We start from the raw sequence: 57,601 nt of genomic DNA, 5'->3' as shown, positions 1-57,601 counted from the left end.
AGGTGTTGTGGTCGTGGCCTCTAAAGCTTGATTACTGCAAAAGAGGTTAACCAGTGGTCAAACAAAGTTCCCTCAAAAGCATTGTCTGTTGCAAGCACAGCAGTGGATCTACTTAGAAACCTCCATCTTCACCAAGCTCACACCAGAGCACAGGTCTTCATATCTGTTACGAAGTCCATGTCAGAGAGTCTGTAAAGTAATCAAAGCCTTCCTTGGTCTTGATCTAACTGTTTTAGAAATTGTTCTTCATTTCAAAATCATAGACACCCATGGTCAAAACTGTAGGTAACCAGGGACAAGGGATTGCAGGAGACATCTTTGATAGGTGCTGTTCCTGTGCTCCTTCTTGCAGAAGAGAGTGGCCATGGACCTCTGGATCCTGAACACTGTGCAGAACACTTGCTATTGCCTGTCTGATTTTGATTCAGGAAGTCCTGAACAAGGTGTGCTCACATGCACACAAAATGCAGCCCAGTTTTGGCTTCCCCTTCCCTTCTCCCCCCACTCCAACAAACAGGTGAACAGAAAAGTGAAATAACAAGTGAAACTTGTTTTCTGTTCATTTTTGAGGAATAAATCCTTGTCATTTCTCTTTTAAATATTTGGAAGACTGTGACAAATTAAAATTAACAAGGTCATATAAAAGCCTTCTTGAACAGGTAGATCCAATTTAAAAAATATCCTGGATTTTGGCAGAGTTTGTGAACCTCACTTCATTTACACCACAGAAAGGAAGGACTTGCAAATTAAACTCTCAAATTAAACCTGTAAATTGAGATGGTGAAGTGGCTTTTTGGAGAAGTAACTAAACATTGCCACAGTATTCATTTCTATTTGCTGAAGGAAAGACTTTATAGCTGTCTTTGAAACAACTTTCTTCCTGCCCTTGCCGTCCTGCAGAGAAGCTGCATCACTCTCTGCAACAGCTCCAGTGCTGTTTCCCGTTTAACTCTCTGCTTTATCTTTGTACCTATTAATTTATCTCAGCTGTGGTGGGAGCTGGTGTTTGTGGCTCACCCACCTCGAAGGAGTTAACTGGGTTTATTACATAATCTGTTTAACATTCAGGATGAATAGGAAATGCACGCCCCTCCTCTCCTACAGTATGTTTGCATGCTTTAAATCACACTCCTCCCCGTCTGTGTGTAAGCTCCACGCCACTTGGCATGCCCTGAGTCTCTGTGTGTGTGCTTGGGTGCGCGCTTGCATGCCTACCTGGAGCTTTGCCCTGACCTGGCTTCACTCGTGCTACTGGCAGCATTGCACGCCCGTGTGTCTCGTGTGTGTGCACACACGTGAGAAGAGAGGAGCAAGGGAAGGCGAGGCAGTCACATTTATAGGAAGTGCCAGCGGCCAATGCCAGTGTGAAAGCAAACTCTGTCATCTCTTGGAGTGCTGCAAGTGGACAAACTGCCTGACATAATGCCAAGTTTTGATGAAGTTTTGAAGGAAGCTGGTGAATTTGGAAGATTTCAGAAGAGGGTCTTTTTCCTCCTTTGCCAGACTGGCATAACTTTTTCTTTCCTGTTCGCCAGTGTGGTTTTCCTTGGGCAAGCACCAGGCAGCTACTGGTGCAGGATCCCTGGGGCAGCTGAACAAAGTGAGCTATGTGGCTGGACACTGGAAGAGGAGCAAAACTTCACGGTACTGCCCCTGCGCCTGGGGAACAGGTCCTCCAGCGGGGAGTGTGAGAGGCTAGATGTCGTGTGGGACACCTCCGTCAGCTGTGCCAGCCTGCTCGCCCACTACAGCAATGGCAGCACGGGCTACCTGCCGCTCACCACGTGCCATGATAACTGGGTGTACACACAGCCCCACTCATCTATCGTTAGTGAGGTAAGGAAAATCCCCATCCTCTAATCTGTGCTCCCATCCCGGTGCGGGATTGTGGCAGTAAAATGGTATTGCCCCTGCAAGGGTCATTGCTTTGGTGGCTGGTTTTCCTTTCTGGATTTGTTTTGTTCTCAGTCACAAGCAAAGAACGATGAGAATGATCAAGTGTCAGCATCAAGCTTTTAGAGAAAGGTGTGCTAATCTGAAGGGTGGCTCTCCAAAGCTAAGCATCCCACACAGAGCCAAACACCATACACAGAGTTTGCTCTGTCACTAGAGGAATGTCGGATGAACATAAAGAGTTAAGTGCTTATAGCTGGGGCTTCTGGTGCTTGGTTTTGGGCCAGCAACTCTGTCGATGTAAACTCCAAGTGTAGCTGACTTACACCACTTGACGATCTAGGTACTGTATATTATACATTCTCTGTTTCCTGTACTGAACATTTAAGTCTGCAGGTAGTAAAAAAACCCTGGTGTCAGAATGCCTTTCTGAGATCTGGCAGGAGCCAGCCGAAATGATTGTGCTTACTAAAGAAAAAACAACAAACACACATTTTTGCCCAAAGCTATTATTCAGCTTTTCCTGAAATGTCAGTGTCGGAGAACCACAGACTATTACCAGTAGTGGTAAGCCCTGGCAAGTGTAGTACGAACAATAATAAACATGCAAAAGGCCATTTAGGATGCTTTCCTAGGAGATCCTCTGTGTAATCTGTAATCATGCTGTGGATATGCTGTGGTCTGGCTCCAGCACACAGTCTGCACACTTGAAGTGCGTATTTTAAGGTCATCCCAACAGTAACTGTCACCAATGCAGTGATGAAAAATAGGAAGTGTGCTTAAAGGGGTTGGCTAGGAAATCATCATGGTGCTCCACAAAGCTTGCAACTTGGCCATGGGCTTTGGCTCCTGCCTGTCTTATGAGCCTCCCACTGAGTTTTTTGACTGGATGCTTGCACTGGAGCTGTGCCCTCCAAAACATGGAGCAGGGCACAGCTGGCAAAGCCCTGAGTTAACACTGAACTGAAAAGTGGTGCCTGTCTGAACCTTTCAATTCACCATCCTTCCCCCATCCAGCTGGGACTGCTTGATCTTCTCACAGCTTCAGGCACAACAGAGCATCAGCTTTGTGCCCTGAGCACCACATCTGACCTGAGCAGCTTTAGCCAGGATCTCTGCTCAGGAGAAGATAAATCAGAGCACCTGGCTGGCCCTAGAGCAAAGGTGAGAAGTAGTTTCGTGTATGATAACTGGAATCAAAGCTGCTCAGAAGGCTGTAATTGACAAACGGGGAGCTGGTGTCAGACTTTGGTCCCTGTGAATTATGTATCTCTGCCCACGCTGGCAGTGGCAGCCAAGGCTGGGTGGGCAGGAGGACAAATGCTGCCTGAGAACTGCATCCTGCCTCCAGAGCAAGCTGTGCGAAGTTGCTGTTGTGAGAAGATGATACTGCTATCTCCAAGGTACCTCTGTTGTGGGACTGCAAGGAGTTAGATTATGGCATTTTTTACCTGGGCAGTCTGTACCAGCTGTTCCCCTCAGAGCTTAAAAATAAAACTAGAGAGTTTCCTTTTGTTGCTCTTTTTCCCACCTTCAGCAATGTTGAATTTTGAATTGTGTTTTGAATTGTGTCCGTAAGATAGTGCTCAGAGTCCGATTATGGCAGCAGTCTGTGTATCTAGCAAAACCACTGGGATTTTCCAGCAGGGCTGAGCCACTGAGTACAGCTATGAGAAAACAAAACCAGGTTTGTACCGCAGTGGTAAATGGGAGTGAAAAGTTCAATGTTCTCTGGCAAACATCTCATCCATCTGCATCTTCTTCTTCTCTTCTCATGGAGAGATCCTCCAGGACCAGGGATGAAGGAGGAATGAAGGAATGCTTGTGGAAGCGCTTTCCACCTGTGCTCCCAAAGGTACACATTGGGAAAAGCAGGGAGTAACAGTCTGCAAGTGGCAACAGGATGGGACTATCTCTCTCCTGTGCCAAGGCAGCATGTTCCATCACCAGTGTCACTGTGGCTCCTAGCAGGAATTTTGCCTGCACCTCAGATGGAGGCTGCTGGCCTGTGACCTGTGGCACATATGTCGTGTTCCCAGTTTTGCAACATTTGTTGGATAAATCACATTCCACGGGGCTTGGTTTCTTCATCTAAAAGGAAGCCTGTGGCACGCACATCCTGCCTCAATTGCTTTGAGATCAGCTATTAAAAGGAACTTGATATCTTATTAATGTGTTGTATGTCCAGCAAAGATAATTTGAATACCACATTTAATTTAGTCTCCTATCACTCAGCTGAGGCTCCAACAAATCATGACTCAATTTAAGCAAATTTGTGCTCCTTTTAATCAGCTCACCAAACATGTCTTTTCTCATGTGTCTACTTGTAAATGCTTCATGTTTCTGTTTCTTTGAACTACCTAAGATTTCTGGCACTTTATGTCTGTCTGAATCAACAGTGGAAGTGATCAGGGAGATAAAGTTAAAAGGATGAGTTACATGACAATCTGAAGGACATATGTTCAGGGATAAAGATGGAGAAGGGGGGAAAAAAGGAGAGTCAGGGTACTGAAGGTGTTCTTCCAGGCCTACGGCAAACACAGACCTGGTGTGAATTTGTAGCATCTCAGGGTAGGCAGAGGGCAAATTCAGGCACATAACACCTTCGCTGGGAAAAGATGTTGAATCACAGAGCAGGTCTGGCAGCCAAACCACAGGCTATAGTAATTGGTGCTGAACATCCAAAAGAAGCCAAATCATATGGCTGGAGGGACTGATTTATGAGGAGTTGTGAAATGAATGGTGTTGCTGTACTTACTTCATTGCTCTGATTTGTACATGACTGAAGCATGTTGCTCACTGCCCACTCTCTCATCCTTAATAACTTCTGCAAAGGTGTTCACAGTAGCATCAGCAGAAGGAAGCAGAGGAAAAAGGGGGAATGTGGACTCATAAAAACCACCCACTGCTTTGCAGGCAGTACTTGGGGTGCCTGCTGCATCACATATTTGTTGCTACAGGACTCCTGAATGTCAATGCTGGGGTACAGTGGGGTGCTGGGAGAATGTACCAGGGCTTTCCTCCTTCAGCATTTGAGAAAAGTGAAATCTATTAAGAAATCATCCCAGGAGCAACATATGGCAAAGGCAGTTAGCTTGATCTAGTGACAGGTCAAAGTACTGCTAAAGATTCCCTTTTAAAATCTTCTTTTGATGCCTAACAGGCTCTGAGAGGAGGTTCCTAATTCTGCAGTGACATGCCTAAGGGTCTCTGTGCTCCATTGCTTTAGGTCAGGCTTTTCCATGAGGGCAATCCAGATCAGAGGAAGAGTTATCAACTCGTGGTGCATGCACAGCCCAGCACCGTGGTGCCTGAATTAAAAGCTGGGCAAACTGGAGCTGGGATGATGTCAAGCAAAGTCCTGTGCTATGCATAAGCCTTGGCAGTGCCCCCTCCGACGCAATGGTGTCGCAGATGGTGGATCTGCGCAAAGGACTTTGGCCCATGCAATCTGCCCTGTCTAATCGAGCGTGTCTTGCACAGCTCCCTGTGAAACTGGAAGAGGCGGCTGCATGCGTCAGTGGGGGGGACAGGAATGCAGTAGCTTCTCATGTTTTGCTTGGAGAGGGAGTCTGAACGGGTAATCACCAAGCTAAATCCATCCTTGGCTCATGCCCGCTGATGCCATCTGAAATGATGCTGGTCGTAGCAGGTGGCCAGCGCAGGTGGCCAGCGCTTCTGCGAAGGGAAGGCTGGTGACAGCAGCATCTCTTACAGGGGGAGAAGGGCAGGAAAGGACCATGTTTCTGTGCAGCAGAAGGGTACTGGGCGGCTGCAGTGGACCAGGGAGGGCACAGTCTCCTGCTCTAGTTAGGGGGTCTGGAAGGGAGCCCAGGTCTCTCTCTGCACTCCATGACACTTGAAGTAGGAAGCATGTTGCCAGCCATCTTCTGCCAAGTGAGTCAGGAGAGGGACACACATACCCAGGACATAGGGAAGTCAATAAAACTAATATTCCCAGGAAACTGTGCAGAAGACAAGTCACTGGCCTTTAATTGGGCTTTGCACTGTGTGCTGTCAATCCATGCAGAGAAAGTCTAGCATTCTGTGAAAGGGTGGCTGGTGATATTTTGCAAAGCAATAATCATTTGATTCAGACATTTTTGATGATGATGACTCCTAGAGGTATGTGCATTAAGTACAGTCGCACCTGCAGGCTGAATGGCCTGTGGTGGTGGATGAAAGGAAGAGGGAAGTCTACATGGTCAGCAGCAGCTACAGCACAGCTGGCATATTTTAGGCTTATTAGAAGCCTCCGTTGGCAGGAGTTCAGCAAGAGGGAGTGATTCCAGTATGCCCTGTCTGCAGCAAGTCTCCACTCCATAGATGATGTAATTTCAAGACTTGCCAACGATTTATTGCCAAAGTGTGAGGTCTGACATGGACAAATGATCATCTGAACATATCCTATTGCACCTGCTGGGAATAAATCTTCCTACTCCTCTGCTTGCCAGCCGCCTCAGAAAATGACAGTCAGCCAGCATTTGCAGAGAAGTCTGTAAGCAAAGCAATGTTTGTTATGTAGCTTTTACAGTCCCTCAGAGCAGCAGATGATGTGTCTGTCAAGCTCAGGGTGGATAAAGCACAGCTGGTCCTTTTGCTGTCCTCCTCCAAGGCAATAAACAGTGTAATTCATCCCCAAAGTGTTGATCTAGTGTGATTATGGCCATTGGCATGGCAAGACCCAGTCTTATTTCAGCCATCAGGGTGGGATTAATATTAAGTAGTGGAAGGAAAGGGGAAAAGGGCAGACAGAGGAGCAAAGGGAACAGTAATTGTTGAATTCTTAAGACCCTCTAACTAAGCTTTCCCCATGAGAAGCACTGAAGCAGTTCCTTGAATGGGTTATGCCAGTGGGGTAACACCTCTGTCACTGCCATCGAGCCAGGTAGTACTGACAGTGGGCTCAGGCCTTGGTTTTGTTTATTGCTTTTAGGACAGCTCCTAACAGGGGCTTCTCCCCTTTGTCGCTGGGAGTGAAAGGGTAAACCAGCCTGTTTGGCCACTTGTATGAATGCCACTTAAAACCCATGTGTGGGCTCTCAATGTGCTGTTGTAATTGGGCTGAAGAATCACTGCAGATGTCTTCATTGACCAAAGAGTTTCATTCATTAGTTTGAAATTAATTGTAAGAGGCAGTAAAGCGATTATCAAATTCCTACTCAAAGTTGCTACGTTTTGAAGAGCTTTTAATAACATTGTCATTTAAAGCAATGCATTTCTTCACGAATAGGTGTGCTGAAGTGTCTTTGGGCTTTCTCAGTGCATAAAGGCCTCTCAAGGTCCAGGAATTACAAGTTTGTGGTTAGTCTGCATGTCAAACCAAAATGGAAAATGTTTGCCTTCTGCCAAAGGTGTGAAGAAAAGAGAAATTGCCACACTCCTTTTGTTTTCCAGTCATCAGTCATGTACAAGCATTTCTTCTGTTCCCATCTCAGCCAGTTCCCACTCCTTTCTATAGTGATTACTACACTAATGAACTAGAGGGAGCTAGTGCAAAACCTCTTTGATCCCCCAGAGAGATCTCACTCATGCAAATGAGTGTGGCAGTGAGTGCAGAAATGGGTTACAAGGTTGTGGTGGGTGCATGCACTTGTGCAATGAGGGGCTTAGCTGGGAGCATGGCAATGATGGGGAAGAGGATGTGCCCTTAGCTGGAGCAGGCCAGCTGAGCTAGTTCACTCGGTGATTGCAATGTGGAGCTGGCTAGCTAGGTTTTAACAGCGTGTAGGTGTAGCCAGTGCTGTATGGGTCAAGAAGATAGGCTTAAGATCAGGGGCAAAACCCCCTAAGGCTTTCCTTTGCTTTTCCATATCCTTCTCCCCACACTGCAATAAATGTTTTAGCAATTAAATTTCGAGTCTATGGAGGAAAGGGGACTGAATGCAGGGCATGGTGAAATTCTCTTTCTGCTGTGTTGACCTGGAGGAGATCATTCAAGTGAAAGCAGAAATGTTTTCTTCACCGCATACATACATGCTGCAAGGACACTATTTGTGGACAGATACCTACAAATGCAGGACAGGACATTAACCTCTCCTCACTCCAGTGTCTCCCAGATGTTTCTCTAGAATATGTCCCAAATTCTGCAGCAGCATGGGTGTGTTTTTGCAGGCAGAGAGGTGACACTTCTGAAGGGAAGCTTCAGCTGGGTCCCAGCTTGCTGAGATGTGTGATGCTCTGCAATGAGCCACTGGTTTCTTTCACAGCTTATTTTCAGTTGATGTGAGCTATAGATCTTCTCTGGAGGTGCCAAAGTGTAATGTTCAGGAAGAAACCAAAGAAAACCAAAGTCAGACAGTTGAAGTCTAGACAGGTAGTGAGCCCTAGAGCTTTTGATTGTGAATGCTAACAAATTTGGAAGCCAAATGGGATCCAGGGAGGGTAGTCTGTGACATTTAGAGACCATATGCTGGGATTTTTTTGGTATGTTATGAGAAGAACTTATACTTTCAGGGAATGGGCTCTCCTATTACTCACAGTGGGAGATGGTTACTGACAGAAATACTGATCCCTCATGCCACCAGATACTTGCATGGAGGTATTCCTGGTCGTTGAGCATGGGCAGCATCTGCCTGGGCATAGGAAAAGCCTATACGGTAGGAATGTAAACATCAGCCCATGCATAGACAGACATGCGCCCGTTCAGAAACAGGAAGCACCATTCCATTTCCTTCTGTGAGGACTGCTAGCAAGGTGCATGGGACATGTTTTGGGGGAGTTCTACCGGCTAAGTGGAGACAGGCTGAAATGCTGGGTAAACAGATGGAGATGCATTTCCTCCACGTGATGCATATGGGGATAACTATCAAGCACAACCAAACCAGGTCACAGCTGAAGTGGTGCTGTGGGTCTGACAGGGAGCTTAGATCAGAAACATGTATCTGCAGGGTGTGCAATTTTCTTTTAAAGGTTACATTCCCCTCTAAAGGTTATGTTTGCAAACGAAAAGCAAGACATTAGCAGGGTGATGACTTAAATGCTAGGTGCTATGTCAAGCAAACAGAAGAGGTCTGAGAAAGCTTATCTGTACCAGAAGCAGTTTAAATACTTAGAAAATAACAAAGCGCAGGACTTAGGAGAGTACAGTAAGTGTTCTGTCGTTAATCTCTTCACAAAGAGCTTAAGAGTTTCTTAGAAGTTTTCTGTATTTTCCTGTTTCCTGGAATATTTAAAATATTTGACTATGTTTCAACTGCCACCTGAATCATTTCAACTGCCACCTGAATCAATCAGACATCAAATGTCTGTTCAGATGAAAGAGTCCTCTCTGGTAAAGATATTTCCCCCTCCCTCCTTTTGGCATGCGTTCATTCTCTTGCCCTCTTTCGTGACAGTTTATTCATTGCGTGATTACAGTAAAGAGGGATCAAACTATTTAAAAGATAAATATACCCTTTGAAGAAGTATCAAACATATAAACTTTGAGGGCCAGCACCTGCAGCGGGCACTGTGGCTGGTCCCTCAGGGCATGACTCCACCACCACCCTGGGAGGCAAGCTCCTCAGCTACCTGTGTGGCTTTCCCGCTGCTCCTCAAAGGGTAGGTGCCTTCCCCAAGAGGGTGTCTCTGCAGTGAGCTGAAGGTGCCAGGCCATCAGAGAGTGGGAAGCACACCTCTCCTCCTGTGGGGCAGCTGCAATGTTGTTCCCTTTGCTATCACTTGGGATATCACAGGGAGAGCGTCCTAGGTCTTGGGAAACCTGGTGTGTTGGCTCAGGGAGAGCTGTAAAATACCCATGCAGTTTATGGCCATTAGAAATGTGGGGCTTGGTCTCTGAAATCAACAACTGAAATTATGGGCAAGTGTATTTTAAGTGATCTGCAGTGTTTTTATTCATGGATTTGATGTCTGTGTTAGCACCATCTCATTTTAACATTGCTTCAACACTTGTTACTAAACGCACTGCTAAATTTTGTTCTCACACTAATTTATTGCTGTTTCTGGTGGGTCAATAATGCTCTTATTCACTTCTCCGTTCTCTCATTGGTTGTTTTGGCTTATGAGGGGGTGTCCTTTTCCATGACCATCTTCTTCAGGAGCAATTGCAAGTGTTGGAGGATGTTTTTCTCTCTGATCCAGGCAGGATCACAGCTCTGATCCTGTGAAGGGCTCTTAAACTGGGTCCTGTATGAAGCCCTCCCTGCTGGTCCATCAATCAGCCTGATACTTCTCTTTAAGGTTTTGATCTTTCAAGGATCCAAGCCAATTTTGAGGTGCTGAGCGACCTTAACCTTCACCGGGAGAAAACTCCCTCTGCAGACCCTCTGCAGGCCACAGGCTGGACCTCTCTGTTATTCCTGGGGACTGCTAGGAGAGAGTTGTGCAGGCTTCTCTCTTCCTCTCTGGGGAATGGTGCTCCCCGGGTCACTCCACAAGCGTCTGCTGGAAGCAGAAAATAATGCTGTGAAGGTTTGTGTTAAACAGTGTTCAAAGCCGGAGCACAGCTGCAGGTTGACTCTGACCTGTGTCACACTCCATTGCTGTAAATGACTGGGAAAAAACCAGCACATCACAGCCAGCTCTGAAGCCATCAGTAGGAAAATGCATGAAATAACACAGCGTTTTGTAAAACAGCCCATGGCATCAGGCTCTGAGCTCTCACTACAGCTGTCACCCACACAGCAGAGCCTGCGGTCTCTACTGCTGTCACTGGTCTGATCAAAAACCCACAGGGAGGAGTGCAGCTATGTGGTGAGACAGGCAAGGAGAGTGAAAGACCTGTGCTGTGCTTGGAATTCAGAATATTACAAGAAATGGTTTCTTACTTGGGTACATAAATAAACACTTAAGAGTATTACTTTAAATTTATGGGTCCAGATTCAGGTTCAGTGCGATCCCAGTTTGGGTGCCTTCTGTAGACACCTCTGAAATCCTAGGCCCAGGGAATACTTGCTGGGCGTTACAGCATGTAAATGGGCTAAGACAGAGCTCAGGCTTATGGCATCATATTTCAAAGCCTGGAGAATGGTGAGAGGCAGAAGAGGCTGTTAATCTTCTTTCTAACCCACCCTGTGGTCACCCATCCAAGCACAGTGTTTGAGCACTGGTGTTGTGGTACATGTGCTGGTGAGCACAAATGTGACACACTGTGTGTGTGCTTCAGCAACCAGTGCCTTGTTAGTGATTAAAAGATTTGTCACAGCTCATGCCTGAAAGCAAAAGGGTATCTCTAGGGAAATGGTGGCAGCTGCTCTTGTCCATGGCTTCCCTTGGTTCCAAAGTCGCATTGTTCCTAAGGTTACCCCAGGCATGAATCAAAACCTCATGACTCTCAGCAGGTCTACAGAACTTGGCAGGCAGAAGCTGGGATTTCTTTATTCTCAAAGAACCTCTAAAGTAATTTGCACTGACATGCTGTCTGGATAACTACTTTAGTTTCATTCTAGTTTTAATTCCTAGTGTCTTTCTCTTCTTTCCTTTCATCCCCTTCTCCCTTCCCTTCATCTCTGCCTGTCACCATCCCCATTTGTGTTAATGAATTCTTCAGCTATCCACCAATGTAACAACTTGTTAGGGAGTTATGACTACTGCAGTATAAGGAATAGAAAAGTCTGGGAAAACTACACCAGGAAAATACATATTCTACGTGTCTGAAATGGATCTGAGATCTGTTTTTTGGTTTCCTCAGAGACCACATATTTGTGCTTTTATCTAGAAGACACTAAGAAAAATAATTAAACCTCTATCTCTAAACTGGTATTTTAATTGGCTGTAGCTGTGCACCCTTACTCTGCACTAAATAAAGTCATGGCATTGCCTTGGCAACAAATTTAACAACATTGTGCTTGGTTTGCAAAAGACGAGTTTGCTTTCCATATCTGGACAACTGATGCATGAAACACAGCATCTTTTTGGCAAGGAGGAACTCTCCCTTTACCTTCACAACAGCTCAAAGAGTGCTTGTTATGGCTACACTTCCTTGGCCCACTGGTGCTTGCTGTTAAGCAATCATAGTTGAACTTCCCTTTCTCTTTCTCCTTCCCTTTCCTCTTTCCCCTTCCCTTTTCCTCTTCCTTCCATTTCTTCTTCCCACTTTGGACCTATGCAGTTTCTATAATGTTTTGCCCTGAGGATGATGAATGAAACATCTGGGGTGCTTATGCCTCTCCCTTGTTCCCACAGTATAACCTCGTGTGTGGCAACGCCTGGATGCTGGATCTCTCACAGGCTGTCCTCAATCTGGGGTTTCTGGCTGGCGCATTCACCCTGGGCTATGCTGCAGACAGGTACTGTGTAAGCACTGCTGTCCTTCCATTTGTTTGGAGGTGAAATTACTTGTAATGTCACCTGCAATAAGCATGCATCAACATTTTGGGGGTTTAATTCACTTTGGATAAACTTTCCCAGCCTGCGTTAACAACATCAACCAATGGTAATCTTCACTTCCTTTTGGGCTGGAAACTTCATGCCATCATGCTTACTGATCCTGTTTGGACTTTAGAATGTCATGAAAAGAGCTTTTCTTGCCATTTCTCATGTTTTCTGTGCACATCTGGACCCAGGAAGGGCAGAAGGACACAGAAATTAAAAGGAAGCATTCATTAGAGTTTTCTGGACTCAACATTCTTTTACCAAAGAATGTTTAATAGGGGCTATTGATGAAGAAAGCAACTACTCGAGGAAAAAGCGAAGGCACAAAGTACGGTAACTCTATCCATTCACAGACTGGACTCATACGCTTACCACCAAGGTCATAGCTCCCTCCAGCTGGGCTGTTAGAGCTGGATGAATACCAAGGAAAAGATGTAGGTGATCCTCAGGTTTGAGTAGCCACCCTGCCCAGGAGTGGGAAGCTCCCATAAGCCCTACCTTTCTCTTAGGGTAAAGGAGAAAGCTGGGTTTGTGCTTTTGCTGATAAGTAACAGTAGTCAACCTATGCATTGGCTGAGAGCACCACTGATGATTTTGATAGCAGAACATTTTCATTATACCTGTTCTATTTGCTACCTGCAATAATCGTAATAATAACTAAAATACAATTTCTTTGTAGGCACAAATATTTACAGAATTATCTGGAATGTCATCTCAGATAACAAAGTTTAAACTAGCAAGGAAAACCTCTTCTTTCCAAGGGATATAGTAATAGGGGGAAAAGTAAGGCAGAAAAGATGCTATGGCACTGGCTAGCTTAAGATATCTCTGCTTAGTGTTTGGCTGTGCAGTTGTGATACCAGCACCTCAAGACTGTGTAAGAGTGGAGATATCACAGCTAATTATTAAGATAGGAGTACTTGTGTATTGAGCATAATATGACTACAGTACAACTATGAATGTTATGCATTGATAGCACTGGAGAATGTGCTACAGCCAGACCATTTGATTCTTGTCTCCTTGGCAGCACTGAAAAGGATGTACTTGGCTGAAAATACCCTAATTTTTTGTCCTGTATAAATTCTCTTCTCAAAACTTTTTGAACAAAATGATCAAACAAATATTCTCTCAAATAATTTCTAGTTAGGCAAATTGTAGCAGAATGGACTCAGTCGGAGTTCAATGTGATCAGACAAAAGTAATTTATTATAGAAAACTAACTCTTTATATATACTATTTCTTAAAGTTGTTTACACTAACTTGGCCCATTGTGATTGGATATGGATCTTTGAGGCCCTTAACAACTAACATATAATTGATCAAGCATAGGTGTGAGAACTTGACCTTCAAAGTTTTCCAACAGTCCTCAATTCAGCAACTCAGTAAATTCCAGCTCCTTCTTATCTTGCTGGGATTCTCACTCCCAGTGCCTCACTCCCATCCTCCTTCACCTTTTGTTGTTCCTTGGTTCATGTCGAACTCCACGTAGGCACTTGCCGATCTGGGTACATGGTTGTTCTTTGCCAGAAAGTCATCCACGTCTCCCCCTTTTTCTTTTTACACAAGCCCAACGCGCTTTGTAGCTTTCATAACCATGCATTGAATACATTGAAAAATACACGGCAACAAAATCAAAATCATTAAAATGACAATAAACACCATTAGTCCACCTTTTACTAAAACAGCCAGCCAACCTGTCAGTCCCCATTCACCTAATAAATTGTCCAGCCAAGAGGCTTGCCCATCCTCATACACCATGTGTAAGATCTTAGCATGTTTCCATATTTCTTCAACATAGGTCAATCACAGGCTGCTGGGTCTGCCCTTTTTCTCCTGGATGGCTCTCTGATAACAGGGGAGGCCATCCCCTCACATCAAGGTCTGGCATGGCATGTGTCCCCACCGCTCCACACCTGCTGGGTTGCAGCCAGCAGCAGAGCTAAAGGTTCTTCCTGGTGGCAAACACAGAGGCCAACCTAGTCTTGCCCTTGACTGTGGCAGCAGGCATTTGGTCAATCTCAGTTCTTGTACCTCGTTGTCAATGCAGAGTTTCACCTGCTTCATCCAGTAACAAGTTGCTACTGTGGCAAAGCACACACAGATTTACATTACCAGATAACTATTACAGGTTACAGCAGCAGCAAATAGTTACATAATTTTTAGTTTTTTCTTCTTAACCCAGCAGCAGTAACAATGGAGAAGGGATCAAAATGGAAATTTCAGTGGTGTTCCAAGGACACAGTTTCCATGAAAGTACAGGCAGGTTTTGTTGGGTTTTGTTTGTTTTTGGTTTTTTTTTTTGAATTACAGCTCTCCTTGTGCGTGTCTGTCAATAATGACGGGTTTTGCTGGAAAACGGGACTCATGAATACATTACGCTGACTTTGAAAACAAGCAATCTAAGCCTAAACAAAACACTGGAAAACCACATAGAGTAGTTAAAGAAGAAATTACTTTCACAGAGCTGGCTTTAACTGCTCTTAGGAGACTAATTTATGAAAACAGAAATCCCCAACAAAAGTTTCCCTTAGTTCAACTGCGTCAAGAATCTGAACTGTAACATATGGGCCATAGTTTAGATAAAAAAAGACAAACCGTTTTCTAACATAAAAATGGGCCTGGTGAGGACATCACCAGTTTTAAAATCAGTGACACAAAGGCAGTGATAACCACCACAGGTAAAAGATTCCCATATCCCAAGGGCTAACACTGCAATGTTTCAGGCAGTCTCCCTTTGGAACAAGACTGGTCTCATAAAGGCGCTTTCAGATCTAGCACTAAAATGAGATGCCAAGGAAAAAAGCCCACCTTTGTGTCTTTCTGTAATTTTCACTTTATTTTCACTTTTCAACAGATATGGCAGAATCCTCACCTACCTGCTCTCCTGTCTCGGGGTTGGGATATGTGGTATCATAGTGGCATTCGCACCAAACTTCACTATATTTCTGATCTTCCGTTTTCTCCAAGGCATGTTTGGCAAGGGAACCTGGATGACATGCTATGTGATTGGTGAGAGCTGTTATCTTTCTTCTTTTCTTATTAGGAAGAGCAAGGGATTTTTGGAGGACAATGTGTCTGGCGACATGTGCTCTTGATAATATTTTTTCTTGGCAACAAAGCACTGTCCCTGGGATCAGCAGACAATGAATAACCCAAATCCATCCTAGCTAATGCATTTGTCCTCCAAGACAAGGAGCCTGCATGCAAATTGTAACTTGACGTTGTCCATGGTCTGGGCTCATGCCTGAACTGAATGTTTGGGGAAACAGTCACTGGCCTTTGTCCAGACCATACTAGGGGTCTTTCCAGCAGCTAAACAGTACAGTGCTTCCTTACCTGGTGAGGTCTGCTGATTTATTAGTAGGGAGTTGCCCTCTAAGAAGGACAGGAAGTGCAAACCCTTTCTGATATTCAGCACTGATAGACGATGGAAATGAGCAGCAGTGTACAAGCCTGCCTGACCTCACACAATCCCACGGAGAAGAGTGAGGAAGTAATTCAAGAGGACAGTCTAAGAAGAGTGATGTGTCCTTCAGAACTGTCCAAGCTCTCCTTCAGTACCCATCTCTGGAGTCTGATGGGGAGGGATTTACATAAATAATTAAGGAGTGGAGGAGTGGAATGTGTATATACAGAGGGTTTCTTATTGCACTGAAAATCACCAAGATGATCAAAATCTACAGAGCAAGCCTAGATACACAAATAGGGACATGGTTAATTTTGGCAGAGTCTGAATATCTTCCATAGATGCTCAGAGGAGTTAGTCAACTGCTTTTTCTCACTGGAAGGACGGGCACTTGGATGTCTGCTCTTCATTCTTCAGCTGGGAGGCTTTGCATAGTGCCAGCTAGACACCAGGCTCCCTATTACGATTATGATTTCCTGAAAAGGAAAAAAGACGGGAAGCTATTTTACAAATAGCATCAAGCCAGCAAAGATCCAGACTATCTGATAGCTCATTGTCATGCCCAGCAGTGAAGCTCCTTGCATAGCAAGCTAACTTTTCATGAGAAAAGGATATTGTTGTGGCATCTTGAAGGACTGCTGGGTTCAGAAAAGGAAACTCCTCTTTAGAGCATGAAATAGCACATTGAAGAAAGCATCATACTATAGCTGAGACATCAGATTTACTTTAAACAAAAATCAGCCATTCAATAATCTACTCAAAACACAGTGACAACGCCATTATATAGTGCAAAAAATTGTACCATCACTGGAGTCCGTAAGGGCTGGGACAATATTTTTAACTTCCTAGTGGAATTTAGATGAGTGAGGGCAGAATTGCAACCAGATGTAAACAGTTACAGTGAGACCTGAATACACTGTGGTGATGTATGTGCAAACATACCTGTCTGGCCCTCTGAGGATCTAAAGCCCAGACACACCTCAATTTTGTGGGTAAAGTTACACTGCTGAACAGCTCAGGTCCAAGATCCAGGGAAAGAGTGAAAAGCTATTTTTCCCCTCACTTGCAAGCAGATGGCCTAATTTTATACTGAGATCTTATCCTAAAACTTCGGTGAGTGTTCTAACCAGCAAAATGTTCCTTAAAACAGACAAGTTTTAACAGAAAGAAATGGTTTGCAATGCTCGTATCAGACTGCCTGACTTCAGGGAAAGGTTCAGAGATACAGCGCTGTCCTGAAGGAGAGTGTATTACCTCAGCCCTGATCAGGTGCTTAATTCTTGACAGGAGTGATTCCTTCTAAATCTCTTCAAGGATCTACTCTTACGTCTCAGGATCACCCAGAGTATTTACCAGCCTAATATATTTAAAGAGGCATATACAGGTCATTGGTTTTGTTGCACCAGGAGGATGGTCGCCGTTAATACATCTCCCAAGCTACTGATCTGAGCTTCAGAACCACAATAGGCTGACCCAAGAACCTGTACATATAATCTAACTCTTTCCAAGCCAGTGCTGAGCAGCTACCTTTAGGCAAGAGTTGCCCCTGAGCCATGCAGACATGATGAATAGTCAATAAAGATAGTAATGGTGTCTTATCTCTCTGCGTTGCCAGCTGAGGTGAATCACTGTTACTTGCAAAATCGGGTGTCTTTCAGTAAAATTAAAAAAAAAAAAAAAAAGAAAAAGAGTTTTTTGTATATTATAAACCAAGGTAAAACCCTCTGCTTTTACTTTGAAGGGTAGGTAGTGGTGACAGTTTTAAAACAAACAAGAGACACTTCTTCAAGCATTGCTCATCTCAACTACAGATGTCATGGCCGTGGGATATTGCCTGAAATATGGGCTTACATGGCTTTCAAAAGTGATTAGTCACATTCACAAAACAAACAAATTCAAAAAAAGTTTGAAAAACAAACCAACAAAGGCTATGTTTGCTCTAGTAAATAAACTGTGGACCATACCTTAGCCCTCAAAGAAACCAGCATGGTATGGCTAAACTCTCTTCCCCACAGTTGTCCTGTCCATATTACTACTGAGAGCAGCCTCTGCCTGGATGGTTCTCTAGTCTGTGGCATGGAAGAGTGCTAACAATTTACCACTAAGGGTAATCATGACAGTCTCAACTCTTTGTTCTGGCCCTATTTAGTACATTAGTGAACATGCACTCAGAAACCCTGCTAGCTGAAGAACAGGGGGTGAATTGATGAGGGGGTGTCACCCACTCCTGCCCTGAACAGTCTCAGGAACATGCTTATATTTCTGAAAGCAAAATGCTGGGATAGACAGACTTGTGACTTGATGCAGTACTATCCTTCCTTATGTTACACCACTAACATTTTTATTTCATGTTAGTTTTGTTTCTGTGTTGTTTATTTTGGCTTTCTCTCTGATCAGTGACAGAGATTGTTGGTTCTGACCAGCGGATTGTTGGGATTGTGATTCAGATATTCTTCACGCTGGGAATTATGATTCTCCCTGGAATTGCATACTTGGTTCCCACCTGGCAAGGGATCCAGCTGGCCATTTCACTGCCCAACTTCCTCTTCCTGCTGTACTACTGGTAATGTTGCAGTCATTGCTCTTGTCATTATTGCTGTTGCTATTCAAGCACCTTGAGAGTCTTGCTGTGGTCTGAAGTCTCCAGTGCGCAAGATGTTGTAGGTTAGGAAGAAGATGTTTGCATATTGTTGATTCTGGCATTTTTACTTCTTTTTAGTGAATTGCAGGCATACATTTCTTTCATTTTTCTGTCCAGAGTTTGCCTCCCTTGTAAGCCACAGCTGGCCCTTCACAGAACCCTACCCTGCTTAACATGGAGTTGTATATCTGATTAGCTTGACCAAAGTCTGCTTGACCATCATCCATGGAACCCCACCTTTACCTCTGATTATATACTCAGTTCAAGCCTGAACTTGCCCTAAAGGTCCTTCCATGAATCGGGCAATTCAGCTAATATGAGAGCAGAGCACTATGCCATGGTGGAGTGCAGCCATCCTGGGGGCTGGATCCACAGAAACCAATCCACATAGCCTCTTCTTGCACACTGTTTCCTTAAACATTGCCTGTTGTGAACTTTCAAATCGTGAATTATATTTACCCTAGGCCAGCAGAAACTGAAAAAAAGCTATCAGTACTATTGCTTTGTATTCAATTTATAAAACATGTATAGGTTTATGTGTTTGTGTGTCTATCTCATAATAATACAGCTAGATGTTTCCAAATCTGTCTGTACTTGGTAATACATGTGTTTAGTGCTGACTTTCATTGTTCCTTGGAAACAAGACCTTGTTTGTCTGTTAGTTATCCTACTTTTGACATCAATTGTACAAATACAATAGTTAGATTTCTTATTTTCCAACTTTGTGGAGTACTGATATAGCCTATTTCCTTCTTCTTACAGCAGACTGACTGGAAAAGCAGTCCACAAAAGAGTTTCTGTATCCCAAAGATTGAAAAATCTGTTTGTTGTGTATTAACACAGGCAAAAGGCAAAGGACTTCAGTTTACTTATAATGTTAAAGGACCAAACCTCTATTCATGACTTCTGTGCTCTTACAGGGTAGTTCCTGAATCTCCACGTTGGCTCCTGACACGCAAGAAGGGAGACAAAGCATTAAAAATCATGCACAACATTGCAAAACACAATGGGAAATATCTCTCACCACATTACTCAGAGGTATTGTTATCTGTTTGAGCTAGAGGTTATTTTTCTAAGCTTTCTTACTCTTCTGAAGGTTCAGTTTTGTTAAAATGCTTCCTCTTTATGTGATGGGCAACACTCTTGATGTGTCACATCAGAACAAGATTGTCAGTCCCATACCTACTTTGTTAATTGCAAGAGGGTCAAAGTGAACTGGCTGGAAAGACGTGGTCTGACAAAACAAGTTTGCAAAACAATGAATCAGGCATTTCATTTGCAACACTCCTACATTAAAAACTTGTGGGAAATACCAGAAAATAGCCTGAGGGCCCATGAGATTTCACAGCAGCTGGCATTTTAGCTGATAGAGTGAGTAGAGACAGCAGGATCCACTTTTTGTGGTTCCTTTGCTAGAACTTCCTTTTGCAACTCAAAAGGAAAATGAAATCAGAATTTGCTTCTGTCCCAATAGAGGGAAAATATGCCCAAAAATCCCAAATAGGGGAAGCACATTCTAAGATCACTATTTACAAAACAGGACAATATATTTTAGAATTACAGTCATTTGATGGAACTGAAAGGACTGATGCATTTCAAATGATACTTGTCATGTCATTGCAGCATTTGCCTTTTTCTTCATTGGGTCGCTATGGCATTGGTCTTACGCTTCAGTGACAACAGATGTGTCAAAGTTCCTGTTCTTTAATAAACTATGTCTGGAGCCTAAATGCTAGCAATAGAAATGTTAGGAATCATTATTTGAACTAAGGAAAATGGCTGCAATTTGCTAGTACACAGCAGCCCAGAGTTGGCATGCTGAATGTGCTACAAGTATTTTAGAAAGAAAGTGTGATTTTCTGATTGAAAAGAAATTACCTACATAAAATGCCTATCAGTGCATAGTAATATCCTTTATGACTACACACATGTATATACGTACATTTTTATACATATATGAAAGTATTATGTTAACTAAATTTTCACTGATACCAAAAGCAAAGACTTTGGGATGGTAGTGTCTGAAGGACACTGATATGTCCCATCCTTTCAGGAAGGAACATCATGATGTGTGTGCTTTGTAACCGGTAGTTGACAACTTGAGATCCCACTGCTTGCTACCTTACCTATGTCTTTCTAATCGCTCTTCTTAAGCAAGAGAGAACCTGAGAATTTAGCCCAGCTCATCCAAAAAAGTGGGATTGCTTCACCAAAGTCCTAGAGTATAATTATGGATTAATTTTTGGCAGTAATTATTGGCACTCTTCTGAAACACCATATAGCTGTTCACAAATCCATAGGAATTCTTTTACCTGGTGAGAAAAAGGGCCCATAAATCAGCCATCCAGCCTAAGCAGCTGTGCTTATTCAGGACCATTCCTCTGATAAAAATAAAAATGCACACAGGAAGACATACGTGGCAACAGATGGTGTATGGAAATGACCAATTGATTTATACCAATATTCATTATCTTTCCACTTCATTAAGTGTATGTTGACGGCAGTTCTGTCAAGGTAAAGTTCACCCAACAAGTTTCACAGATAAGCTGGGCCTTAACCTGTACTGTGTCTCTTAGGATATATGACTCTGGACTAATGATTTTGTGAAGTCATCTGTTTAACATCTTTGTCGGTGACATGGACAGTGGGATTGAGTGCGCCCTCAGCAAGTTTGCTGATGACACCAAGCTGTGTGGTTCGGTTGATACGCTGGAGGGAAGGGATGCCATCCAGAGAGATCTTGACACGCTTGTGAGGTGGGCTGGTGCCAACCTTATGAAGTTTAACCATGCCAAGTGCAAGGTCCTACACCTGGGTCGGAGCAATCCCAGGCACAGCTACAGGTTGGGCAGAGAAGAGATTCAGAGCAGCCCTGCAGAGAAGGACTTGGGGGTGTTGGCTGATGAGAAGCTCAATATGACCCAGCAGTGTCACCTGCAGCCCAGAAAGCCAACTGTATGCTGGGCTGCATCAAAAGGAGCATGACCAGCAGCTCAAGGGAGACAATTCTGCCCCTCTACTCCGCTTTCATGGTACCCCACCTGCAGTACTGTGTTCAGCTTTGGAGCCCTCAATATAAGAAGGACATGGAACTGTTGGAACAAGTCCAGAGGAGGGACATGAGGATGATCAGGGGACTGGAGCACCTCTTTTATGAAGACAGGCTGAGAGAGTTTGGCTTGCTCAGCCTGCAGAAAAGAAGGCTCCGGGGAGACCTTCCAGTACCTAAAGGGTGCATACAAAAATACTGGAAAAGGACTTTTCAGAAGGACATGTAGTGACAGGATAAGGAATGGCTTTAAACTGAAAGAAGGGAGATTTAGATCATCTATTAGGAAGATATTCTTTACTATGAGGGTAGTGAGGCACTGGAACATGCTCACCAGAGAAGTTGTGGCTGTCCCATCCCTGGAAGTGTTCAAGGCCAGGCTGGACAGTGCTTTGAGCAATCCTGTCTGCCCAGAGAGGGGCATTGGAACTAGGTGATCTTTAAGGTCCCTTGCAACACAAAACATTCTTTTATTTTATGACTCTATGATTCTATGAATTACTGTCCTTGCTGAGCATATACACTGGTGAGATTCCCCCATCCTGGTCAGCATTACCCAGTGCTGCGTGTGGCTGGAGACATATAGCAGGAAGGTTGTGCTGCTGCAGCTCCCCCTGCGCTTTCAGCCTTATGTCCCTACACCCACTTCCTTCTCTAAGCATCAGCATTTTTACAGTGTCATGTCAGGATGGAGATGTGTCTTTCACTGCTTTATTGAAGTTATATTCAATTTTTTTTTTCAGAAGTGTCCCTGCTTATGACCTTATGCCACTCAGCTGCAGCAGATTAACCTCCGTACACCCAGATTCATGCTGGATCTGTTCCTGGGGCCTTTTCAATAAACAATGTCTTTTATCCTTGGTGCTGTGCCCAGAGAAAAGAGGCCATCTCCAGGAAGCACATTAGTCACAGATCAAGCCTATTTCTCAAATTAACTCTCGTCAGACTTGTCTTTCATGAAGCAACCTCAGAATTTCAGGCAAGGCACTGCAGGTGTGGAGGAACAGGGAGAAGTGAGAGGCATTACCCGTCTATGAATTTTGGCTTAGATTTTCAGTACATCTGTAACAATTGCATTGGCCAAATCCCTTACATGGCTTTGGATGTAGCAGCATTGCATTGCATTTTTATTGGCATGCAGGAACCACAGATGACCTTTGTATGAAAGCAGATAAACATTTGCTTCTTTTGCTCTGTGAGTTGCGACACTGGTACAGTTCAGCTCCATCCAGAACTCATTAAATTAATTGTAAACTATAAACCCTTTTTGTTTGTTTGTTTGTTTTTTTCCCAAGATATTTTTTGATTTCTTGGTCTCTGTCCAAAGCAGACAGGACTGGCCTGCAAACAGCTGAGTAAGAGCTGCATTTTAAGAGGGCAGAATAGTCTATCTTTAGAAACATGGGCTCTGCCACTGAATTCTTGACTGCACTGATGTGAATAGCAAAGCTCTTCTTGACTTCAAAAAACAAAAAGAGGATTTTTTTTCCATACAAAGAGTTGACTTTCCACAGTGATTTTTTTCTTCATCCATAAAAAAATGCTCAGTCATGTTTGGGGTCATTATGATGTTATTAAGTCATAAAAATATATGGTAGCAGCTATGCTGAATTCATCTTTAGTCCTTTGGAAAACTAACCCCGTATTTGCACAAAGTCAAAACTGATGGCTGGCAGCCTGCTTTTATAAACACAGTCATGGCAGCTTTATGAGTATGATGTGAGACAGCCCAAGAGCAGTGCAGAAACCCAGCAATGTCTGCCTGCTTCACAAAGGTCTCTGACATGCAGCAGAAGTGGCAGTGGTTTGAGGAAAACTGGCTTTGGTTACAGAAGAAAAGCAAGGGGGAGTACAAAGGAAGTTCAAACACATGTGGGATTTCTCTGTCCACTTACAAAGTTTTGTGTCACTCAGTTATGAAAAAGTCATGTGTAAGTACATCCGGCCAAATCTCACTGAAAACATCTGTGCTACCTTATGATATGAAAACCAAATGCAGAGCAAAAGCTTTGGGCATAGCCCTGGCTGAGCTGACAAGAACCTTGGGCAAATGCCTTTGGCTTTACCTGCGTTCTCATGGATCTGCATGTTCCCACATGCTTCTCCATCCTTTTACCCATGTTTCCCCACTGTCCAGGTTGTTTCCTTAGGCTTCTGCTTCTCTCTTAGGCCTCCTCTCAGGAGGGAGACAGTAACTGAGAGTCAAAGCAGCCGGGCTGCCTGAAATCCTTCTAGAAAGGACTCAGTAGGGTTAACCCCATGTTTCCCACAGTTTATTAGAGAGCTGATGGCAATCCTGGATGTGGTTGTTAGCTCTTGGTTGCGTCACAGTTTGTCCCTGCCTAAAGTCACTTTCACATTCTCTTTCTCATGTTTCTCACCCATCAAATGAACATATGAACAAAACGACTGCCATCTGGCTTGGGCACCACTATTAATATCTGCTGGCCATCAATGTTAAAATCAGCCTCCATCAATGTGCCTAAACTCTTTCTGGCCCTGCTAATATATCTCTGCTCCACCATATCCTGTGGCAATATGAACTCCAACTTGTAAACACAGGCTGTGTGAAACCCTGCCCTTTTTTGTTATTGCTAAACCTTCTAACTAATCATTTCATTAAGTCCCTCATTGTGTCTGTATTGGAGGAAGCTGTAAACAAATTTACTATAATTTGTAGGCAGTATGGGGACCATTAATTCATACTTTGCAGGATTTTTTCTTACAGAGTAAAAGCCAGTTTTAAAGTGCAGCTTGTGCTTTTAAAAGTACAGTTCAGCACAGTGCTTGTGTATTTTAAGACCCTCTTCATTTCACCAGTTGAATGTTTTGTAGCACACAAGTGCCATCACAGATCTGCTTTTTCTCTCACTATTCTTTTCTTCCTGCTGCCCAGCTGTGCCACGTTCCCAAGTCTGTTGATTGCTGCTCACCTTCTGTCTCTCTCCTTCCCCCAGCCTATTGCTTTGCCCTTTCTGCCATGGTCTGTTCCTTTCTCTCTCTTCTGGCAGAATGTAACTCTGCTCCTGACCTTGAAGTGACAACAACTGCCTATTACCTTCCAAGAAATTCTAGGTCAGCTTCTCTCAGTTTACATCAAGGGAATCATTGTTCCACTCTGAAGTCAGGATTGGGGACTTTTTTCCTGACTTTTACGTGACCATCCTTAATGAAAGCCCACAGCCCAGTTATATGTTATTTCTCCATATCTGCACACAGCTCTGGAGTGCTAACAGCAGCAAAGCTGGCTCGTCAGCACCTTAGCTCACTGGACTGGAATATTGCTGAGCACCATGTTTACATAGAAACTCTGCTGCGCTGCCTGCCTGACCCCTGATAACTGACTGCTTGCTTTTCTCCTCAGATCACTATTAACAACGAGGAGGTCAGCAACCCCTCCTTTCTCAGCCTGGTGAGGACTCCCCGGATGAGGAGGAACACCCTCATCCTCATGTATGCCTGGTGAGTGCCCACTTCAGTCCAGTTTGTTACCAGGGCAGTGGGTTTTGAAGAAAAATTCTCTTGTGAACTTTAGGGTCATTCCAGCTGCTTGCAGCCATTTGTTTGCCTCTCAACACTTTTTTCCCTTTGCTGTTTAGGTTCACAAGTGCCCTGATCTACCAAGGGCTTGTCATGCGCCTAGGAATTGTTGGAGGAAACCTCTACCTAGAATTCTTCATCTCAGCAGCTGTAGAGCTGCCTGCTGCTCTCCTAATTTTAGTGACAATTGATCGCATCGGCCGTCGCCTTCCTTTTGCAATAAGCAACATCGTGGCAGGAATTGCGTGCCTCATTACTGCCTTTTTGCCAGAAGGTAATTCCATTTCCAATGTCAGGGTCTTTAGGTCAATGACTTCTCTCTGACACCCCTTAAGCAAGGACAGCAGGCCACACAAAACTGTAAATAAAGTGAAAAGTGTTTGGTGATGCAACAGCACTGCAGTCATGGCACAACATACCTCATTTACTTATAGAGTGCCCTGGGATATGTAATGGCTGTATCTTTGATGGGTGGTGAGCAACAGCTGGGCGTAGTCTGAGAGAGAACGTGTATAAAGTCTTTGTACTGTTTTTGAAGGCAAATGCAGGAGAAGAGTATGCAAACATAAACCAGAAGTTTTCAGTGCCTCACAGCATGGGGTGAAATTTAATGGGGATTTGTTTGGTTATTTTGGAAGGGAAATAACCCTGAGCATCTCATTTTTGCTTCAGAGCAAACTGAAATGTTTTTCTGTTCTTTCTCTTGAAGTTCTGAGAAAACACAATCACTGCCAGAGCCCTCTCCAGAGTCAGAGGTCCCCTTTGTGCTGACTTCAGGCTTGTTCTTTCATTTGCCTCCCCATCTGTTTGGTCGTGGTCAGACCATACAGGAAACTGTCCTCTCCCAAGGGCATTGCAGAAGTGCTTATTGCATTCCTTGTGATGCTCCTCCAGAGGACACTGTCTTTCCAGAGAGGGAACTCTGACACAAAGCCAGATGGAGTGGCTGTGCCCTGTGGTGTGGATATGACCTTTGCACTCCCTACTAATGTATAAGGGATTCCTGCTGATGTATACAGAGTAGTGGCCACACCACAAAGCTCAAGCAGACCTGGGAGAGCTGGGAAGAGCCATCAGGGCAGGATAAGGCTCCTGGGCTGTTCATGCTAGGTACAAAGTCAAGCATCAGGGGAGTGAAGGGGGAGGATGGCCAGGAGTAGCATTATAAGGAGTGTGTTTAATGAGCAATGGCTAGACAAATTAGAAAGTGTAGTTGGCCTACCCTAGGGAGAATTATTTTACTGTAGCACCCTGGAAGTATTGAAAAGACATGTAGATGTGGCACTTAGGGACACGGTTTAGTAGTGGACTTGGCAGTTTGCAGTTGGACTTGATGATCTTAGAGGTCTTTTAGAACCTAGATGACTCTATGATTCTTTGCACTTTTAGAGGTAAATTCTTTGTGGTCAGAAGGCTTTGGGAGGTGACTTAACATGTGGTAACTTAACATGTGTTGAGTTACTCACATGCGTTTCTCACACCATGACATCCCTATATAAATAAATGCTCCTTTCCAGAGCACAATTTGGACATGGTCAAGGAAACTTATTCCCACCCAGGCTGTTATGCCCTACCAGCATCTTGAATCAATCAACAAGAAGTGATTTTTGATTCTCCAAAACAGCCTGGTGTGGTGCTGAAAAACAATAAATGCCAGTAGAAATTGATATCTACAGCTGTGGCTTTTCACTCTGATTTGCACTGATCCAGTGTTTCTGTGATATAGCTTCTGCTGACAGGGCCTGGGGCTCTCAGAAATACTCTGCTGGTGCAGCAAAGCACACTTCACCAGGGTTTCTCTTTGAATAAATAGATATCCTATGGCTTAAAATGACAATTGCCACACTGGGAAGACTGGGCATCACGATGGCTTTTGAAATTGTCTATCTTGTGAACACTGAATTGTACCCTACGACACTGAGGTATGTTGAAAGCTCCCAGGAATCTTTCAATGCCTCCTTCTGCTTTTCCCCATTCCCTATTTCACCACTGTTCGGTAAAACTTGGTTTTGTTCAGAGTTTCCTAACTGAGTAGCCACTGCTCAATGTGGATGGCATAAACTGGCAAGATAATTTTTGAGCTAAGACTATGTTCTATTCCTTAAACTGCTGGTTCATCTGTTTGGTAGCACCTTGCAAATATCTGGTACTATTTTTCTTTTGCAGAAACTTTGGTGTTTCCCTGTGCTCGAGTTTGTGTGACCTAGGAGGGATCATAGCCCCATTCCTGCTTTTCCGATTAGCAGCCATTTGGTTGGAGCTACCTCTAATAATATTCTGTAAGATTTGATTTAAGATCAACTTTTGGTTTAAATATCCTCCTCCTAACAGACCTTTTCTTTCAGGGCAAAACTGTAATGTGTGGCCTCGTCTCCCATTCAGACCAGATCCTCTCAACCCCTATACCTAGAGTAAGAGGCTGAATGGCAAATGGGTGAAGTGCGGGTGATTTCATGGCAGGCCATGGATTTGCTCAGATCTGCTTGGATAAATTGGCTGAAGGAGCATTAAAGAAACTATGTGAGGTGCTTTAAGGCTGAGAAACCTTACAGATAAGTTCTGTAATTACAGAGAAGTAAACTTAGTCTCCCCGGAGTAGAGGATAATGTCTTTTAAAAAATACTTGGTTTGGGTTTTTCGGCAGATATGGTTATGACCATGGATGTTGTATTAACCATAACTTCATATTACTGACAAACTCTTTTTCTCAGTTGCATTTTAGAAAAAATTATCCCTGTGGAGTAATTCTGTGGGGAAAAAAATAAAATACTGATTTCCCACAAGAAAAAAAGAATCTGTGACTAAACCAGATTTCCAGGAGATACACATGACTGCACTGAATGCAAAAGGGATAGAATAAGTAGGGAAATCGGTGCTAATGACAACTTTAGCTGAAAACAAAAATGGAAAGGGCACAAGACGTTTTAAAAGACTGACGTTAACCCAAGAATAGACATATACAGCAGTGCAGTGTTCACATTACCTAATTCTAAAATTCCACTGCTGAATACCCTCTGTCTTGAGTAAAGAGCTGCAAAATCAGAGAGAATCAGGGATGACTGTGAAGCAGTCAGAGAGCATTTTACTTTTTGCTCCAGCCCTTCTATTTTTGATTTTTTACTTTATTTAAATTATATCTACATAGGAAATTATTCCAAAGTAACCATTCCTGATTAACTATTTCAAACTGGCTCTGTATCTGAATGCTCTTTCCCAAGAATGAATTCTTAGTCTGAATCACTTAATCTACTTTGGTCATGGATACATGAAGAGGGTAATTCAGGAAATTCTCAGTGGTCTCAAGAAGCATAGATGCATCTACAAGATAGAGCCTCTTGAAGAAAAGCAGATTTATCTAATGTGAGAAATAACATTCTGATTACACCACAGTTTGTATGCACTTGTCCATGCGCACTTATCTGAGGCTTTTGACTTTTAAGATCGCCGTTTGGGGCCAATTCAGGCTGCAAATGGAGCTCTAGCTTTAAGGGTTTTTTTATAATAGGTTAAATTCATGTAGCATACAAGTGTTTGATAAGATTAATGTAACATTACAGATGTAATCAGAAATAACTGTTGTGATTCAAAAATATTAATCCAACCTTAATATAAATAAACTTTCCTCAGTCGATAAACTCTGAAAATAAGAAAAATAATTTTCTTATCATTTTTGTATATCTTCAATGTTCACTGTAGGTGTTCTTGCAGTTGTTTGTGGGCTCCTGGTACTCCTTTTACCAGAGACAAAGGGAATCTCCTTACCAGAGACAGTGGAGGATGTGGAGCAGCTTTCAAGGTATGATATGTATTTTATTCCTTTTTATTTAGGTGCTGTTTCCTGATTCTGTTCTTCTCCAACTTTATCAGCTGTCATAAATTATTGATGTTTTCCAAATGTCAAAGTAAATTCTCTGGTCAGGTTGATGTGATATTTCCCTTAACATACATTTGAAATTTTCAGTACCATTCATTAAGGCAGGTTGTTAAAAAAAAAGTATGGGGATAGAATGTGTATTTTTCTCATGGAGACATGAGAAAGCTGCCCTATGTACCTCTAGAAGCAGAAATAAATAGTGTGCAAGAGAGATACTTCAAAGTACAGCCTGCAACTCTCTGCTCAAGAAAACCAGCCATGACCTCAGTTCTGTGAAGAAAGGCCCTTGATCATGGGAGTACCTCCACAGTTTGTGAAGTCATTAAAAAGTCACGTACAGGATGAATTTATATCTGAAAAGTTGCAGGCATGTCCTTCTGACTCCCAACACACACCAAGCCAGGGTCTTCATTGCATTGCAGGTATGCAGGGAACATTTAGACCTTGGCTTAATTTCTTGAGGAGATAGCATTATACATTAATGTTTCAAGCAGTGGCTTTGGATATTGCATCAGTAACATTTGCCTGCTTCAATACACAAACTAAAGAACGAGGAAATTTTCATGCAGAGAATAAATGTTTCAGTACTGTGGATTGGACTGCAACTTGGGCTACATCTTTTCTTTCTTTTTTCACCCTTATACACCTCTCCCCTTCTGTTTCTTCAGTCATTTTGGTAAATGTGGCAAGAAACGGAGACACCGGGATACCAACTCATATATTTGAACTTTGAAGGACAGCACTAAGCTAAGAACCATGTTCCTATACCAGGAATTTCTTCTCCATCTGCCACCACTTCAAAATTTGCAGAGTATGGGTTAAACTCCATGTTCTTCTAAGCATAAGGACATTTAAAACAAGCAGTGTATTTTTCTATAAATGTTAATAAATTCATTTTTTTCTGAGTATGCAGTTTACAGGAAAAAAGCACTCTGTGATTCTTGGTAAAGAACAGAACAACTTTAAAGAGAAGCACTATCCAGCTCAGTGAGCTCTTATTTATTTCACCTTTTTCAGCCATTTGTTTATTTCTGTTGTTAATATATACCTTTGGGTGGGGAGGGTTTAACACAATACTGCTCTTTCAAGATTTAGATGACTTTGAGGAGGAGAGGATGTGTATTTCAACCTGTTCTCCTTTGGCCCTGAGCAATCCAGAAAAATAGAAGATCTGGTGCCTTAGGATGGAGGGTGCTAACCAGGGAAGCTCTTCCTTTGGTTAGGAGGGATGGGAATCAGAGGTGTGCATCAGGACACCCTTGCCCTGGTCTGATTCTCTCCGCAGTGAGCTTTTGTCAAAAAAAACCCCTGCTTCCCTCCCTCTCGAAGGGCTGTCTGAAATGTGGGGGCAGTCCTCCTCTCCTTCCCAGGGCTTTATGAAGGTGCCACGTCCTATTAGCTCTGCAGGTCAGATTGTCCTTGCCTCACCCAGACTCAGCTGTGTTTCATGTGACACCCCATTGTCCTGTCCCATGGCAAGGGACTCAATATCTCCAAGGGAAAGGCTTCTGCCTGCTCTCTCTTGTCAGGTGTTTTACCAGCCCTTCCTTTCAAGAGCATGCTGATTTTTTTCATTCTAAAACATGCTCTCTGCCCCTCTGTACAAACCAGATTCCCTTGCCCTGTCCACTGCCAGGGTGACTTGCAATTTCTGTCTTTTGTCCATCATTATTTATCATCTTTCTGTCTTGGGGATAAATGATTTGGGTTGTTGACAAGGACGTTAAGCTGTCTTGGAAAGATGGACAGGGATGAGAGAAGATCTTTGTTTATGGAGTAAAAGGTTAACTGGTCCTGATTGCTTGAAGCTGATGTGTAACAGAAGAGCTTGAATCTGTGGCTCTGCAAGCAGATAGCAGGGGCAACCTGCCTTCCCTTTCAGCTGTATGACCTTCTTCATTAAGCACTGGGTCCTTGCCACTGACAGGTAAATAATACACTCCTTACAGTGAAAACTTGAAAAGATGTGGTGTTTAAAAGGCATCCTGTACCAACAGAGAATTAAATAAACAGAAGAAAGCCAATGAGCTCTCATAGGGGGCCTTATAAGCTCAGAAAAGAGCATATTTGGCATAAGCAAATATAGGACTGGGTTTTGAAGGTTCATACCACAAATGAGTAGCGCTAACATTACAGTCAGTGCAGCTGAATGACTGTTGTTCCAATCTTATCGTCTTAAGAGCACATAGAATCATAGAATAGTTAGGGTTGGAAAGGACCTGAAGATCATCAAGTTCCAACCCCCCTGCCATGGGCAGGGACACCTCACACTAAACCATGTCACCCAAGGCCTCATCCAACCTGGCCTTGAACACCGCCAGAGACGGAGCATTCACAACTTCACTGAGCAACCCATTCCAGTGCCTCACCACCCTTACAGTAAAGAAATTCCTCCTTATATCCAATCTAAACTTTCCCTGTTTAAGTTTGAACCCGTTACCCCTTGTCCTGTCACTACAGTCCCTGATGAATAGTCCCTCCCCAGCATCCCTGTAGGCCCCCTTCAGATACTGGAAGGCTGCTATGAGGTCTCCACGCAGCCTTCTCTTCTCCAGGCTGAACAGCCCCAACTTTCTCAGCCTATCTTCATACAAGAGGTGCTCCATTCCCCTGATCATCCTCGTGGCCCTCCTCTGGACTTGTTCCAACAGTTCCATGTCCTTTTTATGTTGAGGACACCAGAACTGCGCAGTGAGGTCTCACATGAGCAGAGCAGAGGGGCAGGATCACCTCCTTCGACCTGCTGGTCACGCTCCTCTTGATGCAGCCCAGGATACGGTTGGCTTTCTGGGCTGCGAGCTCACACTGCTGGGTCATGTTCATTTTCTCATCAACCAACACCCCCAAGTCCTTCTCTGCAGGGCTGCTCTGAATCTCTTCTCTGCCCAACCTGTAGCTGTGCCTGGGATTGCTCCGACCCAGGTGTAGGACCTTGCACTTGGCTTGGTTAAACTTCATAAGGTTGGCACCAGCCCACCTCACAAGCGTGTCAAGGTCCCTCTGGATGGCATCCCTTCCCTCCAGCGTATCAACCGAACCACACAGCTTGGTGTCGTCGGCAGACTTGCTGAGGGCGCACTCAATCCCACTGTCCATGTCACTGACAAAGATGTTGAACAAGACCGGTCCCAACACCGACCCTTGAGGGACACCACTCGTTACTGGTCTCCAGCCGGACATTGAGCCATTGACCACAACTCTTTGCGTGCGGCCATCCAGCCAGTTCTTTATCCACTGAGTGGTCCACCCATCAAATTGATGTCTCTCCAATTTAGAGACAAGGATGCCGTGTGGGGCAGTGTCAAATGCTTTGCACAATTCCAGGTAGATGACATCAACTGCTCTGCCCCTGTCCATCAGTTCCGTAGCCCCATCATAGAAGGCCACCAAATTTGTCAGGCAGGATTTCCCTTTAGCGAAGCCATGCTGGCTGTCACCAAGCACCTTGTTGTTTTTCATGTGCCTTAGCATGCCTTCCAGGAGAATCTGCTCCAATATTTTGCCAGGCACAGAGGTGAGACTGACTGGTCTGTAGTTCCCTGGGTCATCCATTTTCCCCTTCTTGAAAATGGGGGTTATATTTCCCTTCTTCCAGTCATCGGGAACTTCACCTGACTGCCATGATTTTTCAAATATGATGGACAGTGGCTTAGCAACTTCATTTGCCAGCTCCTTCAGGACCCGTGGATGGATTTCATCAGGTCCCATGGACTTGTGCACGTTCAGGTTCTTAAGATGGTCTCGAACCAAATCCTCTCCTACAGTGAGCCTAGGGTCTTCATTCTCACAGTTCCTGAGTTTGCCTTCCAAAACTTGGGTGGTGTGGTCAGAATAGACATATAGACAGATGCTTGCACAAGGGATTTCCTATGGTGAGGAATTTCAACAGGTCCTAACTCTCACTGATTTTTCTCAGCAGCTGCCCATATGACCAACTCTGCAGGAACAAAACAGGACCTTTAATAATAATCTTGGTCTAATGTTTGCACACTTTGACCAGTTAGTGATAAAGGGCTATCTTTCAAGGCTGTTTCTAACTTCCTCTAAAGTATAGTTAAAGGTCAAAGGGATGCTTAGGAAAAGTCACTGGCGATTGAAAGATATAAGAGTAAACAAGTGTCTCAGAATATATCTAACTAATGGGTGATGTCTAGAAGACTGGAGATCTACTGCTTCAGGGAGAAAACTTCTACATCAATGTGCCCTTCTGCAGATAGCTGGAGACACACTGTGGGACTGGCTGGCAGACACCAGCCTGAACTGGAAGCTGGGGGCTTGCACTGGCTGGGTGCCATGTCTCAGTGCAGGATGGGAGCACAGAACTCAGCACTACCTTCCTCACAGCCAGCCAGCCCAATTGCAGGAAAGCCTGAGTGAGGAGATCAGATGCGATGCTGTGTGAGCTGAGTCTCCCTTTCCTTTTTAATGTTTCTTCTTTTTGAATTTTATATCTTTAAATCAGTGTCTTAAATACTATAGCAGTCTGAGAATGACCATAGAGATCATTTAAAACTATGACTTTCCAAAGAAATGTCAATGTTATTTACCAGTTACTGCTGTTTGTGGACAACTAGAATGTGCTGAGATGTGAGAGACACAAAGACTTGTTTCTGACCTTTCAGACTGTGCTTTGTTTTGCATAGCATCATAGCACCATAGCACCAGAACAGAATGTAAGTGAAATGTTTAATATGTAAAAAGGCTAGTAGCAGTGCCAGAAGTTTGGATGTATTTATTAATTTAGTAAAGGACATCAGGAAAAAGCCTGTGTATGTGTTTTGGTTTCTAATATGATCATACTTGACAGCTTTAGGTAGCAGTAGTATTTGGTAATGTCTCTGCACTCTTACCCCTGACATGGGAATCCTAACAAAATCCTCCTGTCTCTGTGAGATGTTTATTTGAAAAAAGTTACTCGAAATTCATATGTGCCTCAAACCACTTAATACACTGCGTCTTATAGGGAAGTCCTACAAACTTCTCAGAAGGCAAAGCTGTGTTCTCCTAAACTTCATGGGTTGATCCTACGAAGGCCACTGTGACCCAGCTCACACCTCCTCAAGGAGGGACCAAACACTGTCAGCTATAGTTGTCTTGCATGTGTTATACTTCAGAGGCCCAGCAACAGATGTGATGCACATAGCAGACAAAGGATCACCTTACTATCACTAAAGAGACACAAGCAACATGACTGCAGAAACCCAGGAGCTGTATTTTTCCTGCCAGCAAAGAAGTTTCTCAGACCAACAAATGAGTCAATGTGCTATTTGCTGCTGCCACCAAATTTGCCAGGTTACTTCATCTAGGATGTATGAACGTTTAGTGATAAGTGGCGATTGTTATTGGTGCTGATACTCTCCCAGGAGGAAAAGATCACAAGTTTGGCAAGGAAGCAGGGATGGGTTTGTCTGTCTAAAAGCCGGGTATTAACCGTACCTGAAAGTGTTCACATCTGAGGAGCTTAACAAATAAAAAATGAAGCTGCAACACATAATTTCTGTTGCCAGGGAAGTATTGTGCAGATTGCTTGTCTGGCTTAATGATCCAGATTAGTAGATATGGAAAATATGCAGGAGGGTATTTGAACTCAGTGAATCTGCCCCTACCAGAGAGGTCACTAGGGAATGCTCTATCAGAGCTGTTCCTGCCCAGAAAGTCAGTGCCCTGAGATCAGTGCTTCTCCCAGAGTCAAACTGAAGGCATAGAAGCTGCAAAAATTGCCCTGCCACTTACATGTTTTACAGCTGTCATCTCCCTTTAAATCTATGGGAGAAAAAACCCCCAAAACCTCCTAGGATGCAGCCCATCCCTTTTGCAGGTACATGCATACAAAAAATGAAAAGACAATCTAAATTAAATGACGTGCAACTTGGCATGCCTGGGAGTGGATCTCTGCACTGTGGAACATGGACAAGGCAACCCCCCCCCCCCCCATTGTGACAGTTGTGTCACTTGAAGAGCACACACCAGGGGTGCAGGAAGGACATCATGCAGAGCCAGGGCTCCCCAGGCTCCCTAGCTGATATGCAAAGAGTGCAGGATGAGAGCGGAGGCTCATAGTGAGCAAGTGTTTAACTTTGGCATTGTAAGCCAAGCTTTCCTTGGAAGGCATTTCTAAAGGTCTAAGTTTTCACTTCTTATAACCACAGGCATGTGAACTTAATTTTCTTTTGGAGAAGAAAAATGTATATGTAGCAGTTATATAGTGAGATAAAGTGATATAATGAAACAAATGGGTACTATGGACAACAAAATTTTGTGATATGTTCAATGCATTGCCATTACTTGCTGTAATGATTGACAGCTGTACTGTCTTCACTATGGACTAACTTTAGGACGACGCTATTTTTTATTCACTGTTTTATATCTTTGATGCAACATTTGTACTTTTGCTGACACACAGATTTCATTGTCAATAAAATATATGAAAGTACAAACCAAATGTGTTTGCTTTTTTTTTTACCATCCCATGTATTTAATGCTATTGGATATATCTAATAAAACTGTATATATAAGAAAGATATGTACAATTAGATTCTTCTTTGGTTTGTATCATTAATTTGGTAGAAGCTCTGAAACTCATAGAAAATGAGAAGTATCCTCCTTTCTTCGTTTGTTGGAAGCACAACATCTTGGGAAGGTCAGCCTTAGAAGAAAAGGTTATTGTAGAGCCTAACAGAAGATTGAAGTGCAGATGTCCAGCTACAGTTGAGGTTGGGATTTTTGACACCTATTTTAGAGATGGGTAAGTCTATTGTCAAACATAGCAAACCATAGACTATGTAGAAAGAGGGTTACACACTGCCACTTGGGTTTCTTGGCAATAACTCCTAATTTATAAAAATTTAAAATGGATGATCATATTTATTTTACTTTCTTACGAATGATTGTAGCTTTAATATTGCACTTGGAATCTTGTATGTCTAACGTGCATGCTGCTTTCCAGGAGAGGGCAGTCCATACCCAGGATCAATTGCTTTCCATTACACTCTTAATCCAAGGAATATAAGTGGAAACTCGAACGTAAACACCAGGTTTCATGGGTTGAGCACAGCCAAGGCCCCAAGAGGTGACTCCATGTTGGACAAATTTATCTTGGTCCAGACAGACTAGAGGTCCTCCACTGTCCCCCTGAACAGGATGAGAAAGAACAGGATGATTCCTTCATGGGCAGACCCATGTGCTAGAATGGCCTTCTTACAGGGGGCACAGAGACAGAAGTACTTCTCACATGTGAGGACTGCACAAGTTATAAGAAAACAAACACTGGAACTCTAGCTAGAGAAGAGCCCTCTATGCATGTTGTTGTACACTTCTGTAATGTCATCTCCTCCTCCCATCCAGGTATTACTTTTAGTTTTGTAGAGATGAGGTTTGGTGGGAAGGAATATCGTTGCCCTCAGTAACTTAAACTGCACTTCCTCCCTCAGTCTCTTCTCTGAGGTGTTCACAGTTTCCTGTTTTTACTAGATGATCCAAGACCAAGTGAATGCATGCCTTCAAGCCGTGCATCTTAACAGGAATGCAGCTTGCCTGCCACAGTGCTTGTGCATAGGGTAGCTGTGCTGTGCTGGGGCAAGGGCATTGACCTGTTGGCTGGGGAAGGCAGTCTGCTGTTTTCACACTTCTTTATAGAGTCATCTCTAGTTTTTCAGGGAGGAAAGTTTCCATCTTGATTCGTATGTTACATTTTCTAACCCCTTTCATTTAAAGAAACTGAAAAACCCAATTTCAAATCCTAGAATTCTGAAGAAAGCCTTCATGCCACACTTGTGAGATGAGGCTTTTCCAACCATATTCCTCCTTTTCAGCAAAAGGCAAGTCCAGCATTCATTTTGCCTCATCCAGTGTGATTTTCACAGGCACTGGCACTGACACTTGAAAGTTAGTAGTTCTTTGGCCCTTGGTATCTGCCTGCATGGCATGGTCCAGTGCATTGTTCCTTGACTCCTAACTGAGATGTCTCAGGTTGTTAACTGAGCTACGTTGGACATTAGAGCTAGTCTAACTGAGGCAAGGAAAGTGCTTTTGGAAAAAAAGTCAGATTGTTAGTCATTCTAAGTTGGCTTCAATACACTTGGCTTGGGCAGCCATGAATTACCATGTGCTCTGTAGTTCAGGCTTACCTGCAAAATGATCTGCCCCACTTCTGAGCAGCAGACAAAGGAGAAAGAGAAGAGCAGAATCTACTTGTCTACTTGCATTTTTCAGCTTGTATGCCACATGGTGTAGCAACATCTGAAGTCCAATTCTGAGCCTCTAAAGCCCAGAAAGCAAAGCACTATTTGATTTGAATGTGCTCACAACAAACTCTGATGTGCTCACAGACTTTCTTACCTGGCAGGTATCTGTGCCACCATGAATATTGCCAGCACAGAGCTCATGTTTTTTGACTCTACCGTTCAAAAATTCAGGGCGATTGCATATTTTATTCTCGATTACAGGGAAGCCAGTTTCCTTTAAGTAGCCATCTCCACCAGTTCCTTTGCAAATAAAAATAAATCCAAATTACAATACATGACAAAGTTAAATGAATATCTACACAAAACAAACATCAAGATATGGATAAGCAGTAAAATAAACATAGTGTTTATGCATTGTGCATATACTTTTTACCCATAATATGATATGACAATATAGCAAAATCAGTAAGCATTATCAGTATTATGGTACTTGTCACCCTCTACCATCCGTCAAAAGCCATGCCGCACTGATAGACCTTCCTGCTCCCACACTATATCCATATGTATCCAGTACCCACTAATATCTGTGGGAGTCATTAGCAAAATATTTTATTTCTCTATATCTGAGTTTATTTCTCTGTGGAAGAAGGGAGGTTTGAAGTAATCAGCTGAGCAGAAACAAGGAGGCAGAGAAGGTACTGATGCCCTTATCAACCAAGACAGAGTGGGAGGTTTGAAAATGAAAGTTATGTTTATATTTGTGTGAGATATGAACCAGATTGGTTGAAAGAAAAAAAATCATTCGAGAGAATGAGCAAACTTACCTTCATGTGATTAAGAAATAGACTATGTCTAGAAAAACTTTCCATCTGACTTCGTTAAAGCCCACTTGGGGAAAAAGCACAGTGGACTGAGAGATAAGAGTTAGCAGGTTCTTATGTCTGATACTTCTCCTTTAATATCGTTTAGGGGGTTCAGTTTGCATAGCTCTGAAAGATTTGGAAGAATCTACACCAGAAGAAGACAGTGGAAAGAATGGCAGTACCTAATGAATTTTGGTGAAATATGTATGCATGCAAGCTTGTGAGGGGAGGTTTGGATACAAGTATGTATCAATCTCCAAACACATGGCTTTCACATGTGTTAATACTGTCTCACCTTTTGTATCTCCCCAGCCTGTCACATAGCACTCCTCTCTTCCTCCTAACACAGCATTTTCTTTAGGCAAACAAACTGGGATTACATGATCATTAATAATTGCTGGGCTGAAAGAAACAAAGAAAGAGACTCATACAAGAACAATCATTAGCATATTTGTCCCAAAAAGATTTTATATACAGTCAGTCTTTTTTCCTTGAAATCCTGAGCTCCATAGGATCATAGAATCTAGGGTTGGAAAGGACCTTAAGATCATCTAGTTCCAACTCCCCTGCCATGGGCAGGGACACCTCACCTTAGACCATGTCACCCAAGGCTCTGTCCAACCTGGCCTTGAACACTGCCAGGGATGGAACATTTGCCAGATAAGACTTTTTTCCTGATGCACAAAACTGCTTTTGTTTTAGGCTATAATCCCTCATAACGTGACCCATGAAAGGGAAAGATCTGAAATGGAGAAAATTAAAGGCTTGTGATACTAAAATTACTAACCTAAATGACAGAGAATGCTTTGACTTTGACTAATTCATAGCCAACAACACCTAATTACTAATTACAAAACTACTTAGTAGTACAAATTAGCGGTATTTAACACATAGATATCAGCTTGCTCTGTCTGCATCCAGTCTATCAATCACTTTCGAACTGGACACTTAGCACACAGCAAAACCCAAGTCAGCCTGACTTGCCTTTGTACGCAGCTAAGGGGAGGCCCAATTAATGAGACACATTAATTGTGCTGACCCTGCATCTGTTTTGGACCTGCACTGCAGCCACAGAAGTCAAAGCACAAGCACCATACGTTCACATCTGCTTGCAGCTCTATGGACATATTCCTTTTGATTGTACACTGCCTCAGCAAGAGTCTCAGATGAATGGAAACAGATACAAGAAGGGACATACTGGGTATTGCATCAGATGTGCATTCTGTTTGCCTGCACACTGGACAGACTTGCTGGAAGAAGAAATGTTCCCACCACAGCATGGAAACTGTATGGTGTGACATCATGCTAATATTTCAGCTTTCAATCCTCATTACCTTATCAGGGTAAAAGCATGTAGAAACACAGCCTGAAAGCTCCTCTAGGCATTAACTTGTGCTACTCTGCTACCACTGCTTCACCTCCCAGCATCTTGGCACCCACTGCTGGGTCACTGGCCCTAACCCTCATCCCCTCCCAAGGCAGCCCTTTCCCTTTCTGAAGCCCTGCAGCTCAATCACCTTATTTTCCACTGGAACTTCTGTAGAAAGCGAAAAAAGAGAGGGTCTTAAATCACTGATTGAACACAGTGTGTACAGAAACACACATTTCTATAACACCAGCAACCACTATTTAGTCAACTTGTCCCCTCAGAATGAAGGAACGCTTCAGGTGAAAGGGTACCTGCTCAATTTTAGCAGAGCAACGTCTGCCCTGTATGGCTCCTTGAATAATTTCTCAACATCTCGTTTTTGTACTGATGCCTCCAATGCTCTTTCTCTGTGTAATCCAAGGTATACTTTATATGCAGATGGCCTTGAGGACCTATTGGAAATGATTGCATATGGTGAGCTGACAAAAACACACCCAGGACATAGACCACTTACAGGTTATTCGGTGCCTTGCTCTGGCAAAGCCAGGAAAAAAACCCATCTTCGGCACAAACTTAGTTTCTTAATCCCTATTATGGCACCTGAAATAAAGTTGGCAAAAGTTATCACTATGTATCTGTTTCTTCAGTCAAAACTCTGCTTTAATGAATTATGACTAAACTTGCCTCAATTCTCAATTGCTGCAAGCTGAGTTGAGAAAGAGCTCAAATTAGTTATTAGTTCCATTTTGTTTCTCCTTTGATTTTCTACCTGGTGTAAAAAAATACTGGTGCAGGTTATAACAGATACTTACTTTTCTAAGCAGTGAGCAGCAGTAAGAACCCACTGAGGGTCTATCAGAGTTCCCCCACAGAAATGCAGGCCAAAACTGGAATAGAGCAAAAAGTAATGAAAAAGGCATTGGTTTAAGGTGGGGCATTAATGCTACTGCAGTTCATGAGGTAATCCTTCTAACATGTATGCCTTTACAAATTAAAGGAACAATATAAATGCTTATTAAACATTTTCATTAAGAAACAGATTTGCTTGAACAATATTTATTACAGTGATGGTAGTGTTGTGTGGACGTTTTTTTATAAGGCCCTGTATGAAAACACTTAGATCTTTGCTCTTAACCAGTATTTCTTTCCCTGGAAAACCTTATGTGCAATGATAAATACCGTGTTAGAGATTCTGCCTTCTATCTAGCTGTGATCATAGTTAGAAAGCTCTGCAACTGGCCTTGATTCCTAGTTTTGGTAATAACTTTGCCAGTATGATTAAACACTTATGTGGAAGGACTGATCAGGATCTGTTCTAGCCATCCTTCAAACTGTTGCTTCTCCTCATAGGATACTGATTCTAACATAGAATATAGTGACAGATTTAAAATCATTCTGCCTTTTATTGAAAATAGCAGTTGTACTGATTCTATAGGTATTTATCTCAAACCAGGGCATTCTTGGTTGTCTAAATGACCTTCTTTATGATTAGCACACGTGATATAGCCTTGAGCTATTTTTAAATTAATACCAAGTTTAGAATGCTGCAAACACATACTATAACATCCTATGAGAGGCAAAGTGTCCTTGCATGTAAAGTCTAATGTAATGGGGAATGGCCATACCTTGTCCGGAGACTGATTTGCCAGGGCCAGGAGTGTGGATGTGAAATACACCCAGCAACAATCCTTTGAGCACACAGCTTTGGTCTGAACTTGGGTTTTCCACACTCATACTGGGCAGGAGCTACAGGATAAGAAAACAAAACAAAAAAAATAACTATAAAAAACTTTAGTGCTTTCGTTATACACTCACTGTGAACTCAGAAAACTAGAAGGTGAACCTGTTACATGTGTCACTTCAGCTTTTGATTCGCTGCGGGCAATTATATACCATGCACCACCTATATTTTATTAGGTTACCTTCATCTGGAATACTTAAGCATGCCTGGCAATTTTTTTCTCACATAACCTTAGTGGTCAGCAAATCACACATGAGTAAATCACAGTCAGACAGCAAAAGACAAAAAGAATAGAAGAGGAAGGAGAAGGAAACAGAGAGAAAGAAAAAATAAATTCTTCCAGCTTCTTTAAATGGACTCTTACAGGTACCAACAATGCAAAAACTGCACTGGCAGCTGGTTTTAAATGAATCTTGGTGGTACAGCACATGAAATTCAACCACTGTCTGTGTGGAACAAAATTTTGTCCACTCTTATCTCAGGATCTTCTGGTACTTCAGATGTCTCTGAGTTATTAAGACCAGGTAGCTCTTATTTAGCCTTGGGAAACTGACTCTTATCAACAAAGAATTTAGAATTTGCTGTCAGCAGAAGGAACTAACTAATGAAACTGAAGGCAAAACCCACGTTTTCTCTGTTATTTAGCTGAACATCTAAATAAAAAAAAAGTATTAATTTTAAAATAAATGTGGATCTTCAAATTGAATACAATAACTATATGAAAATGCCATCTTTTAACCCAGACTTGCAGACCAACACTTTCAATGCAGTAGTATTTTTACAGTTGCAGTACGTGCATGTTATAGAACATCCTTCTTTTTCTTGTTCACTTCATCTTGGGGTTTTGATCAAAGCACATTTTCTGCTGCTCACAGCTGAGAGAATAGAGCTCTGAGAAAGTCACCCTTTTTTTGAATGGGAACTAGTCTCTTCATTGCATAGTTTTTGTTGTTGATGGACATGAAATCATTGTAAATGTTGTAAAATGCAACATCACTTGTTGCACCACCTCATTTGGAGTACTGAATGGCTTGATTACTAGTAACAAAGACAAAGGCATTTGGTTAAATATTTTGGGACAGATGTACTTTTCAGATATCTGTTATGGCACAGTATCAGAGGAAGGGAAATCTGTTTTACATCCAGGACAGAACCAGAGCTACATGAGCAGGGGTAGCAAAAATTTCTCTGAGATAAGTGCATTCCTTGTTCAGCCACGCGCTGAACAAGGTTGTTATGCCAGGTGACCAGGAAGGAGCATGGGCAATCTCCACAGGAACAGCCCCAATTTGAAACACATGGCAAAACCTCCGTCAGCTTCACTGGGCTCCAGATACATCTGGCGTTTGGGGCTTCCAAAGGAATCAGCACCATTCTTAAGACTTCAGACACAGATTTTGAGCACCACTTCCCCACAGCCTTAATTTCCAATGTAAAGCTATTGCTTCAATCAGTCTTTCAGATTAATCACTGAATGTCCTCCAGTTGTCATAGAAAGTTACAGAAAAGGGAGACAGTAGTCTTTAAAAGAATAATTACGGCACTTGGGAATGTCACAGTACTCCCAGGCTTTTCTTGGGTCTGTTGTGTAACACCAAGGCCCATTCACATCTCCATCAGGATTCCTGCAATACTGTAACAAAGAATAAAAACACCAGCTATTAACCAGGGGACAAAAAAGCCTACCAATGTATGCTTCAAAATAAAATAAAATTAAATTTTGGAAATATTTTTTCTACTTCCTTTCTGATAAGTGATTTACAATTCCTTTTGTGAAAATTTGCTTTGTTTTTCTATTTGCTTTGGGAGTTTAGAAAAATGGAACCTTTTCAACTGTCTTCACCTAGTAAGCTTCACTAGTGCAAGCTTGGATGTCTGAGCTCTCACATGATAAGAGATCTTGATCTAGGATGGGATTTTCTAAAGTACTAAACTGTCTACTCCTGTTTTCACTGCAGATGGTAGGAGCAGTAGGGTCAGCCCTGAGGCCTTTTCACACCCACTCTAGTTGCATGGGTATTGTGTAAGCTTCTCTTGCATAACTTGGTGATGCTTATGAGTCCCAGAGGCAGGGGTGCAGTGCTTTCCCTGACATGGGATGCCTCGTTAGCTGAATCACTCTCTGTCTTACTGGCCACATTGACCAGTCTCTGCTCAGCACAGACACCTCACACAACTGCATGCTACCAGGTATTTTTCTAGTTCCTTTCCTTATTCTGAAATATAACCCATGTCTTAGGAAAAAGAGAAAATATTTGTTTCCTTTCCCAAGAGGTCCTGACAAACATGAGAACCAAAAAGTTACAACAGGCAGTTTTTCAGAGGGAGTTTCCCCAGTCTGAGCTGGAATTGAGTACAGGGTATGTGATGCCATCAGAGTATTGACTAAAGCAAGCTCTAAAATCATTTACCTGGAGAAAAATGTAGTTCAAACTGGCAGCATCAAACAAGATCTTTATGTTACATACAGAGCTTGCCATAAACAAGGCAAGTATTGTATACAGGATGTTAAAAGTCTAGAGAACCAGTGATGAGTACCTGTGTTTGGACTACGCATATGAAGGTTAGAGATGGCACATGACTTACAGGATGGGTCAGGTGCATGTATATCCTTGTATGATAGACTGCAAAAGAAGCGGGAGGGCAGGAGCGTGAATTAGTTAGAAAATGGGGGCTGCAATCCATCAGCTATATATCTCAAGGAACTTGCACTGAATGTTGGATTCCTCTCCATCTCACTCACTGATACTACTGAAAACTACGACCCCCAGTGCTCCTTCTGGCAGAGGCTGCAGAGATGTTGCCCAAGGACCAACTTCAGTTAGTCCTCAGTAGTAAGATGAAGCAAATGTCTATCTGAAGCCTCTTGTCTGGGGTGCAGAAATGTTCAACAGAGGTTCTGTATGTCCCACAGAAGTACTGACTGCTCATGTCAACAAGAATTAACATGATCACATTCTTGGGTTGAGCAAAGGAAAATAATTTACAAAGAGCTGTCATGAAAATTCTTGCTGAGGGACCATGGAGATGACAGGCAGAGCTCAAGGACAGCAAGTATTAAATTAACATCTGCTTACATTTTTATCCAGGCCTGCTCTTGGATGAGTCATGGGAGTGAAATAGTCATGGCTATGAGGTTTCTGAGAACTCCACTCTTGACAAGTTCTGCCCCTTGCAGTTTTTGCCACTGTGCCACGATAATCTTTACCATCACCATGAATGCAATCTGTGAAGAAAAAGGAAAAGGAAATGATTGTTAGATGTGAGCTAATGGACCACGTCCTTATGTGATGGTAATGAAGCAAAAATAAATGTGAAAAAACACTACCAGGACTTACTATGTATACAAGGAAAGAAGAACAACATAGTGACAATGATGGCTAACAATCACATTTTCATTTCTTTGTATTTTAAGCATTTTGTTTTGAAAGTCAGAAATCAAAGAATCTTAGATTCTGTTCACACCTCTGACTCTAGAAGCAAGGACCACAAAGACCATGCGCTCATAAAGTCTTTTCCTTACAGACACTGATATCTGTTCAAAGCCACATTTTATAGTAGGTAAAAAGCAGTAATACACGTTCAGGCAGAATTAACCTTCTAACCCAAAGAGCATGTTAGAGCAAAAAAGGAAAAATTGAAGATCTCTAACCTTCTACTACATAACAAAGTTGCATCTGAACTGAATTAAAAGAGCCAGCTGTTCTCTGGTGGGAAATATGAATGCATGGCCCAGGAAAAGACTTTTTTGGAATAGTTGCCAGCAAAATGCCATCACCTCTGCATTTGCTGCCATTGCTAGTAGCCCTCCCACAGTAGTGTGGAGACTACAAGCTGTCTGTTTCCTTGTGTTTCCAATATTGCCAGATGTAGTAGATGAAAGATGTGATATTAGTTTAAAATCACCCTGCTATAAAATTCTACAAGAAAGTTCAGAAAATGAAGAGAGTGGATACAGCATTATATTAAATTTCTAATTATCTAGAGTTTCTTGTGTTTCATCCTCTTTAAATTCTTGATGCCATTTCCATAAAAACCAGCTTGCTGGTTATGAGCATTTCTGGGGGAAGCTGAAAGCAGTCTCACCAGGATTTGGCTCCAGGGTTGTCTGAGGAGGTTTTGGTAAAGTCACTGATGCATGGTCATCACACTTCTTCAGATTGCAATACTCCCATCTCACCCTGGGGTCAGTGGTGTAGCACCAGGGGCGGCTATCCGCATCTGGGTTTCTGCAATAATTCTGCCTCAGGTCCCTACAAATGTAAGTATATTATATTCCTATCCATGCCACTGCTCTTAGAACCTGAAAGAACATTTTAGAAAGCAGGTGTGCTGCGGAGTTAGCCCTACCATGTGTCACATACAGTATGCAACAGAAATCCTTTTTTCAGCATAAAGTAATCAAGATATATATTCAGAATATTGAAATATACCAAATACTTATTCAGTGATTAATGCTTATAGTAGAATACTGTTTATAAATCCAAATAAATAAATGCACATATGTATATTAAAGATGTAATTACTTTCACTTTTTCAAATACATTCATAGAATTGTAAAATCGACAAGGTGGGAAAAGACTTTCAAGATCAAGTCCAACCCGTTACACCAGGACTGCCAAGTCCATCACTAGCAGCTTTTAAGAAGAAACATGGTTTTTTAAATAAACAAATAGTTAATATTAGGATCAAGAAAATAATCCATTATTTCCTCAAAGCTCTAATGCACTGCAGAACGGGAAGCAGAGATTCGAACTCATGGATAAGCTCATGTATAGACACAGTATAAGGGAAAATTTACTCTTAATTCCGTTAAAAACAAGGTAGAAATACATAATGAATTAGTCTAAAGCATAATAGTGACAACTGTGGCTTGTTTCAAGATGAGGCTAACAGAAAATATTTCCATATTAAAAAGAGAAGAAAAGGAAGGGATTATTTTTATCAAGTATGCTCCCTTCCCAGTATTAAATCACTGTAATGAAAGGTGCTGCAAATCAAAACAAGTTCATGAATACTCATCTGACGAAACATGGAAATGGGAAATACACATACGCATTTGGGAACTGCTCTGCTGTTTTATTGTGTCGGTGCGGTGACATTGAGCTCCAGGCTTGACATTTCTTTCCCGTGAGAGTGAAAGAAGCTGTGCCACGGTAAGTCACACCATTGCCTTGATAGCATTCCTCAGTAATTTGAGCCTGCTCAGGCACATCAACAGCTGTAGTGAATAACAGAAACCAGTCCCTTCCATCTTAATATATTGATATTTACACATAAGCCTAGAAATCTAACATAAAACAACAAGCCAGAGTATTTCACTAACAACCACAGCACGCTCTCTGTAACAGAATCCTTCTCAGACTGTAGATCAAAAGGAAGCTTTCCAAAATGTTTGTAAAAATTTAAATATGTGCTAGATTAAAAGCACTTGTACATTAACTTTACTGTCCTCATGGGGGTTTATTTCAGCTAATGATGCAAATAGTTCACATATGGATCAAAACTTCTCCATGGTAAGGGAATGTCTGTGCCTTCGCCACAGATGCATGTGTGGAACAAGCCTGCCTTGTGTAAGAATTTTCTTTTGATTGTTTTTTTTTTTTTTGAGTCTTGTTTTAGTGCTCTGAAACCATCTTGGGTTTTGCTATGAATTCCATTTTCAGGACCTGGCATGTAACACTAATTAACTTTTCCATGGAGCATTTAAAAATTTAGAAGTATAGGGAATCACTACTTGGCAAAAGGAAAAGACCTCTGTTACTGCAATTCTTCTTTAGCTGGGTCAGTAGGTGACTTAAAATCTTCTGCACTTCCCACCAGACTGAACATTTCAGCCTGAGCTCTGTACCACGCTCAGGAGTTCAACTGATTCATAGCAATACTGAGAATGACTGCACTAACACAACTGAGCACCCAAGATTTTTACAAATATACCATGATGGCCCTTCACTTCCAGATGTCTCCCATGGCTCTTACCAGGGGCTTCTGCTTCTGTCCCATCACAGCGGGGGATGGTGCAATATTCCCACCGGGCAGTTCTGTTGGTAGTGTAACACCATGGCATCTTCTCACCATCAGGATTTCTACAGTAGTTTTCCTCTAGGTTCCTGAAACAAGAAACTCAGCTAAGAAAAGCCACTCATGGCAACCTAGATTATGAACAACAGGAGAATGTACCTTGCTGTCTAGTTTTTACTGTTGTATTTACCGATGGAAAACTTCTGCTGTCATTTAGTGATGCCATTTACTAGATTAATGGCTGCAATGCACTGGTGTTTGGATGTGCTAAACCAGACACCTGCTAGATTGCTAGATGAATTAGGAGCTTGTATTTCATGTTTGAGGCCAAGAGCAACATGGCAGAAGCATAGGGTGAAAAAATCTAGCCACATTATTGTAACTTTTTTACTCCACATTGCTTCAGCTGAGCAAAATAAAGTAAAAGGACTAACTGATGAACCGGAAAGGGAGAAAGTCAATCAAGCAGACCTTGAAAGTCAGAGCTGGGGGAGACACTAGTATCCAGGAATGAAGAAGTGAATAAAAAGAAATGTGCAAAAAATTTGAAAAGATGGAATCCAACAGCTGATGGATGCTGATGCAACCAAAGAACTTTGCAATATAGTTGAAGAAAAATGAAGTCATTCTGTGCCTTGGTACTTCTCATGGATATTGAATAATGGAGATGTTTCCCTTACTTGCAGGGATAGTTTTCAGGAGTGCGAGCGTGTCTGTGGGGAGATTGAGAACTCCAGTGCTGACAGGTATTTCCCGATTCTGTAACAGATATTGTGCCTTGATAGTCTTCTCCTCTTCCTGATAGACACTGACGCCCTGGTGCAGGAACTGGTGGGGGTGTTGCTATTACAGAAAAAGAAACTGAAATTAAGCAGTGCCTTCTAGACATGGTAAGAAACAAAAGCAAGACCATTTTGTGCTTCATAATTAGGTGGGCTTTTCAGCTTTACATTTTAGAGACCAGATGTTTTAAAATCCCAAAAGGTAGAGAAAACACCTAAAAATATCTGAAGTTTTCTTTCTTCAACTTTAACATCTTCATGAGCAGTCAGACTGCCAGAAGATTATTTTGCATCCACCCTTTTACAGCAGCCAGGATACAACACAGCCAACACAACTGCTTACACCCCCATCAGAACAAAGCTTAAAGTGATAAAGCGGTAATACTGTGAAGAAAACTGGGGTGAAAGTAGCAGGCCCACCAGTGATAGGTACAGATATAGGTGCAGGTATGAAAGAGATGTACTCTAACTGATGAGAGTTAGGGACAGCAAGGATGAGATCTAATGAGAAGCCCCAAGGAAAAATATCATGGCCAGGACAGGTCTTCAGAGGAAAAGGAAATTGAGAAAGTGGAGAATTTAATTGAAAGAGCAAAACGAAAGTCGAAAGATTTTCAGGAAGAGTGAAACTGTTGGACATGAAAAGAGGACATCAGAAGAAATATCAGAACCACTGAAATGACTGGTCATGGTAAAACACATCACGGGAAATGAGCTCCAGTCAGAACCATTAGAAATGATTATGGCAGAAATGTCTGGCCTCAGAAGAGCGATCAGATATTAATTTCAAGATTATTTAATTTTTTTTTCTTTCAGATAGAAGTCTGAAGTCTTTTATTCTTTCCTTCATCTTTGGAACTTCTTCTATTTGTTCTAGCTCCTTGCACCAAGCTGCCTAGATGTCCTTTTATCTACAAGTCTAGAAGTCAGACTCACTGCAACGAGGAATGGTGCAAAATTCCCAGCGTTTAGTTGGACTGGTAGTGAAACACCAGGGCTGAGGTTCACCATCGGGATTACGGCAGTAGTTCATCTTCAGATCCTTCTCTGGAAAACTGAACAGGAAAACAATTGTTTTAAAATGTCAATAATGTCTGTAACAATTGTCCTGTCTGGGGAAGGGTGGTCTTCATGCCACCATTGACAATAACAACCTATCACAGAGTCTGACTCACTTTTCTGGAAGGTATCCATGTGAGTGAGGTTGCTGTGAGTCCCAGCGCTGGCATTCAAGCCCAGACATTGTTGTCGCAACTACTCCGTGGTAGTTTTCTCCACTGCAGTGCATGCACTCTACTGTAGGAACAAAGTGCAGTGAGGACAAGAGAGACAGAAAGTCCTTAAGGAACTGGTGCAGAAACACTCAACTCACACGAAGCTCAAGACCCTTACTAGAGCACAGGGCTGAAGGACAGGGCTTTTTTTGGAAAGTACAAGCTTATTTTTGCTGTAAGATAACTTCAACTAATTGATTATAATTATAGCATTCCATTAAAAAATGCAAGCCAACATTATAGACTCTACTTCTTAATAGGGCTAAATTAAAGTTGTTAAACTATAATTGAAAATCTGTCCTTCACTTCTGTCATGTTTCATTGAGTTTTGCACTATCAGCTGCCATTTGGCTCAATCTTGGGATTAAGATATGTGAATACAGTCATATACCATTTTTTAGTTAAGAAAAAAAAAAAAAAAAAGACTGTTCTGGGGGTCTCTTGATATCTCCCTTGTTGGTATTGAAAATGTCTTTGGAAAGTTTCAGGGTGAGCTAAAATCGATTTTGGAACAAATACTCAATTAAAAATAAAAATATCTGAATAACTTTATATTCTTGAACACGCCTTCCAAAAAGGGAAAGAAATCAGTATGTGTATCCTGACCTTCACACTCTGGGACATTACAGTAATCAAATCTGGTAGCAGGATCTGTTGTGTAACACCAGGGTCCCTTTTCATCATTATCAGGATTTCTGCAGTAGTTTTCCTCCAGTCCAGCACTGGGATATTTTTCAGGCGTGTAACTGGAACAGAATTCAAATGGGATTAGGGAAAAAGGGAAGTGTCCCAGTTGTTCAGCTGAGGACTCTAAAAATGAAATCTTTATCTGAGGACCATTCTGTAGATGTTGCTCATTAGATGTCTGCCAACTGTTACTGTGTTATATTGCTGAAGGGTTAGTCAAGCCATAGCTATAGATGTCAGGAAATATGCTGCCTCTAAGGCCAGTCATGTCTTTAATACTTGAGTATTAAAGCATAATATGAGCATACTGGAGTATTAATACTTCAACACTCCACGTACTTAGTTTCCAGTAATTTTTGCTTCACCTGAAATACCATGTAGCATGTAGAGAAAAGTCTCCTCTAGGTCATGTTCCCTGGGAGGTGCAATGAGAAGACAGTTGCTGTAATGTGAAAGTCCTCCGTAACCTGAATTGTATGTCTTCTCAATAGGAGGTTACTAAATAAACCCATTTGGATGTTTTCCATTAAATACAGGAAACACTACCCTGACAATTGTCTGTAGATTCACTGATAAAATGATGTACCTCTGTCTCAGGCACTGCATATTACACCTTTAAGCAAGAGAAGTGCTTGCCATGGTGAGATTAATGGAAAATTCTAATTTCAGCAGAATGCTTCCCTGTCTAGTGTTTTGCTCATGTAAGGACCGCAAAATTTAAATACAACTGCCAAGACTGACAATGTCCCTATTGATCATTTATCCCCTATTGCAGGTCTCTGAGTTACAATTCAGATAAGAGACCGATCTTATTCTAGATAAGTGTAAAAAAATATTTTATAAGAAGACTTTGAACATCAAGCAAATTACATTATAAAATATATAAACATATATGAAAAGTCCTTACTTTGGGTTATGGGGGGCATTATCAGCCCACTTTTGGCATGGTACACCTTTCTGAGTTTTTGCTTCTGTTCCTCTGTAATCCACTCCTTTTCCTTCCTTGCATTCCAGAAGATAAACTGAAATGATATATGTTTAATTAGTCAGTATCATGGCGTGTCCATTGTACATAGAAAATCCATTATCATGCTAATATATTTAAATACATTTGGGCATATTTTGACTTTCTTACAAAGTAAAAAATAGACAGCAGATGACATCATTTCATTAAAGTTCACCATGTGATAAATGAGATTTAATTAATGAATGATATTCTAGAACAATGACTTTCTGCTGCACCAGATAAAATAGAAGGTGTATATTATATATGTTTTTATATTCTTAGATTTTGGAACTTAATAGCACCCTAATGAAAAAAAGGAATAAAAGAATTAGCAATGCAATCTTGTCTTTATATAAGCCAAGGGGAATTTTAACACTGAATAAGCCTGGGGTTTGTATCAGTTGCCTTATAAACATTACATTGTTTTAAATTGTTAATAATTAAACTAAATGAGAACTGAAAGCTCGATGTTGTTAATTTTTTTCCCAGGAAGAGGGAGCAATGACAATACCATTGCAGCCTTAAAGGTTTTCCTGGGAGGAATGAACAGCACATTTCCCAGCAAAGAGCTGGTGACTGCGAGGGGAGAGCAGGGTTGCAAGGGGCAGCTCTGCCAAGGCACAGCAGAAAAGAGCTCAGATCTTGGCATGTTCCCTCAGAGCTTCTATATCTGCAGTTTAGGGACAGCCACTATCAGGCAATGTGTCCTCTGGCTTGGAAAACTAAGCAGGAAACTCATTTAATATTTCTCTATGCACAGGACATATTTCATCAGCCAATTCCTCTTTCCTAGCTGCAATGAAACAATCTTTTAGCTTGTGACCTGCCTTGTCTCAAGGTCTTTAATTAGCGTCCAAATCAGACACTTGTGAAGACTGTTCTGCATCTGTTTTTCTCAGTATCAAAGTAATATCAAAGCTAACATACAAGCAGAAGATTAATATAAATCTGGGGAAATAATGCCATTTTGCACAGATCTGTCTTGTCAAAATTAAAAAGGACTAACTTTTGAACCTGAAATAAGGTTCACCTCTCCTATGGACTGATAGGTAGTTTAGATCTGGATTTATAGTTGTACCTTTAGGAACATCTTTATTTCAATGTATATATATGGACAAGTTTACTCTAGAAAATTTATCTGAAAGCCTTTTGAATCCCTCTATTTTGCAATAAATTAGCATTAAACCCCTCAATAACTGCACATTGAATCAGTCAAGAGCTGACTTTTTATTGTTTGCATAAACTTTTGACCGTTTATATAACCTTTAGGGTTTTCTCTGTCTGATGACAAATAACTGACTTTGATCCCCAAACTCAAACCATGTCCCTTGAGTTAACTATTTACAAACAGACTTGTGGATAACAATTCCCAAATGCTAGCTTTAATTCTCATTACTTTTTCATATAAGTTAGAGAAAGTTAACTTTCCCTTTTATAGCACATACCGTAGAAAAATAATTAAAAGTGTGAATTTTATATCAATTATCATCCTTTTCTTTGAATGCTAAAGAGCAGTTAGGTCTCATTAAGTAATTGCTTCAACTGAAAAAAATTATGTTGGTTTCAGCAATAGTATTGCAAAAGAATCTGGGCACCTGTAAGGAATTTCCTTGAAGTACCAGGACAGCAGCAACTGCTGGAGACAGTGATGTGATCTGACTAGGTAAAAGGTATGTTTTCCATTCTGTTCTGTAAGAATTGCTTAAATGGATGCTATCATTAAAATGAACAGATAATCATTTGGGAGTCCTCACTATTACTGAGGGGATTCTGCTTTTCAAGAAACCAAAATCCATGCCTATGACCAAAAAAGGCTGCTGTAACAAATCCTCTATGGATACTGCAGAACTCTCATCCAGGTTCTAACCTCAACAAATCCAAGGGATGTCTCAAAAATGAACCAGAATAACATTTTAGCTCCTAATCACAGTACTGAAGCAAAATCAGTAAGGATTATTTACATGGAAGTTATCTGTTAACTTTGCTACTTGCCAATTGATCCATTCAGTTTTCCTTCTACAATAGGAATTGCTAAGAAGATTTCTTAGCATTACTTAATCATGATTCAGGGATATTACCACCAGCTTCTGGATATAATAAAAATATGTCTAAAACATTAAATTATGTATCGGTTATATATATATAAAAAGGAAGATGGCTGAAGGCTTCAGAAAATGTCAGGCTGCAAAGGACCCTCAATGATCTTTGGTCCAAAACTTCATAAAAAGCACAGGCAGCTTTTGAGATGGATGTGGACACTTAGGGCTTTGTCCAGTCAGTACCTGCAAGGGTGGAGGATCCGCATCCTGTCTGGGTGATATAGTCCAGTGCTTACCCACCCTCAATGTGAAAAATTATTTTCCTTATATCCACAAGTCTGAATAAAATCTCATTTGGATGCTCAGCTCCAAATTGAACTAAAGCTATTGAACTACTACATAAAATCTTCTTGCAGGTGCCATACACATAACATTATCTTATCCTACAAGTCTTTGCAGGTAAACAGAGAAGTAAGGATGCAGTTTTCTGATGCTCATGAGTATTTACAGTAGAGTTACTGTGACTCTTGACTTTTGGCTGGAACTGGCATATTGAAATCACTGCATGATCTGCATGATGCGGCAACTGAGAACCTGGTTCATTTTTCCTTTTCATGTACTTTTTTTGTTGAAGGAGATCACCTTCTTGGTGAATACTATAGTTTCCAATTTCTGAATATTCTCAAATGCATTAATATTTTTTTTAAAGTTACAAATAAGCAGGTGGTGAAAGGCAGTGCTCACGGATCATTTAACACAGGACAGTAGTAATTCTGTTCAAAGATTACCCCTTTATCTTACATCTCAATGATCATTAAGGAGATTCTTTCTCCCATATGTATTACTGAAGTCCGAGAACAATACAACGAAACTTAAATTACATCAAAAATAAAACACGTTCCTTCTTCCCTGCATATAACAAAAGCTCTGTGCTTGATTATGTAATTCAGAAATAGTCTTAAAACACAGTTTTTTGTCTGCATCTGTCATAATGTGATAGGTTTTTAAGAGATGATGAAAGATTGCATAGTTGCCATTCCTTAGAGACAGACTTCCTATTTTCAGAAAGAATAGATCAAATACACTTCAATCAAATAATTCTCATCTATGACAAAAGTGATCCGAAATAAAGCATGTGCAACAAAGTAAGTACCCTCAGCAGATACAGAGAAGATGCCTTAGGTTATTGACTGGTTTAAAAGGAGAGAAGGCACCCCTAAGCATCTACATTACTCCCAGCATCTTCTCTGTTCCCCGAGCAACAGTGCTCTTTTCTGCCTGTGGATCCTAGGATTTAGGGAGCAGGAAAGATGCTGGAGCACTAATCTGGTGCTCTAGATGGTATTGCTGCTACACTAGCAATGTGGCAAAACGCAGGCATTAGGTATGGGCTGACCTACCCACCTCATCTGACCCAGTGAAGGCTTAGCCCTCATACAACAGCATATGTGAGTCCCGCTGGAAAACATATCTCAGTGAAATAGTATAAAAAGGACATAGACATACTTCTTTTTTCATAAAGAACTGCATTTGTTCTTCTGAATAGCACTGCTGTTTTGGTGTTCTCAGCCAGCGTCAAACACTGTTGGTCTTTACTGGTGAATAAGAAGGCCCTGTTGAAATCAAAAGAAGAAAGCAATGAAGAAACAATAGCCAAATGTGTGCAGTATTTTCCTGAACACCTTCTCTAATATTCACTTATAATTTCAATAAGAACTGCACTTCAGTGATATTCAACTTTGAGTGTTGTTTCATAAATCTCTGAGTATTGAATCTCCCATTTTCAGCAATGACTTTGACTCCTAAGTCTTCATACCAAGCTTAGACTGAAAGAGAGCTACATGAACAAATTATGACAAGGGATAAAAAAGGAGGTTTACAATGTGTCAGAGACTCCAAAGGACATGCTGAAGAAGGAATGTGCACAAGGGACCTTGATCTTATTTAAAAAAAATGAGTGGTCATTCAACGAGTGAGACATTTTAGTGTTCATCAGTTACTAAGAAACAGGTAAAACACACAAGCCAGGACCTTATATTCCCTTGTGGTGGCTGTTCTGAGTCATCACATGTGAAGCAATGTAAGCACTTTGGAAAATGTTTACATTTTTCTTTTCAGCAAGTGCCTAGTCTGTAAGTCTACGAAACTGGAGCAGATGGTATAACCTTTACAATAGCATCTAAGGAAGACTCCTGACAGGCTAAGCAATTTCTACAGTTGGCTTTTCTGAAGCAAAAAAAAAAAAAAGGTCAATAACAACGTAGCATTCAGTAGGAACGGGAAAGCAAATACTGACAAAGCCCATTCTGCAGCCTTGCCACCAACAGTCATGTCCCAGTGTGCCTGTACTTCTAAGTTCACACAGCCTCTCCCTAAAGGAAAGGGATCACATCTGGACTTACCACTGACAGCCATGTCCATGAGTTGTCTGGGAAGCACTGGTTGTCCTGGGTCAAAACTACACTGGGATGATTCCCCCTAGTCCAAGCCCAGCCCTCAGTAATGTTACATTTATAAGTAGGGATGTAGTTAACAAGTATGGTTCAACACACTGCTAAGGTAAGATAACAAGTCTGATGTATTGATCCAAACTTGGTCTGAAATACTAATGTGAAGGTGTTGCAGTTCTGGCCTGATCTTAAAGCTCTGCTTAACATTGACCTTTCTTCCCCTAGATCCTCCCCTGCCAGATAACATCTGCCCTTTACTGATTGTAACAGATCTCACATAATTAATTAGGCAAGCAAGGACAAAACATCCTGATGTTATTTCAGTGTCAGGTGATGGTAGTCTCAGACCTGAGGCAGAGGCTAAGGAATGATATTGTGTCTGAATATGGCTCAAAAGGGAACAATAATACTCAGCAAACTGTAAGTATATAACCTGAATACACAGACCTGCCCTCTCTGCCTTCTTCCCCATGCTCCTGAGCCAAGTACAACTGAAGCTCTGCCCTCTCTTTGTGGTTTTCAGAGAGGGGAATCAGATCAAAGAGACACGTGATCAAAGAGAACAGTCAGCAAACCCCTGCCACCCTTTAGGGTTGCACCTCTTTGAAATAAGCATCATTTTCCCTTTTGATTTGAAACACAAAGTTACAAAACATTTAAAAACTCAGCACCAGGGTACTCCTGATGGAGAACCAAGTGCTGGAAACAGCCCTGCAGACAATCAATATGCTGAGTTCAAAAGGTATGCTGCAGTAGTGGTAGATCAAGAACTCATGAAGGCTGCCTCTCACCACAGTAACAGATGTCTTTCCTCATTACTCCAGTTGCCTGTTGTACTGCTGAAGCCTTTGGTACAGAAGCAGGAGCCTGAGCAAAGGCCTGTGATACAGACTGGAAATAAGGTTTAGGATCATTAAGGTTTAGATGGCTGTCTCTTTCCCAAAATAAAAAAAAGTTACGTAAGCTCACATTCTAGCAAAATTCAGAATAATGGATGTATCTGCAAGATAAAAGGCAATGCAATGAACATAAGAAATGACATTATTGCTGTCCTAAATTTCCAAGAAATTATGACTCTTTATTGCAAAAGGAGTGCAAGAATCTTGATAAAACCTTGTCAAGATGGTTTTCAGCGTGCCAAGCTGTGCACCAAGATATTGTAATATTTTCCAATAAAAATTCAGCATAATTTTCTTAGGTTTTCTATTTCTGCTATCTTCATTCGTATGTTCCAGGTATTCTGTTTCTATACATCTTTTGTTTTTCCAACAAACCTCAGACACATACTCCTAAGAAATCCCTCAGAAGTTCAGACTGCTGATAAATAAGGCAGACTGCTCCGTCATCTGCAAAAGAAGATATATATGGGAACCAGTGAAAATTACCTGCAAGTAAATTTAGTTTCAGTTTCACATTGCTCTGCACATTCTTCGTTACTATTTGTCTTATAAATTTGTTTCCTTGGGTTAAGCAGCCAAGCTCCCTCTGTTTTCACGTAGCTGTCTAGTATGCTTCCTTGCACTAAAAGGAAAAAAGAGAGAAAGAGGTGAAAGTGCAAATGCTGATACAACTTATTTCAAACTTTCACATTAAATTGTCACCTAGTTGAGTAATATCATAATTTAATTGCTGGAATAATTGGGTTAATGGTGACAAAATATGACTAGGAAGCACTCACTTCCTAGTATGTAGGGTGGTGTCACTGAAAACCTGGTGTAAAAACAGGACAGAGAAATGGCTTGAACAATGCTCTGTATCATTCGAAAAGTCGTACTGTAAGTTGCACTGTCCTACAATATAAAGTGATGGGAACAGAGGCGATGACCCAAGAAGTGAAAAAAGTGAGGTATTTCAGAAAGAAAACATTGGTTGCCTATACTTTGGAGAAAGTGAAGAAATGGGGCATAAGAAGGACATGAAACAATGATTGCCCATTTCTGATATCTACCCATATAGAACGACTTCAGGTATATTAGCCACCCTGTAACTGCCTCTTTTCAAAATGCTCTTGCTTTTGCAAGAAACAAGCCATCCTCAATCACTGGGGTTATCACTGTGATCATCTTCAGTGTATAGTTTTTGTAGTAACTCTGTATTGAACTTCATTTATAATGCCTGTTTTAATACCTAGCTTCACCCAGTTGCTGAATAAAAAGGCACACAGGGTGTGAATCAGACACTGGCTTTCCCCTTCATGCATAACAGCCACATTGAAGAGGGCTTATTCTTTCTTCATGCTTTTCTGATCCTCCTTTCTCAGCCATAGCTCAATGACAGCAGGGGGGCAGAAAGCAGCCTTGTCCCACTCAGACCCACATCCTGTAACTGAGGGGCTCCACGGACATTACTGAAATGTCTTTCAGGTTGAGGAAGTCAACTACTCTTCCCTTTCCTGAGTAACAGTCTTCTGTGGTGTGAAGCAGGCTTATATGCCTCCTGGTACAGTTAAATTCCATCACCTGAGTGCTA

General features: G+C 41.9%; 2 protein-coding genes across 2 annotated transcripts in view; one reads left to right on the top strand and one right to left on the bottom strand.

The window, feature by feature from the left end:
* Positions 1–1,422: 1,422 nt before the first annotated feature.
* Positions 1,423–29,443, top strand: SLC22A3 (solute carrier family 22 member 3; the record flags this gene model as incomplete). Its single annotated transcript, XM_080616534.1, has 11 exons — positions 1,423–1,836; positions 12,019–12,122; positions 15,062–15,216; positions 18,011–18,176; positions 19,175–19,292; positions 24,668–24,765; positions 24,903–25,117; positions 26,657–26,765; positions 27,010–27,122; positions 28,540–28,639; positions 29,386–29,443. 11 exons carry the CDS (start codon positions 1,423–1,425, stop codon positions 29,441–29,443), a joined length of 1,650 nt encoding a protein of 549 aa, XP_080472660.1.
* Positions 29,444–35,686: 6,243 nt separating this feature from the next.
* The window catches only part of LOC308219889 (plasminogen-like), a gene marked incomplete at both ends in the record, with an annotated part of 23,783 nt that continues 1,868 nt past the window's right edge, over positions 35,687–57,601 (bottom strand). The window contains 18 exons of the mRNA XM_080615474.1: positions 35,687–35,848; positions 37,055–37,200; positions 38,059–38,165; positions 39,444–39,584; positions 39,945–40,019; positions 40,758–40,878; positions 42,413–42,506; positions 43,951–44,099; positions 44,960–45,126; positions 45,929–46,094; positions 46,853–46,983; positions 47,575–47,737; positions 48,613–48,731; positions 48,852–48,972; positions 49,557–49,696; positions 50,545–50,659; positions 54,189–54,295; positions 56,518–56,653. Of these exons, the coding sequence (XP_080471600.1) occupies positions 35,687–35,848; positions 37,055–37,200; positions 38,059–38,165; positions 39,444–39,584; positions 39,945–40,019; positions 40,758–40,878; positions 42,413–42,506; positions 43,951–44,099; positions 44,960–45,126; positions 45,929–46,094; positions 46,853–46,983; positions 47,575–47,737; positions 48,613–48,731; positions 48,852–48,972; positions 49,557–49,696; positions 50,545–50,659; positions 54,189–54,295; positions 56,518–56,653 (2,360 nt within the window). The remainder of the gene's footprint in view (positions 35,849–37,054; positions 37,201–38,058; positions 38,166–39,443; positions 39,585–39,944; positions 40,020–40,757; positions 40,879–42,412; positions 42,507–43,950; positions 44,100–44,959; positions 45,127–45,928; positions 46,095–46,852; positions 46,984–47,574; positions 47,738–48,612; positions 48,732–48,851; positions 48,973–49,556; positions 49,697–50,544; positions 50,660–54,188; positions 54,296–56,517; positions 56,654–57,601) is intronic.

This window comes from Psittacula echo (assembly GCF_963264785.1).
Source record: "Psittacula echo genome assembly, chromosome: 4".
In the NCBI taxonomy this organism is placed as follows: Eukaryota; Metazoa; Chordata; class Aves; order Psittaciformes; family Psittacidae; genus Psittacula; species Psittacula echo.
This window is presented reverse-complemented; position numbering and strand designations above follow the sequence as displayed.